We start from the raw sequence: 72,089 nt of genomic DNA, 5'->3' as shown, positions 1-72,089 counted from the left end.
ATAACAAGTTAATCTACACAGACTACACTATAGACTTTACCCAAAACACAACGCGCTGTCTTAATCAAAAACCCTTTGTAAATGTACATATACATTCACAATCAAATTGCAATTTTGTTCCTTTGGTTGATTTTCAACAAATGTGACTATTATGAATCAAATACCAACAAATTATTGTAAACATCTGCATACATTGTTAGAATGGCATTGATTTTATAACACACAATATGCGATTTCAAACTAAAGATTATACCTAACCATTTCAAAGTAACATTATATAATATATATCATGTACTTAAGAAAATCTCCCATGCTAGATATGTTTGAAATGACCACTTTTAATTCGGGGAATTTGTGTTAAGGTGTTGTTGCAACTTGTGTCCAATACCAATATATAGCAATATATGTTTACACTCAAGGGCATAATCATAATAATTGTGCTATTGTCATGTTTATGTCTGAAACCTTAATTCGATGAGTCCAATGTATGGAACACAAAGCCTCATAAAACTCATCTTTGTGTTCGTGTTTTAACGTAATTACCATCGGCGCATTACTTCAACAAAATACTTTCTTAAATGAATTTTTCAAAATAAAGAAATAGCAGTACGGACATAAAATTAATTAGAGTTTCTCGACTCAACTTTTTACAGTTTAGTATACGTTGTTTTGAATTGTTTCAAATCATGCAACCACTGTTTTGACAAAATTATAAATTTTTACAGTGTGTTTAATGTTTATTTGTAAGAAATCTTAAAATCGATGTTACAAAACTTGTCTTATTTTATCTTTTATATACCTTAGTACTTGATAACTAATTCTTAGGAAGTCGACATTTACAATTCGATGGTGGACTTCTTCAAAGTTTGAAAGATAAATAACGCTTGGATAAACGATCCTTGTCTGCTCTCTCTCCAGATAGTGTGATTTTGATGTTCCACTGCTTACCAAGGCTTTGTTACGTAGGAAGTAGACGTTTTCAAATTCTAAATATACGATTTGTAGTCTATTGATATATTACATCAAAAGTTGTCTTTGAGGGAGCGCTTGTTTGTTCATTCATTGCCCTGTACCAACGCGTTCATCTTGAATCCAGTTTGTCGTATGCTATCGTGATAATTGCAAATTGCTTGTGTCCAAAGAACCGTTAAGGCTAACACTTATTCCATCTTTACCTCATTGATTGTTAGTGTACTACTGGTTATGGAGTGCGATTTGGATTTTTACTGGTTGAATGTTACATGTTGAAAAAATGGAATATGTGCACTATTTGTCGTTTAACGTTCTAGTGCATGCATGTTATGTCGTCTTAAAGTCAGCAATCTTTGCTAATTGATTCAAGGTGCCAATCTTTTATTTTTACTTTTTCTATGTTTATTTTTCGAATTGGACTTAATGTATCTTTTATCTTTACAATACTGTATTGAACTGTGTGGTGTAAAATAACTTACTTACAAATGTAAGTGGGAATTGATGGAATCTACTATAATCCTGATAAGATTCGTCATCAATTAGTTAATTCCACTACTGGTGTTTTTATAGCTTCCCGTGACACGATTGTTGTATCTGTTCGGGACTGTTAACCCAGTTGACAATAGACTTAATTTAAACATTGTATAATGTATAGTGAATGTTTCACAACCAATTATATTAATCTTGAAAGCTGTTTCAAAATATAGTTCAAATATGGTCAGTGTCACAACATATTTTTGATGACCGCGTATTCAAAATTGTTCTACGTTTTCTCAAATGTTTAATTTATACTTTTCTAATACATCTTCACTCATTCCATTCTTTGCAATAAACTAACGACTTAATTGAAAACTATTATTTTATGTAGGATTGATCAGCCAGAATTTCCGTTTTCCGAAATCCTTTGAGTGTTATCGGGATTTAGCTGGTAAATTCAAGCACATGTAAATCGAGATTCCACATGGGTATAATATGTCGAATGCCTTAAACTCGGTTTTTTTGTGTCCGCGATGCAGCTTGAAAACGGGAACAGAAATCGTTTTTCTTGAGATCAGAAACCGGTATTATAGAAGCTGTAGGCTGCACGTAAAAAATTACCTTACTGCTTCAAATAGAAAAAGCTCCATCAGGAGAAGAACAGCTGAAAATTAGTGAAGTTCTAACTAAATATTGTAAGATCTAAGTCATTATGTTTTAAAGCTAAATTTATAGGGAAAACTTTAATTTTATCTTGCCATTTCTAGACTGATTTTGAAAAATAACAGGCATAACTAAAATACCATTGTAATGTGTGTTATTTCATTTACAAATAGGAAATTGAAACATTTATTCATCGAGCGTGTCAATTTTATTGTAAACTCGTTTGATCACCTATTTTAATTGCAACCCTATTAACTTTAATCATTCCCATCGACTTGTTTAATTTTAATTAATGAGTTATATAAGAGCATAATTCATGAGTGATAGGTAAAACATACAAATTGTCGTTCTTTCCGCGGGTTGCATGATGATTTTAATGGTTTGATTATCTAAATGCATTCAGAACATCGATTGAAAAGGTTTTTACCTAAAAAGAGATCTGTCCATATAAATAAAAATTCGACTCACGGATTGCAAAACGTGTCATTTCCTCTGGCGTATTTGTTAGAAACCATGATATAAATTCGACATTGAAAACAAATATATATGTGATATTTCCATGACAAACTTTATTTGAGGTGGTAACATAGGTGTGATCTCGGTAGGTGTAAAAATTTGGTGATCTGGAATAAGATCAGTCCGGCCGTATATGTCCATGAATGACGAATAGAGGATCTAAGCTGCTGGTAAGGTGAACCGTAGCTGTTATGCTTGTGAAGAGTTTCGCTGTGTGTTGTTTTCTGTCAGTGAGACGTTGCTATTATAGTAAATTGTATAGTTAGGAATGTTAGTTTTTGGGGCTATTGAGACACATTACAATACTTATTTAAAATGCCAAAATATCCTGTATAACTGACAAGCAGAACTATTTAAATGTCTTCCGAAATAAAACTTCAAGGACAAAAACATCTAACACTTGCCATTGACTTTTAATCATTGGATTCAAATAATTTCAAGACACTTTGATATTTTTGCTGGTATAAAATTCTTTGAAATTTTGTTGAAATAATTTAAATCAATATCTGAAGAATCAAGATTCTAAGATTAAAATTTTTTTCATTTCTCATATTGCTACTGATCCAACGATTTGAAGTGAACATTATTCCAGAACACGAATTGTATGATACTGAATTGATTTAAATGTAAAAAGAAGCCAAAATAAATGAAGTATAGCTCAACTTGTCAGCTCTCCTATACACGATGTTCAAACTATGAAATTAAGTGACAATTTTCGAACCATTTTCTAATATCATTAATATTATCTCTTACACAACATCGGTAAAATTAAAAAGGGGGAGATTGTTTTACAGACGCCAAAAGAAAAAGATAAAACAAAGCTAAAAATTTCATTAAAAACATAGAAATATTATAAGCTTAACAGTAAAATCTTCTTCATAAAAAACGAAGCAAGGGATGTTCGAGCAAAATAATAATCATTTAAGCTAAAATGACATTTATTTAAATTTATTGCCCCAAGTTATATGACAACGTTTACATAAAAAGCAATCACTTGAAAACTAAGCTCTATGTCATTGTCAAGACGTAGAAATAATAGTTGTTTCTCAAATGCAACTAAACGCTATCATTATTCAAATGGAATCATATATTAAGGTCCAGTTATTAATGACAAGCGTAATACGGTATACTCAACAAGAATGAATGTATGCATGGAAGCGGAGAACCCCTTTCCAAACTAATTTAGTTGTCATCATTATTACTTAACAGTCGAAAATTTGTTTTCTTGTTGATTTTTAAAAGTGTGTACATCATCGTAGATCTTTCGTTATCTATATACAAAAATCACGAAATGAGAAAATAAGTGTCATAGTCGGGTTTGTATTCCAATCGGTAACAAATTTCCGTATAAAACAGATAACCGCGTTAGTGTTACAAAGCTTTAAAAGGCCAGCTAAGCTTTCAGAAAACAAATCACAGAATCGAGCATTATCTTACAAAAATACAGTAAAAAATTATATTGACCTATAATCTTTCAGGTAAACAGGTAATGCTATTCTGAACTTACGTGATGCTTATATGTTATTGTTAAAGTGGGAATAAATAACAAAAATAAGTGAAACAAAATATATTCCTAATGTATTTAACCAGAACAATAAATACTACTATAATTGAATCCTTCTATATCTATGACATTACCAAAGGCTATATGCTTTTGTTGGATTCATTACCAATATCTAGCTGAAATTGATCACTGTCCGAGTAGGATATTCCAATAGGACATTCCAATCTTGAAAAGTAATGAGTGATAAGAAAACTGATTGAAATTTGAAATATCCGTGTTTTACTCAGTTTAGAAGGTTGATGCTCCTGAACAGGAGGGAATTATGGGAACACTTAATGATAATGTGTAATTCTCTTTCACTTAATATGCTCGATGCAATTACATTATGACTTGACATTATTATATTCAGGTATGGGAAAGTAAATGAAGTTATATGGGATAGATGATGAATAAGATTTTGTTGTAACTCTAACAAAATATAGTAAGATAGCGCCTTAGCGCCATTCTAAACGAAGAAAATGATATCTGGGGAGTTTCAATTGATTATAAATTAGTATACATCGGGTTTCTAGCAAATTTAAACCAGGTACACACCATGGTAATCGAATTCTATAGTCATTATTGTGATCAGTCAGATAACAGCAGTATTGGATGAATATTATAATATGATAGCCAAGACCAAAGTAATCATGATAAAAATTCAAACGTGCAGATAACAACGTTATTATATGCTCAATGAATTTTCCTTTTTGTTTTTAAATTTGGTTCATGCCTTGGGAAATTGTATTGCGAGCTTCTTCAATTATCAAACATAACTCACGGAATATTCCCAATTACCTTAACTTTCTAATTTCCATTTTCTTAGAATACTCAATTATATAACACAAGCAATTTCCCGCTGGAATCAGTTTCAAAGAAATATGACATCTGACAAAACAGAATGAAAAGATGAAGACTTTGGACAATTGAATCTATCTTTCAGAGAAAGCTATCAATACGAACATCTAGAAGGGGATAAATTTGTTTTGTATTTCACAGTCACGAATATTTCTTATACATGTATTCAACTTTTTTATACGCCCACATGAAATGTGTAGCGTATATTGCCTTCACCCATGTCCGTCGGTCCGTCCGTCCGTCCACAATTGCTCGTAAACACTTTACAAGTCACAATTCTTTACGGATTTTGGTGAAACTTGCTGAAATCGTTTATTATCACCCAAGGATGAACCCTATTGAAATTCGATAAAATCAAAAAATATTTAATATGAGTTCAATTTGTAGCTCGTAAAAACTCTAGAAGGCATGATTCTTGCCGGATTTTGACAAAACTTGGTTTTATTATTCAGTACCGCGCTGAAGATTGAATATTTGTCTTCTAGAGTTTTCACGAGCTAAAGATTGAACACGTTTTCAAGAACTTGGGCAATAACTCTTACTCAATATTATTCAGTATCGCCCTAAAGAGTTCAAATGAAGAGTATGATTGAAGGTTGACTATTTCATACTGGTGATTGTTACTGTACTGCTAAATATTTTTATTCAAAATAAAAGCTGCCAGTGGGCGTATATTACCTTGCCTGGCAAGCTATCTTACTTATGGAAGTCAATTTTAAGTTATGTAATTTGATATGTTATGCAATATACTAGCAATAGTAACTATATGACCACTTTGGACCAAGTGTATTGTTCAGTTTGTAATACAATGATTAACTATTAAATCAGAGACACAGACCAAGAAGCCCAAAACCGTTTATATTCTTATAGATTACAGAAGAAGGTCTGGATAACAGAAATTCAATCCGATTATTTTTACACGTAGGTCACAGGTCATGCAAAATGTTCCACCGACAATTTTTTAAATTTGATTTTAATATCTTTGTCACACTTGAACGTGTAATTACGTGGATGTTGAAATAAGTCAAATATGGTGAAACCCTTTTCGGCCATATATTTCCAAAATCTTCTTGTGATCAAAATTGACCCAACAATGAGATGTAATGTGATCATGGGTAAGAAGACCAATTTTTATTTTGTTTTGTTCCCGAAGCATATTTTGTTAGTTACAAAGATATCAAATTCGGCACTAAATCCAACTGGGTCTGTTCTTTGTATGTCGTGACTATAACCTGATGATCATCAGTGGACATCAGACCGTCTTGATGTCTGACGTATTGTCTTAAAATTGTCAATCACATTGTCACGACATCGTCTTTATACTGAATCCATCACAATTACTTAATTATCATCCAATATCTTTCTATGTTCCATTTCAATTCGACTTTGTTTATAAATAATCATTGTATTCAAAGTTTTCCATGTACATGTATTTAATAACGCCCCCTTGTACTAACACTGAACATGTACGCGGTATGAATTTTGTACTATTTCTTGGAATCATATTGCATTTGATTTAAGTGCAATTTTGTTCTGAAGCCAAGACGTCTTTGGTATTATGATGTCTGCGACCATTCTTTTTCTTTACTGTTAAAAACTGTTCAAAATAATTCCTTCGAAAACATTCGATTTTAACAAACACTCACTAGTCGGTTAAGGTAGCAAGTCAACTTTCACTACATAAAAATATTAACGCCAAAGCAATTTCCTAATGTAAATGTAACATGTATGGACACGTTTCCTGTAAAGTTAAGTGTCAATTACTCAATCTTATCCGTTGAATTTTCGATGAAATGTACTCAAGCACTTATGGTTAATTTAAGGTTATCGTTATTGCTATTTGTGTCCACGTTTGTCACGAGCAACACGTTTTTACGAATCATGTTGAATCAACTGGGCCAATTCGCTTCGCAGTGTCGTTCCTGGATTGGGTGTACTAATCATAGATATCGTAGATATCATATTACAAGTATATCATAATACTAGATATCAGTGGTACTTATAGTGAAAAAACGAAGAAAGGTGACAATTCCCACCATTTGCATAAATGTACTATTTATATGTTTCATTGACATTGTGTTGTGTTTGGCTTCACTGAGAGGTTTCATACTTGACAACTCTCCAAGAATATGGACGTGTATCATCAGCATCCATTTCGGTCCGTTTACATATGAACTACTATATTATATCTGCAGTTCCCCTCTATCGTGACATGGTTTTCACATATATAATTATAATATAATCAACTATTCACATTTATCGCTTTTCAATGATAAAATGCAGAGATATCGCCCTTATCTCCGATTATATAGTAAACTATACTATTAATCGAATTTCTTAAAACTACAATGGCATATGTGTCTTAACACCCACACTAAAGCCACTTTGAATACCATTAAGTATCTTAGATGTAACAGAATGGGAATAATATTGTATTCGGGTGTTCTGTGGAAATAGTTGTTACATTTTATGTCGTCACTCGTCATTTTTCTACCACTTTTGTATGGAAGGGCAAACCAGCCATAATTAAATTCTATGCACATTTGCCTTAGTGAGTTGTAAAATGTTCAATGACAAATGTTTCAAGTGAAGATTCCATTTACGGAACAAACTTTTCACAAGCACTACCTAAGTTGCTGACACTATAACACGTGTGAATTCTCAAAAAACAATAGTTAAATGCTATTTTCACTAACGAAAAAGCCAAAATACTAAATACTAATGTGAAAAAAACCCAAAAGGCAGTGATGAAACCACTTATTCATTTTGAAAAACACGAAGGCCATTATGTCCCGAAACGTCTTCTGTTTTACATAATTATGTCATATTTAACAATTGTACGATGCATCTTCTCTTTTGTCATTTCAATTTTGTCATATCTTTTTTTACGACCATCAAGTGACTGTCACGTGATTTAAGATATTAAAGAATGTTAAATTATTACTCCCAAAACAAGGACGGGTAACTCCCAATGTAACATTCTGAATGTTTACATTGGTTACTTTCACAAATCGAGATGGCACAATAATAAAATGAAGAAAATGATTCGCTGTAAGCTCTGTAATTTAGCATCTTTCACAGAGTGTCCTTCATCTCAGGACTACAATATATCAGCTGAGGAATGCACACTAGAAATGATTTGCAAATTTGGAAAGCTAAAAGATTTCCACGATATGTCTGACGTTTTAAACCACACATTAGGCTTAGTACACTCATCAGGTAAGGAATTTCTCATACTTTTAGTAGTATCTTACTGCAAGCCGGTCTTATCACTGTCATTTTTTACAATGCTCTTTGCATTTTCATGTGTTAATAATAGAGTTTTTACCTATCCATAAAGTCAGTACTGGGTAATTCTCTAAATTTTTGGAAATTGGTGAATCCTAAATTGTAAAATATGAAAATAGCAAATATTATTGAATGATTAGGTAAAGTAACATATAAACAAATCAGAAATCATCAATGTAGATGTGGAATATATCAGGTGCCGAATTATTTTTGCTTTTTAAAATACTGGTTGTGCATTATGTAGGAAACATTTGGTGAAGTGTAAAAAGATCAAGGTTAAGTCTTATTTATCAGTCGTTGAGAAAATCAACAGCTCAGTCAAAGACTTTTTTAAAGATATAATGAATACTCTCATTTGTTAGTTTATTTAAAAGTAAGCACAGATAACAGATCTGCTTCTGTACTGAGTGCTTTTAAAGATTTACTTCAAAATATGACAGACCTGAAAGAGTTGTATCTGACAAGTGGAAAGAGAATGTCATGGTTGCTGGATTACCATTTATTGCTGCGCCACAATCAACAGTATGATTTGAAGTTTTTATGTTAATGATTGAGCTTAGATGAATATTTTTCATATTGTTTGTTACAGATTGTTATAGGTGATTAATCTGTTCCAGATTTAAGGACGACCTCTCATATATTATTTCATATAAAAATACGTATATTCTGTGTAATGCACATAATTGCTTTCATAGATTAACTCATAGACTGTACTGGCCATATTTCAATTTTAATCTTTATGAATTGAGGTAAGATTTTAGTAGCAGGTGTCAATTTATAGTAAGGTGAAAAGAATTAGTAAAATCTTGAAAAACCTGCAGCGAAAAGTATTTTATTCTCCATTTCTGGCCACCTTTTTTGAGGTCTTTAATTTTATAAGCTTTAAGGTGTTGTATTTTAAATAACAGTAACCCTACTTTTTTATTTTAATTTAGTTGTTAGTTATTTTGAAAAGTTTATTTTTCAGGACCAATTACAAAGTTATGGAGTTTATGATGTTAATGGTTTAGACAACAAACAAATTCAATAAGTATTTGTTGGCTATGACTTTAAATTCAATGTTAGGTCCACCGCAATAACTGTCATTGGGTGTCATCATGGAGGCAGGGCAGACTCACTCTCTTGGGAAGACCTGATGTTAATTCTTCGACTAAGATGGTCACTTTATATCTTTCTACGATTTCACAAATGTATACTCAAATAATTCAATCATGTAAACATGACTAATTGTTAAAAGGGAAAAAATAGTTCTTTCATCAAATGATTTAAGTCAAGATTGTGTAAGATTAGGTCATTATTTACAGTTAGAAATTATTTGTATCTGATGTACTTACTTGAAATTTCTTGTCTAACCTTTTGGATATTCATAATGCAATTTTTTTTGTATCACAACAACAATTGTTGTTCAGTTTCTTTGCAGTAAAACATAAAAACAACATATTATTTCCATATAAAAAACAAATTACTGATGTATTGCTATATAATATCATTTATTAAGTAATGTACAAAGCTTAATATGATTGAATAGCAAATCTAGATATTTTGTGGGTATTTTTCCTATAGTTATACCAGCATTATATAAGGCAAAATTGGGCTGACATTGTAATTCAAAATTCAATAATGAATCTAAAAATGTCATGAGAATATCAACCTGTCAGTAGAAAACTATTAACGAAAATTATCTACTTCTCGACATTATGTAATGGATTAAACTTAAAGAACCATTGTCAAACTTATCAATTGTTGAATACATTTCAATTGCACTGAAAGCCCTGAAACAGCTGCAATTCAATTTTAGCATAGTATTGAAACTGGGTTCAGAGTAAGAATATGATTGCACATCATGAATATAAAAAAAAATTGATGAAGATATAACAAGATAACGACAAGATTATTCATAATATTATTATATACTATATATACTATAATAGTTTTGTGGATTTGAGCTATAAAATAGTTTTGAAACCCCTGACATTTCCAAGAATAGGATACAGGCTTCTCAGGCAAATTAGCTTTTTTAGACTATATGTACAATACTCTGGCCCAACATACATGAATCGGCTAGATATTCGGCTGTATATCCATTATTAAAGGGGCAGATGATATCAAGGTCATGGCGATAGAAGATCGTAACAGCTCGCAACCACCTCCTTCCACCAATTTTGGATATGTCTCGAAAAGATATTCTTGAACTGCTCTGGGTTGTGGGTTTTTCCAATTACAATTCTGTTTTCACCTAGATCAGCCCTTGGGAGCTGGAGCTTCCTGTCCTTCTGAGGTCTGTTATCCTGTAATAATGTAATATTTATAGGCAGTCAATATACATAGCAAACTATTATGGGGGAAGGGGGCCTTCCGAAAATTTTCTGCAGAGACTGCAGAGACTGCAGAGACCACTGAAAGCCGGTCAGAATCAGGCCATTTTCAACAAAGTAAAGTGCAAAGATCCTGCCCATAAAACAAAAGCTCAAATTCTATATATTGAAAAATCGTGGAAATCAACCTTATCAATATTGGCCTATTTCTGAGCAAATTAAAAAGTGTTTTGAATTTTTTCGATATTTTTAAAGAGTATTAGAATATCAGCCTCAAAATAGTACTGATAATCTTAGAATGTCTTTGCGTTGATAAAAATATAATCTTTTGTAAGATTACATTGAAAAGAAACACATTTCTCTCCGAGAAATTTCATCCCCAAAAAGTTCATAATTTTGACTGAAAATCCTCCTCTGTAAAAACAAATTTTGTGCTCATGTTCATATATTTATCAAAGCAAAGACATTCTAAGACTAACAGTACTATTTTGGGACTGCTATTCCATTTCTCATAAAAAATATGAAAATTTAAAAAAAACTCTTTACATTGCTCAGATAATAGGGCTAATATAAAGATTGTTAAGCATAGTATCATCAGCAACATATACGATACTAAAATCTAAATGGTTTGGAAAGAACTTAAAAAAATTTATTTCCATAACCTGGCCCTGATGATGATTAGGGCTGGCTAGGCCATTTAACAGTCGGTTTAATTCTGCCATTGTCTTCCACTTCCAGAAGATCTATTAACAGCTGTACTAGAACCATATGACGAAAATATTCTCCGAACTTCTTCATGTACTTTTGTGCCATTTTGAAAAGTGAATCATTCAGAAAACTACATTGGGAGTTACCTGCCCTTGTTCGGGAGTATTTATTTAATAATTTTTAATATTTTAAATCACGTGACAGTCACGTGATGTCGTAAAAAAGATATGACAAAAGTGAAATGACAAAAGAGAAGATGCATTGTTAAATGACAGTGTAAAACAGAAGACGTTTCGGGACATAATGGCCTTCGACTTTTTCAAAATGAATAAGTGATTTCATCACTGCCTTTTGGGTTTTTTCACATTAGTATTTAGTATTTTGGCTTTTTCGTCAGTGAAAATAGCATTTAACTATTGTTTTTTGAGAATTCACACGTGTTATAGCGTCAGCAACTTAGGTAGTGCATGCGAAAAGTTTGTTCCGTAAATGGAATCTTCACTTGAAACATTTGTCATTAATTATTACTGGTTTGTCCTTCCATACTTTTGTACTAGTTTTTGCTGTAATACATCATTCTATCTGGTATTTGCATTTGGTCAATTTGACATCAGGCGTTTGTGTTTTATTATCGACATCTCGTCTTACATACTTAAAATTCTTCACTGGTCATTTAGTGGAAGTTAATGTATATTTATGCGCTGATATTCCCAGACAATTGGAAATCGAAAACTATCTGGTGAGGTCTCTTATTTTATATCCTGAATTTAGTATTATTTTCTTGAATTTTTGGTTAAGATGCAGATTGAAAATCCTAATTACTGATACTGGTGTAGACATGAACTTCAGAAAGGTTATTGGGTTAAAATCACGGTTCAATACATGATGACCATGTAAATATCTAAACAGCGTCTGACTGGGTTTAATAATTTTACATTATAACGTATATTTACACTGTCGTGAATGAAAAATGGCTTTAGGCTTCAGATTTTGATTAAGCGGATACGAAATCATACAAAATATGTGAAATTACCGTTTTGGCAGCTTAAGATATTGATTTCTAAATGTAATTTCTGAACTCCTACTAGATTACGCCCACGTTGCATTTCATTTAAAGTCTTTTTAACTCGTTGAGTCTTTAAATATTGTCCACTAAGGTCAATGATTTCTGAAAAGTACATGCGACTTATTTTAGAATACAATTATTTCCAGAGCGAAATATGTAATATCGAGAGTTAAGAAATGTTTTTCGAAGGATTGTACACAACATCGAGGGACATTAAAACATTTCGAAAATCAATTTAGTTAAGTTCAATCTCACACATTACCATTAACATACTGCCTTGGCGGATAATAGAGTACCTAGAGAAATCAAATTTACTTTCATAATACCACTTACAAGTTCAAGATCAAGTGCTCTGAAGGTTAAGTTTGAGTCGTAAATGCAACATTCGTTCTGTGTAGAAATTTCAACCCAGTTGATGCTTACAACAAGGGTCATTTGAGTCACAAGGATATCCTTTGTAGTTAATACCTGGCTATAAATGCATATCATAGTGACTCTAGTTATCTTATGCAGATATTGACCTATCATTGATATTTTTATGTTTTATTCTTTAATACATCGAGTAGCCTTAAAAGGGTTCATTCAGTTCAGCTGCCGAATATTATTTTTATCACGTTTCATTGCCATCGTGGTAATGATATGCGTATTAATATTTACAAACATTATTATGACTTCACTCTCATAGCTGTACAACAAAAGTGATGTTTATAGCTATTACTTTTTTTTAAATAGTCGTCTTTCGCAGTGTGATGCTAACAAATAGGTCAAAATTATATTTCTTCCCTGATGGCGGTATATTATCAACCACTTAAAACCACGTACTTACGAGAGTGTTTGAATTATAAGAGTTATTCTGAGAGAAACCAGATATGAGGGTGTTTTGTTATTCAGTTAGATTCTAATGAGACCTTAAGGAGAGTGTTATTACGCCATACAAGGAGATGGTGACGTATACAAACGATAGGAATAAGAAAAGAATAATGAGACAATTAACCGGGCAGAAGTAAATTAACCTCTTTATTTAACCAATTGTTGTATAGATGAACCCAGGCATATATATATATCCTGTTTATTAAAAGAAATACTATGTCTATTTTGAATTTTAATAGCTTGGAGAGATAGGATAGAATTTCAGTAGTAAAATAGGATGATTTGGTTGTACAGACGATAAAATACATGTATGTAAAGTATAATAATGGTAAGAAAAATCATGTGAAGTAAGGAGAAAAATTGTGCTAATACGGCGTCCTTATCTTATCATTTTTCTATATTATTCAAATGTCCATGGGGATATTAATAGGCCAGACACGTGTCGACCGGTTCAACCTGCATCTTTAACATTAATCGCCAGTGCAACTTTTCATCAGTTAACATTCTATAGTCACCTTGACATGCCACACTAAGAATAATGACCCGGAATTAAAATTGATATTTGTAACCCTTATCTCCCATAAAAAAATTAATAATCTTTAGAGATCATCGTGTGACATAGTAAACCTGAAGTACAATAAATAATTTGATGTTATTTAAAAAAAAAATACCAGGAAAAATCCCAAGAGAAATTAAATCCTCTTCAGCAGAATTTGTCATCTTGACAGTAGAGTATGGATTAACTACAGAGAGTCTTAGAACACAAGTCTTTTTTAACGTAGTCTATAAAGAGTTTATGTAAACGAATGGCAGAATTGCCCATAATTTAAGCACTTTTTAAAAGAACGAGAACTTGAGTTTATTCCCAGAGTTTAACGTTTAATTATAATCAAATAAAAACCCACGTCAAATTTTCTTTTTATGAAGTTGTATCGGAATTTCGTTAGTAAGATGATTACATACAACAAATTCGGCTTATTACGATATTGAAGCGTTCGTCACATTAGCATTCCTAACGAGTTTCTGTAAGTAGCGCTTCAGATTAATGGGTTATCAGAAAAAAAACTTTTAATTGAAATAATTACAGTTCTGTTTCCATTTACGAGCGAAGTACAAAAAGCGAAAAATATTTTCATATTCAATAAAATCATCTCAAAAATCTGAAAGCACAACTTTGTTAGATAAAAGTAGGCTAAAACACTATAATCTGGTACCTTGCAAGTTATTATAAAACCGTGAAACAGTTTTAGCATAATTCTCTTTAACGCTGCAGTAATGATAAAAGATGGAATAATCTTTTAGACAGAAAATAAGTTTTCATCCCTTGGGTCCTGATTTCAATTTACTGACTACATTATGGTTTAAAGACATGATTTATTTTTTGTGAAGTGATATTCTTTATTCCCAGAGGTTAAATTTATATCATTATACTGTGTTGTTTTAGTTGGAAGCAAAGTTGTAAAACTAACCATTCTATATTTAATTATGTCCACACTTTCCTACAAAATATTTACCGTCTGTCCAAAATCAGGGGGTTATCAGGGATAAAAATAGATTTTAAAGTATATTGCTAGTCAACTAAGCTTAATTCCACACACTTACAGTACTTAAAGTGGGTCTTTTTTGAGTGAAAATGCAACTGCGAACGGATCTACAATAAGAGAAATGAAGAGAAATGATCCTTACCCCCATATACATTTTTGTACTTTTACCAGTCAGCGCTACACATTATAACTGCTGTGGCCATTGATATCTCATCGCAATTATAGTATCGTTGAAAATTCCAAGTTTACGGCTTTTATATTTAAAATGTTTGATTTAGTCTCACATAACCGTTCAATTCTTTCTATCATTGTCTCTTTAGAAGAAAATCGAGACATTCAAAGAGAGAGGAGTCAAAATTACAAGCGTTAAATGTGAAATCTAACTGATTGATTTGTCTGGTTGTCGTGAAATAGCTACTAAACATCGTGCTTCGAGTCATAAAACCATCCACGTCAAATAATTCCTATTGTTGGATTCTTAGTTTTTTTTTGGAACGACAATTCCATAGTCTACAGTTACATTTTCACTCATTATATTTGCTAACCATTGGGATCTCGGGATTGAATTTGAATTTTACTGAGATATGGAGCAATCCAGGCCTAGAATATGTATGTGCAAAGTGACTGTTGTGTACTAATGGAGAATGAATTCTTGTTAATTGGGACTCTATTCCATGGTTACTACGTTATTTCTGCTAATGTAAATTATCTCTTGATACAACAATATAAGTAAAACGTCTGTCTTACTAAAAACAAAGACAAATACATCATTCAATTATAATTATATTTTCCTTTAAACTAAATCATATTGGATATGAAGAATTAAAGCTGACCAGTGGTCAAGGCCATTTTAATTATTAGCCCTTCTGTAAACATCCAGTAAACATGGACATTTATTAGATTAACGTGTACTTTCTTATTGAACCGTGACCCGAGAGTAAGAATACACAGTGCTTAATATTCGTGTCTTCTTAATGCTTAACAACGGCTGCTACTATCTGCCACACTTTCTCGCTTGTCTATTTCTATCATTGGAAATGGAACAATATAGCTATGTGAGAATTTGAAAATAACAAACGGTGCTATACAGATAATGGGAAACGCAATTAATATGCAAAATTACCAGTGTGTAGCATTTTCCTTCTGTTTTCTTCCATTTAAGTATAAAGCTCGTAAAGAATGATTCGAAAGATAACTGCTTTAAGATTGATTATTCCTTCAAATCCAAAACTTTCCGTTCCTATGTATGAAAATCTATGAAGCATGATATACTCGATATTGCAAACTTTTCGGTGGCTGTTGTGGTTGAATGGTAGAGATAACTTTTGTAATCTATAACTGTGCTTGCAGTTATTTCCTATGGGCGTCGGTGAATGGACGATATTGTCTAAAAAGGCATATTGAGTCAACCGTTAATATGATATTTAGATTTGGCTAAAATATAATACTTCCAGAAAAATTGATGAGTGATCTATTCCGTCCCAGTTGATTTATATAGAGTATACTATGGATATGTTTTTCTCATGACTGTAGAGGTTATGTACTAAGGTCAGCTTATTTAAATGTAATCAATGAACAACAAAAACAGCAGATATTCTATGGTTTACCATCAGAATATGAAAGACTTGGATTGTTTGTTGGCACCTGCTGCAATGTGAAAGGAACATATATGTTGCGACAGTTATTAGCGTAATTATTACTATGTGATCCTTGCCTACAACAGCAACACATGAGTCGTTTTATTTTCTTAATCAGAGAGTTCATTATTGTAAGGCCCAGTAATTGCTTATTTAAAATATTACAGAACAGTGTTTGGCATTGTAACTGCCCATCATCTGCCCCTGTGAAATCGATATATGCTTAAATTATCGAATAGGTTTATCACGTAAATGGATTGATGAAAGTCCCAAGTATGTGTATATTTGAAGTAATTCTGAAATAAGAGCATCAGTTGACTACTCACTTCTGAGAAAAGCCGTGTGTAATTTGAAACTGAACTGAAAAGAAAACTTGAAACCATCCATCATTTAAACATTTATATGACATGAACATCTGAGATGTGAGATAGAGCATTGGGAAATTTGCCACAGTCGAATATGACTGACCAGATTTTCAAAGCACAAGAAAGTCCTTCCTCCTTTACACTACACTTTTTACTCTCTGCAACAAGTATTTTAGCCAATTTTTGTCTGCCCCAGATTAACCTTAAAGGGCATTTATACAACTTAATGTCCGTGAGTTATATGAAAAAAAATATGAACTAGACGCTCATTTAAAAATAGGTTCGCCTTTGAGTTTGAGGCGTCTTTGGTGGTTCAAGGTGCCACACATATCAGGCTAAAATACAGGGGAACAAATGGTAATGAAGTTAAAACTGTTGCCCACTGAAAAATATCAACTTTCAGGTACAGATCATTTTTTGACCAATTCTTATCATACCTTATTCTCAGAAACGGGAATTACTTTCGTGAAATTTGATCCTTCAAACTCACGTGTGTCCAGAATTATCCGCGTTTGAAAGTTCTTGAGAGACTATCATATAAAGAAAAGACATCTATAGAAATAGGAAAAGCTATTCCTATTTTGAGATATTTTTTGAAGGAATTATGCGATTTTCGTACATTACTAGTACTTCTAAAGTCTATTTACATATATTCAAGACTCAATCACCTCCCTACCCCCTTCTCCACAAATGGCACATGTGTCCCTTTATGCTCAGTTCACACCAACGGCGTAAAAAGCGGTACCAAAGCGTAACAAAGCTCGACTAAAGCGCCAGGGTCGTAATAGATCGTTGGAAAGCTTTGAGCAAAGCTGGATATTCGGCAAGAGCGCCAAAAAATTCTAAACTGTTTAAAAATTTTGGGCGCTCTGTCACGAATTGATTAAAGCGCCGAGAACGTATCAAAGCTTAACAAAGCGTAACAAAGTTCAGCAAAGCTTGACTCAAAGCATAGGAAAGCTTAACATAGCTTTATTCAAAGCGGGGACCCCAGTCTTCACGGTCTGTCATCACTTGATCAAAAGCGGCATGAAATCGGCCATTTCGAAATTTTCCAATGCGTAACAGAGCTTAGCAATGCACAACAGAGCCTGATAATCGTATCAAAGCGTGATTTAAAGCGTCATAACCGCATCAAAGCTTAATAAAGCTTCTTAAAGCGTGATTTAAAGCGTAACAAGGCCTGATCAAATCGGGAAATAATTCGTCCCCAAAGCGTAACCAATCAGAGCTTATCACAGCGTAACATTACTTAGGAGATCGTGATATTTTTGGAAAAGTAAACAAAAAATGATGGCGCTTTGCTCGCCGATTTAAAGCGCAGCATTCGCCGTTGGTGTGAACTAGGCATTAACGACTTAAGCTTTTCTACTGAGTGGTGGCACTGGTTGATGTGTTTGGTGTGTGAAAGAGTGTTTCCATAGGTGACTATTACAGGTGTGTGTTAAGCTTTATCTACCGATTACTGTTATTGGTAAACATAGCCTAAACATAGCTTATATGACCTTGGTAGATTTGCAGATTGTCTGTAAACTTAGTTGACGGTGAGAAATTATGTAAAATGATCTGAGACAATCCTACATTAAGTTAAGTGTCTGAACCAGACCTGAAGCCATATTCTATTGAGACAAGTAGATTTCATTTTCCTTTTATCTATTATAATCTAATAAAAGTCTATAGCGGGTCAAAGAGAAATTATTCACTTATAATAAATGTAACTAAAATGGTAAACAATACATGATAAAAGGTTCTCACGTCTGTCTCTGAAGAAATGGACCTATCGCAAACACATTCCACTTCCCTTGTATTACTCGGACTTATGATTTTGCTTTACCAATCGTTCTTAATGGACCTACTGTGTCGATAATTACAATGTTCTCTTCTCAAGACATTTCTCTCAAGACTTTCATAAAATAATAAGATCATTCATTCCTAAGTTAAACCACATTAAATAATGTACAGCATCACAATCTTTGCACACTATCTGAGAGCAATAAATTAAACAGCATTAAAGCGAAATGCTAAATGAAAGTATCACTATCACATAAATCACTGAAATTAACGAAGTTGGAAATTCAGTTGTTCATAAAGGATAAAAATATCTGTTGATGAACTGTATAGATGATTTACATAACATAACATAATTAGGTACAAAGTTTGTTAAGAGGATCCTAATTTATGAAATTGTTTTTGTACCTTAAAAAGAAATCTGTTAACAATATAAGAAGATAAAACCCTAACCTATGGACCAAGGGCATCAAACAACTCATCCAGAAAAAGGTAACATAAATCGAAATAATTCTCAAATTTAGTCACATCATTGCTGTACCTAAGAGGCCCTTACATCGTAGCGATCACCAGTTGAGTATGGTTACGAATGGTAAGAGGCCAATAATGTTGAGTATGAATTGATCGCAGGCATTCACATGTATTGAAATGTTTCCACTACCGCCCTTCAAAACCAATTACAACCGCTCTTTTGTATTTTTTAAAAAGCAACAAAGTGCCGATACAGATACATGTAGATGGTTTTGGAGTAGAACTGCAGAGTGCAAATATTTACTCTTGAGTGTGACAAATATTGAAATTTTCATCAAAAGGATTTGTTTGCTGACATAATACCTTCATTAATAAATCATCAGGCCTACCAATTTTCTTGAAGCTTCTTACGAATGACAAACGCATTATATTTTTTAATCATATTTCATCTTTTTGGTCTTGCCATTTCAACCAAGGTCAATTATGTATAGTATTTTATCGTTCAAATCTGATATTTCGCACAAAGTGCATACGGCATGCTCTGGGTTCCTATCTCGATCGGCATGTGAAAGTCAGATGACCTTGAATAAGCCATCTTCACTCATAAATCCAGTCGACCCAGCCTGTAAATGGGTACGGATAATCATGGAAAGATGAATACAAGGAGGTTTGACCAAGAACCAGCTTGTAGAAAGGATCCTTAACTGTGAACCTTAATTTAGGAATCTGAGATGGTTTTGCGATGTCTAGCGATGGTAGGCGACAAAATTGTAGAAATAGTGGAACGGAGATGAATCGAGAATGTCAATTTAATTCCAGATATATCGTGCTCCGTTTGTTTTTTTTTCTAATAATTTTTTCTAATGATTACCCATAAAGAGATATCTTTATTTGCCACTCAAAATGTACGTGGTAAATATCCTTTCGAACAATCAAGGACTTTTTGTCACATACTTGGTAAATAGCCACTGCTATAAACGTTTTCAAAACATGGTGTCTTTCCTATAAACATTTTAAATACATTGTGTCTTCTCTGTTCGTCCATTCTGTCAATCACGTGAAGTTTCACACTGCAAATTCAACAGATCGACGACGGCCGAGCGACGTGTAACAAATGGTACGGCAGTAGTTTGCCGTTGCGTCGTCGAGATAACGACGTAGAAGTAAAATTTTGTCGTAAACGTTCCGCCGCGATACCGGCAAATATTTGCCGACGTTCTGCGTATGTTCACAGATGCTCTTGCGTGCACTTTTAGCGACAAAACGTCGTGAATGCACAAATTTCATTGCACTCGTGAGGATTTTTCTTGCTCTTGCGATTGTGGACTTTTTCTATCGCAAATGGTTCGCAAAGCCCAGTGGGACTTGGGCTTAAGTTGTTATCCTTTCTTTCATCATATGTTAAATAATTGTTTGCTTCATCTTGTGATCTGATATAAATGATAAAAGTTGGTTATATGTGTTGATGGAGATCCTCATTAGATCACATTAGACCATGTAATGTGCAAGAATCACACGAAACCTCTAACGACTTGTCATTATATTTTTGAAGCTTTTACTCAAAGCTTAGTCAAAGTTCGGAGAGGGGTATTCTTTTTTTTGGACAACATTTGAAGACTCTTTCATCTCCTAAATATGCTGCACCGCCAGTAGCCGACCATAGCCAAACTTAAGCGGTTACAACAAAATATATGATGCATTTGCTGAATATCGGCATCCATAGTGTGCTCCAAGGTATAAGAGAAGATCTAATGCGACGTAAATTGGCATTTAGTAAAGAATTGCAGGTAAATGCAGTCATATGCCACAGGCAATATTACATTTATGAACTATAGAAAGTGGCTACAGATATTATTTATACCACGGAAAAGTCACCGTGTTTCCCATTTCCCAGTGACTTTACTGACAGAACCATATCATAGCCGATGATCATGAAGCTTGTCTTTTGAAATATCGAAAGGTCGGAGTACACTAAACGCCAGTAGCATTACCTATAAAAAAAATTATTTTCTGTAGCAGTCGAATCAAGGACATAGAATATGCTGAAAGGAAAACCAGCATGCTACTTAAAATTTGATTCTGTAATCTTGTGGTACATCCAAATGTCCATTCAATGTCTAACATTCGATGTTGTAGGTTAAGTAAGTAAAAGAAATATAAAGAATTAATGCGTTAGAAAAGAGTCATCAATCAGAATAGTAATGTATCATCTTGATCAAGAGAATGGTAAATCTTTAGGTCAGTGGGTTATCACAGGATAATGATAGAGTTCTATATTGTTATCAATTTCATGGTTCAAATAACTCATCAATATCATAGATGCTATCTAACTGACCAAGTAGATAATCTTTATGAACCAATACATTTCAAGTAATGTTATATGGTAAGCTATTAAATTATGTGCACCTTACAGGTGTCAGTTATACACATTTTCCATCTGAATACTTCTGTACAATAAACTATTTTATAATTGTACATCTCCCGATTCCGATAAGAATACATGTAGTATACATCTTCATATTCCATATGTTTCTATATTCATTGAATTTGAATGTTGCGGTAAACATCATTGCTCTTGTAAATGTGTTCGCCTTCATATTAGTTTTAACTCGGCCGTTCAACTCATCTTTACTTCTTGAAAGTCATAAATACTAAATTCAAGTGGTTTTGTAAAATTCTATTATACTACTAAAGTACTACATGTGTAAAATGAAACTATGACCGGTATCTGTTTTCTGTAAGAATAGATATATCGATAAATCAGTCAATTAATGTTAAATCTTATAATCTTGCATCCCATGAAGACGTAGATCCTGAAAATTCAGAATTCAGAAGATGAAAGTGAAAATTTTAATATAATATAATGTCAATATGACAAGCAGTAGCTAACTTCCAACTTTTTTGATAGATCGTTCTGAGTATGTACCCGCCTATATAAGTTTAAGTTAAGTTATTTATGACTTTCTTCAAGGTTGGCTTAAATTAATATTCACTAATGATAAGTCAATTCAATGAATCATTCTTAGATAAGGGTAAGTTAGTTTGTACCAAACAAGGATGATCAGGCTACTTCTCATTATTTAGACTTTGCAACTTACCATGTTGTTTTGTCCGTAGACTCTAATTTTTATGGAATGTCAGGTTGTTCTTGGAATTGTACATACATAATGGTCAGCGTTTTTGGGGCAATCATAGTTATAATAGTTGACTGAATTGTGAATTTCTTGAATAGGTTAATTAATAGGTTAAACTTAACTATGTTAAACTTAACTAAGTGTTAATTATTGGTTTTAATTATCTTATTTACTTGTTCCAGTTACAAGGACGTTTGCATTATTATGCAGGGACGAGCATTGAATCAATATCACGAAAAGTGCTACACATCTCATTTGATGGAAAGACAAGATTTAACAATCATCACGTCGTGCCTCTATATTGTCTGTTTTAGACCATGTATGCTCTAAGCACAATAGTAGATAAGTGTTCCAACACAGCCAAAATACACAGAGACGATAAAACGATTACGTAAAATGAAATGAATTGACTGGAGTTTTTAAGTCCTACTTTTCTGCACCATGTGGGTTAATGAAGACGGATGATTACGTAAAGCGACGTCGGCGTTCAAAAATCAACGACAATCTTCCGTTAAAATTTTAGTAAGTTAAGGGACACATTTCCAAAGATATTGGTGAAAAGTTCTTAAAAATTTAAGTCAAAAATATATCCAACTTACTTATAAAAAATCAAACGGTCCATATAAGTCATACCACATTGCTATTCGCCGGTATAAGTATGGAATTTAAAGTTCAGTATTTAAGAGTGTTCTAGTTAAGGTGATTTTATTCCAAAAAGCTTCAAGAAGCGTATAAAATTTACCAGTGTGTGAGTTAACACGAGAACATACTCCGTCTTTATGGTAGAAGCAAATCCCTTGTGGTTCTCAAGAAAGTCAGACATGAAAACTGGGATGTAGGCTCTGTAGATATCTTTTGTAATTGACAATTTTATCTTTCGGGATTGGGGGGTTAAAGCCGACACCGAGCCGTTTCTCGGAAGCACAGGCACAGGTATCAGTATTTTTCTTGCCTTGAAAATGATTCGAACCCACCGTACCTAATCGTCTAGAAGACGACAATCTAACTCACTACCTACTGAGCTATTCCACTGCCACAAAAAGATAGTATTCCAACCTAACATAAGAGGGAAGTATTGACTTTTACACAGGTCGAAAGTTGTGAACCCCTTATGATAACTTTACCAGTGTGTGAGTTAACACGAGAACATACTCCGTCTTTATGGTAGAAGCAAATCCCTTGTGGTTCTCAAGAGAGTCAGACATGAAAACTGGGATGTAGGCTCTGTAGATATCTTTTGTAATTGACAATTTTATCTTTCGGGACTGTTTTCCTGTCATACTCGCTTTATTTTATTCTATTAAGTCTTTTGAATCGATATGATATCTATTTCAGACAGTGCCAGAATAAAGGTCGTTTACCTACCTTTTCTGCCTAACAAATTCCCTCAAGTGTTTTATCTTGGAGAACCCTCGACACCATTTCAATTGAAAAGGGGAGTCAAACACGCACCAAATCGTCGTGCAATGCTCACAAAAACAACAAGTATTACTCTATCCAATACAATGTGTTCTTCTTTATTTTTCATTTAACAATGTCATGTCGCTGGAGATAAATTGGTGGTTGGATATCACCGAAATTTGAAAGACTCCACACCATTCTGTGATCTGCTTATTGTCCTTATATACGTGGAACAAAAAGTTAAGCGCTACTAACCTTAATTTAGTATATTCTGGGACGTCGCGTACGTCGTAGACACCCTCCTGTGCAAACTGTAACAGAGTTGGATGCAGCATTGCACCAGGAGTGGCAGCAAATTCCTCAACAGGACATTCAAAGACTGATGAAAAACAGATACTTTGCATTTGGGGCTATAAAGACAATATAATACACGATCATTCACTTCCTGTTGTTGATTTTTTCACGATTACACGATTGATTTCGACATTAGGCCCCATTATATACATCTCGTTATCAAGTATGATTGTGAATTGCATTCATATGCGAAACAATGGTTCAAAATCTGGTGGCGCTTGACTTTTTGTTCTAGGTATACATGAATAACCCTAGTGATTCTAAGAGTCGGCCAGGTGCCGGCTTTCACAACCTCCATCCCACATCATACGTGATATATTCTCAAATATATTAGGTAATTGTTGTATCTAGTGACGTTCAGTACTGTCTAGACCTTTATATGAAAATTTTAAAAATAATGTGATCCTGGTATGGACGTAATTAATAAAGAGGACACGCTCATCGATCTGTTTCATTCCACAGAGCATTGATCTTGCGGTTTTTAATATTAATCTTTTAAATGACTAATACATCACTAAGTTCAATATTGACATGAACTTAGGAGCGCAGGCTGACAATCATTTAATTTATTAGAATTTGTCTCGTACATTAAAGAGACCTTCCTCATAACATCAGTCAGATCAAATCTCTAAAAACAAATTTTGACCAAAGACATGACAGTCCATAGAGAGGTTGCTACTTAGCATGGGTTGAGTATTGGGGGGTTAAAGCCGACACCGAGCCGTTTCTCGGAAGCACAGGCACAGGTATCAGTATTTTTCTTGCCTTGAAAATGATTCGAACCCACCGTACCTAATCGTCTAGAAGACGACAATCTAACTCACTACCTACTGAGCTATTCCACTGCCACAAAAAGATAGTATTCCAACCTAACATAAGAGGGAAGTATTGACTTTTACACAGGTCGAAAGTTGTGAACCCCTTATAATAACTTGGCAACTTATAATATTTGGCAACCCTTTAGACAGAAGTCTAATTTTCAATAGGCCCCACTAAACTACAAATTATATACAAGATTACAAAAAGAATAAAATCACAGAAAATAACATAAAACATATATACATTTACAACGTAACATGGATGAGGAAAGAAATATGAAAATGTAACCACTATGTTTCACCACGAAACCACGAATTATATTCTAAGTTTATAATAAAAATACAGAAAATTTCATAAAACATATATACATTTACAATACATCACGGATGTGGTGAAAAACATAAAAATGTAAACACTGTGTTTCTGATATGGTATATAAGTTATATATGTATAAGTTTTTTTAAGTAAAATGAAATGGAGAGAAAAACAAAAGAAATGGTTATAAATTAATCAGTATTGTCAGTCAGAACAAACTTCTTCAGTTTTTGTTTAAATGTATATAAAGAAGGATTATGTTTTACAGTTTGTGGTAATGAATTCCAAAGTAAAGAAGCTGTATATTGAAATGTTCTCATCATAGCAGTTTTATTACATTTCGGTTTGTCTAAACTTCAAGAAGATATCCACATAGCCTTGCAAGGATAGGTATTAGGGGTGGGGTGAAAGCCGGCACTGGGCCAAATCTCAGAAGCACAGGCAGTGAGAGCATGGGGTTGGGGTTAGATCCGAGCGAAGTTTGAGATATTACCTTCGATTCCCCTCTGTTTTGTTGAGAATCAGAGGAACAGGGATGGCTATATTCGTACGGATGTGACATCAAATCGAAACCCTCGAGTAGAACTATATACGAAAAATATTAAGTTCAAATTCAGGATCATCGAGTGTTGACTTTTTTGTCGCTGTTCTTACAAATATTGTAAATATGCGGTGATGTCATTGTCATTGCCAGATTGGAGCAGATGTCCAGTTGTTAAGGTGCTTACACATCCTGTGCCGTTACAATTAGAATCTTCTGAACGAACGAAGTGTTATTGTAATGATCTTTGAGAGGATATTTCCAATTGCCATTCAGCTTTTCATTATATACAAATAATTGGTTGGTCCCCATTATTACTTTAGAGAATGGGGAAAAATAGTGGTTGACCACTGGACGTCTTAATACTAAATTAACCAGTTTAAATTATGAGGAAGCAGAAGCAATATTTGTATTAGAAGTAGAGAAAATCGGGTTATAAAGAATCAATGACTACTACTTGTTATTCTTGCTTAATTAACTAGCTAGCCAGATCTAATATTGTGCTACTAAAGGCAATTTCAACACAATTACGCTATATAACACACGGTCCAATAAGTAATACTTAAATGGTTTATTGATACATTACATTAAATTTTAACAGGTACAATAAGAGGTGCATGATTCTTAAAATAACATACAGGCTGATTAAGTAAAATAATTGAAATAAAGTAAATGAATTAAAAAAGATTAATTGAAGATTCAATAAACAACTATTGCTAGTATTGGAGTCTTTTATTAATAGAAATTACATTGTTCATATAACTAACTATGGTTTTTATTAAATTGAATACATTTATGAATATGAATAATTACAAGTTGATAAGTTTATCATATGCATGCGATAAACGAACACCTTCATCTCTGTTAAGGTCAGGCTGATATCTTCTGTGTACCTCTTATTGTACCTGTTAAAATTTAGTGTAATGTATCAATAAACCATTTATCTCTTGTGTGTTCTTAATAATAATCATTAATGTATATATAGTTTGCCCATCACTTCTTCTCATTAAGTGCCTGAGGACGGTGGGGGAAACACGTCGAAACGTTACATAAAACTTTCACCAGTGATTGTTGTTCCATAAAGCTGTGTCTATATATCGTACTCACAATTGCTAAATGCTATTCAAAGACTGTATATCTTACATATGTTTAATCCATTAAAGATAACGTTTAATGATAGAAGATTTCCCATAAAATAAATCCAAAAAACTAGTACTGAACTTTACTCTGATCGCGGCATGAAAACGTTTGTCACTTTTAATTATTTCAAATATTACATTGAAATTAAAAAGAGGATATTGAGTACATTTTGATTATGAGAACCACGTTGATGAGGATTAAATCAATTAGACTTATAACTTATAAATAAGTCTTTTATGCTATTTTGATAGATTTAATATTGTAAAGAATATGTTTTATGAATTGTTGTCACATATCGTTAAAAGCAGAACATGGCGTAACCTAACAAAGTTTCAAAAATGTAAATTTGCGGCATCAGCATTATCATGGATAGCGTACCAGACAATTTCATGGTCAACACATATCAAGATCACGAAACTTTCAAATTTGCAACGGAATCATAAATAACCTCTAGATCAAACGATAAATTTTCATGACCAGAAATAAAAAAATAATCATAATCAAAACAAAAACAAATCGCTATAAATGTTTTGTATCGATCTGATGTTGACAATTCTATGATAAATATTGTTGAACAGTAGAAATCAATTACGATGTATTAGTGATATATTCCTTTAATAAACAGTTTATTGAATGCCGAGTTTAATTTAATCTCCTTGTTCTACAAAATCAAGTTTTGTAATATTGTTAATGAAAGAGACTTTAGGGTTAAGGCTAATACAATTATTTGATAACCTCAATATGATTTTGTTGTCTATTACATAGACAATGTATAATGTATCAGAGAAGCCTTTTCGAATGATTGAAACCCGGTGTATATTAAATTTCAATTTTGCTGGTGGAAAAATATTTAATATATTTTATTGCCTTTTTGGGCCAAATTTTATCAATGCGACATTATATTCACAGCTAATAATGCTTTATTGTTCGTTATGTTTATTATAGATATATTGTCAGACGAAGTTTATGTCTATTAATATTCGAAAACAAAAATATCCATACAATAAACCCTTTCATAAAAGTCTTTATTTACAATGACTTTAGAATATCATACAGTGGGAAAAATGATTGTTATCAAAAGCCAATGAAAAGCTTTCCTGTTATTGGTTGTGTCAGTGTATGGCGTTCCATGAAAACCTTCATAAATAAAACACACGTTGGTATTATTATATCCTGATAACTAACTCCATTTCCATCAATTTGATTAAGATAAAAAAAAATATTCTCAGTGTCATTACAAAGCATATAGTTTGCTTTGTTTGAATAAATTGATATAAAACTCTTCCTGTTAATGTTTCAGGGAAAGGACAGTTATAAAAGACAGACGTGTCATACTGTCATATCCTGGTAGTCTTATCTATTAACGATTATTACTTGTTCGATCCAATCATAAGCATAGAAAGCTCTTCCTGTTTTGTTCCAACTAGAGTATTCGCATGATGCAATAATAAAAAGATATTCATACCTTGATAAAATGATTAATTATACTAGTTTTTCAACATGTGAATACTTTAAACGCAGTGTTTGTGTTCATACAAATATAAAAATATTCCGTACTTGTTTTTCCATTCTGCAAACAGGATCCACAAAGATAAAGGAAACAATACCTTTCCAAAACATAACATCATTTGTAACAACAACACTGTATGTTTAATCTTATTGCTTTGTGCTTGATAAAGATTCCTGTATGTGAATTGAAACGTTGCAAACATTAAAGAAAGGAGTAGTATATCAATAATAGTGTTCTTCTTTATTTATTGTATTAAAATACTTCAAAATGACTTTAACAGATTAAAACACTGTATGTAGTTTGTTAAGATGACATTCTATCTATTAGAAGGAATTTATACCATTAAATCCTGCTTTCCGTTTCCACTGAATGCACATTGAATGAAATAAGAGTTGTGTATCCAGCGATTGTACAATGTAGTATTTATTTGCTGTTGTTTATTCATTGATTATTTAGAATAAATTCCAATCTTGCATCTGTATTTCACATACAATCCGAGTGGTCTTCATAACGAATGTGTGTGTGTGCAAGATTGTGGGATTCTTGTTTTCATGTCTAGTTCATGTAAGAGTTTTTTAACTAGGATTATTGTGCCAGATACCACTATTAACGTTTCTTATTGTTACAATATCCTGTGAAACATCAACTAATTATATCTCAAGGGCCGATGTCTCTCCTAAGAGTTTGAATTTGAGATGTAAATATCAACTAAGAAATAAGTTAATGAATTATTAGAAGGGAGTGAATTGGAACGGGTTCATTTTAACCGTAATCAATTCCAGACCTAACAACAATGTAAATAACTTTGATATGGTATCAGCCGATCACAACATTTTGCCGATCTTGGTTTTTTTAATCAGAAATATTAGCTGGTAGATAACGCACGGTCCAGTGTATGGGATGTTAACATTTTGCTATCAATATACACTAAATTAATAATAGTGCAACAGTTTTCAGTGACTGTTATTGTTTTAGATTACAATGGGTTGCGAAGCATACTAAGTAGTTTAGCTATAAATATAGGATCGAAGCATAATAGTTTGACGATCGTGTAGTTTAATTAGCTGATACTTTTCCAAGCCAACTCCGATGCTAATTTCAATTTTAAAAACACTGTTTTCTTCCTGCACAATTGAACTTGGAACATTTACGAAGAATCGCTTATGAATGTCATTTTCACAAATTGAAAAACTTGGATAAAAAAAACATATTCTTTTAAGAAAGGTAAAAAATTCGCCGTGTTTTATTATTATGCCTGTGACAACAATTATTTTCAAAACCGTGTAATATTTCATTTGCTATCAGGGCAACATGGAAAACAGAATTAACTGGTGTCCCTCTCAATTCTACTACATGTGTGTAACTGTTTCTGCTAACTAGTAAAAGGAAAATGCACGAACTCTACAGCTGATGTTACACGTTCTGACTCTGTTAGCACAACTATAGCTGAATGATGTATGAATGATAAATGTTGCGTCTAAAGCTCTAAGTTCAGTTTACCAGTAACAATAAGTAGGCGGTTTAATAAAGTTTAAAATATTGTCATAAGAGGAAGGAAAACACCGAGATATTAAATTATGTCTGCAATAAGACAAGCTTGGAGACAATTATGTCAACAATTTCTGTTATAATTAAACCACCATCTTCCCTTGGGTTGTCTTCAGACAAATTCTGTCACTTTCACAAGCATTCTTCAATAATAAAATAACAGGTGTGGTCATCGTGGATGTGTCCTCTAATTGAAAATATACTCTTTAGTGTTACTTCCAAATCTACTGTACATGTTGAACTAAAAAAAATTCTCTCACAAGGTCAATAACAAAAATATCTTTATTAATGTTTACTCCTCTGACTAGAAGAAGATTGGATTTTTTTAACTTTCTTGCAGGGACGTGATGAAAGCATTTTATATGACTTTGTTTCAAACTTATTGGCTATGTACTCTTGACTCATTATTCGACTAAAGGTCGCATCTCAGAAAGAAGATAGCTTGCCAGGCAAGGTAACATACACCCACTGGCAGCTGTAAGAAATGATAAAACAGTCTTTAGTGTAAGTATGAATTTTCTCATAATTACTGCCAATTATGTATGCTGAGAAATACCACCAAGTTTTTAAAAATCAATATCAATAACCCAAATACATCAAATTATCTCATCAATATACATGATCACACCATGTTTCATTAAAATCAATTGAAAACTGTAGTCTCTAATGTGTTCACAAACAAATTTTGACGCGTTTTTCCTAAGTCAAGGGCAATAAAACAAATACCGTTCATTGAATAATCATCCAATTTGAACTTGTCCAAGATCTCATCAATATAAATGATCACACCATGTTTCATTAAAATCCGTTGAAAACTGTAATCTCTATTGTGTTAACTGTTAACAAACAAATTTTGAAGCAAATATATATTTACTTAATCTGGACTGTTATGAGGCGTGCGTGTAATTCAAGAGGACAATGACTGTGTCTTGACCCCACGATAAGTAACATTATAGCTTGTAAGAAACGCTTATGACACGAGGACTTGATTTATTTATGCTTCGTTTATTTCTTGACTTACATTGAGTAAGACGTCTTTCATACTATTATCAGTGAAACAGTTGAGAATTACATTAACTATGAATACAGATCGAATGAATGTTACATCAGTTAAAGTTGACATTTTTTTGCAATCAGTTGTGTGGGTTGGAGAGTGCAACACTTAAAATGCATGTCATCAGGTGTAAGAAGGGGTCCTGTACCTCTTTTGAAAGTTTCAAATAAAAAGCGTTGAAGGGACAGATTCGCCATTTTCAAAGGTTGATTTGGGTCTGGAATATATGTAAATTATCTTCGTAAATACTAGAACTGTACGAAAATCGCATAATCCCTTCGAAAATACTTCTACCAAGAATAATCGTCAATGAATCAATCAGTAAATTTTTCATATTTTGTACCTCCGGATGTGAAGAGCTTCATATCCGTAGTTCGAAATACTGTCCACGCTAAAGTCACGTTATGTATTATTACATCCATTCTCTAATCTAAAATTTAAAATGGTACCTCAGTCACCAGAGATATGATATCGCGCCTAAAAATTAGTTCACAAATGAATATGAAAATATTAAACTTATTGCCAGACGAAATTTTATACTGGAAATTTTTAAATAAAAACTACACTGTTATCAAACTAATTGGAATAATAAAATATTTTCTAGTGGAATCTAGAGAAATGCGTCAAAACTAGTTGATATATAAGACTTTTTCATATTTTCTGCTTCAATTTTCTCTCAATGCACCATACAGCTGTCATGGAAATTCTAATTTGTGTGATATCTGTAGGTTTGAGTGGCATGTCATTTCTTGTAGTGAATCCACAGATGTACTTATATCTTATCACTTTCTGTAAATTGAAGACAGAAGGATTTTTTCGATTAAAACGAATTTATATTCTGACAAATTTAATTTACCTAATTACTTGTCAATCAAATCGTACATAAGCGTGACATGAATTAAGATGCACTTCAAATGACAACTTTAAAAAAGATTGGTGCATTGGATGTTTGCCAGATATCATCTAGTGAATGCTAATTGTTGCCGCTCCGTACGTGTTGACGTGCTTTGCTGGTTGAGATGATATTGGTTTATTAGCTTTTAATTTAGTGAAGTCGACTGACCAGGAAAAATAGGATAGGAGTCAATTATCAAATTAAGACTATTACTTTGGTGGTTGTATGCAGTCTAAGCGATATAGTAGTTCGTATTGTTTGAAAATTCCATTCATTTCAATAAATAACAATTGTCGAGTAGCTTGTAGCGTTTGAATTTTGGTTTATGAAATTTGGGCAGTAAGTTACTACGTATCATGTACACTACTCTAAAAACTTTTACAAACCTTGAAAAGATATGATGGATATAAAATCATTAACAATGGTCTTGGCGCCAGGAAAAGCAAACCCAGTCATTATCCTTGTAAATTATGACTTTTCTTTCTTCTCGTTTTCCTTGTAACTGATATTTATTATAATTTAACTATCATCACAGTCACTATTCATTTGTACTAAGGTGCTGATTTTACAAAACATAAATTTTGGCTATTTTATACTGTGTTGAAAGAGATATGATGGTGTCGAACTCGATATGGTCGAATGGGTCAGATTTTGAGAATATTTTGTGTAGTTTACATATGGAACTCATGGTTTTTTCACTCAATGGGGGACAATACTGTCAAAGCTGAACTCAAAATGTGGCTACTCAGTGGAGTGCTTCTGACACTTTACTCTCAAATTTTTGAAAAATTGAATTCATTTGTTGCATTTTAACACATATTTTGGGGCACAAACTTATAAAAATCATTGTTAAATTTGTCGAAAATAAATTGGGGAGTACAATTGGGGGCGCAAACCATTTTTCTGGGAAGGCAAATGCCCCAACTATACCCCCACTGGTGCCGCCAACGGACGTACTCATAAATAGAGCTTGATTATAACTAGCTGAATATAATTTAGATTGGAAACTATTCGATCGTAAAAGGATCTTAAGATATCGTTAATTATCTTTATTTTTACTTTTCTGGCCACTGAGATCTATGTACCCTTATTGGTTTGTCTCTTTGGTCGAATGTTTATGTTATAGTGCTCGGTTGTAGGTCTTCATAATCGTGACACAGGAAGGTAGATTTTTTGTAGGATTAAAAGCATTAATGTGTCATATTTTCTTTATTTTTCAGATGGCGATTGAGGGCAACCATTAGTCTGGATCCAGAATAAGAATGTCGTTCAATTCCAGTACGGGCGTGTTTGAATTCTACCGAGTACCAGAGTTAGAATCGTTCTCGGTATGGTATTCTGGAATCCACGGCTATCTTAGTGTCATAGTGTGTGGCTTTGGAATACCAATGAATCTAATTAATGTGACGGTTTTAACTCAGAAACATATGAGAACACCTATAAATTGTATCTTAACCTTTCTCTCCCTATCTGACATGTTGACAATGATCAGCTACGTTCCGTTCGCTCTTAATTTTTATATCTTACATTCCCCGTGGGAGCTGAACGCGACTAAAAATAGTCTTGGTTGGATGCGATTCATGCTGTTTCATATCAATTTCTCTGCTACGACCCATACTGTTTCCATCTGGTTAGGTGTGACTTTAGCTATATTAAGATACAAACATTTGTATTCTCCAGCAAAAGGGAACCTCACGCGGATACGACGGTTGATACGGGCACGGATTTCAGTGGTAGTTGTTTACGTTTTGTCTACAGTTGGCCTGACACCCAATTACATCACAAATAAGCTACACCCGTCCCCTTTCAACAACGAAACAGTGTACATAATGGAGAGCCTTGATCTAGGAACTAATGATGTCCGCCCCGTTGTTTTGTTAAATTTGTGGCTCTACAGCATTATGGCGAAATTATTGCCGTGTATCTTGATGGTTATATATGGGGGACTTCTTCTGTATACTCTTAAATCCAAACTTAAATTCCAAAAAAGAAAACTTTCCTGCACCAGTGTATATGCTCAAAGACCATTGGATAATTCGAGAACTACGCGGATGTTGTTAATAGTTATTATACTCTTCTTGGTGACAGAGCTTCCTCAAGGAATATTGATCATTTTAAGTGTTACTTCAAGAGGTTTTTTTCACTTCATTTACATGCCTTTAGGAGATTTGATGGATATGATGGCGCTCATCAATAACGGTGTTAACTTTATTCTTTACTGTTCAATGAGTAGAGATTTCAGGCTGACTTTAATGGATCTCTTAAAAATACGAATTGCAAAACATCATTTTACGACAGTTGCTTGTGATTCGGAACGTTCACAGACTGCTTTGATAGTGCGTGTGTCCTAGTTTCTCTGTCGTCTTTTTACCATAATCATTCCTCTGCGAGATTCATTAGAGACTATTTCGTCGTACGATTAAAGGGTAACTAACGAAGTGAAATATAGGGCGAAAAGTGACAAGTGAATACTTTTCATCAACAAATCTATCATCTGAAACGGGCCTAACTATGTTATTGAGTGAGGTCAATTCGAAGGACTAATATAATGAGAATGAATTTATTGGACAAAGTGGACTAGGGACATTTTCATTTGTAACACCATACAAGTTCAATTTAACAAACACATACCACTTGGAAGGCAAATCTAAGACGATGCAATGATATTTTGATTACACATTTCTGTGTCAGTGGTTTCGCTGCTACTTTGCGGTTGGTTTTGGGACATTAAACCTTTTAACAGTCATTGCTGATTACAAAATGCCATTCAGTTTAGTGTTGAATGCTGAAATGTAGTGTTAATGTGCGTAGTATAATAAATATCAATAGATCTAATGAAATTGATCCGATAAAACTAATTCGTGCTGACCGGCTGTCCGACTGGACAGAATCTCTTGTGTTACGCATACTTCACGCAATGACTAGATAGTTATGATACTTTGCTCGGCGTACTCGTTTGGAATTATGATGATTTTTCTCATTTTGGACAGTGTCGTACATGATCAACGATTTAATGAAATTTCTACTGAGCTGGTACATTAATTTGTATAACAAAGCGTAGCATATGGTAGAAATTGGATGCCAATACCTCCATTTATCGGTGGGTCGATCCCTATTCATATTTTTAAAGTCGTAGTTTTATTGCATTCGAAATAGCAGGTGTCGCCAGTGATCAGTAACAAACGGAAATTAAGTGGCATATTCTGGAGCTATCGGAAGGTAAAGAAAATGCCAGTACCAGTCAAAATGATTTAACTACACTATTCAATCGGCTAAATCTGCAGTCAACCATATGTAGGCTAACCTCCGTGAGAAATTGTGATATGTGTATGTTTATCGTTATGTTACATTTTGGCTAGGATCTATCAGCCACGCAATACCCGTTTTCACACGATTGGTAAGATATTTCCTGAAGATGCGATTCTCTTAAATTCGGCTATGACGAAAATTCGATGGAAACGTTTCGCCATATACGTAAGTGAAACGCCATGATAATTATCTGAAATATCGATCAGACGTCAAATTACGTATAGGTTACATACATGTTTATATAGCGTCGTAAACGATAGTAAATCTTATCTTATTGTGTTACATCGGGTGTAATTCGTAGCAGAGTCCAGTGAAATATGGTTATCGATTTGCACGAGTATTTTCCCTGTTCCCTGATCTTATGTAAATAAATATTGTTTATACAAATATATTTAGTCAAACTTATTTCAAGTCATGATAATCATTTCCCTCACGAACATTACCATAGGACTTGGACAGGTTTCAAAATATCAACGATTAAGTGACAAAGTCTTAATAATTTTAATGATACGTAGATATATGAATTGCAAATTCAAACCCTGGACCTTATTTTACTGGATATTCATACTTTCAGTATATCAGATTGAAGCGAACATAACGATTTTCGCGATTAAAGATGAACACACAATAAATATATGGCACTCAAATGGTTAAATCTAAAAACCCCATCTGGAATGAGCATTAATTAGACTGAATGGTCGAAGTGTAAAACATCTCAGAGGTTATAAATCTCATCCACGACATTACTGACTTTCACAGTCTTCCATTAATACCCTCTACATTAATTTTATATATGGACAACAACATAGGAGACATAATGATACTATTTATTATTACTTAGACGATCTATGTGGATGAGAGCAAATAGATTATAGTAATACTTTACCCGGAACAAATAAATATATATTCTGTTTTTCTACGAATGTCCTTTATAATTCAACACTAATATACATGCACTATTTTCAGCTCTGTAACACTGTGTGGGCAATTCCACGTCTAGCAAGCAGTACTTATTAGTAGGACTTTTAACTCAGTAAAGCTTTCCATAGCTACAGATGGTCGGTCATGGATAAGGGCCATCCAATCCCGCATGTTGATCTAATCACCAACTTATCCTTCTGGCATTCGCTCAATCCCATGATTAGTATCAAAGTTTATTACAAAACCACATTTCATCTTCTTAAATGTACGCTTCCAATTAATATATGACCGAAATGATAAATTAGAATAGAAAAACTCGACTTGAAGCACTTTCAATAGCCGTATATTTACGTGACTTTAAAAATGTCAGTGAATCTAGAAGAAATGTGTCTCTTTAATAAAAATAGTCAATAAATACTGCTTTATCTCTCTAAATCCGCACTGGCTATTTTTGTTCCATGAGCCGTGCTCAGACAGCATTTTCCAATTAAAGATTTCCAGAATAACATTTCTAGAACATGATTTGTTTGAACAGAAAACTCTTCAGCCATAGGGTATTGTCTTACTACATGATACCTTTTAGAACACAATTTATTAGGGAAGAGCCATTGGCTTGGTGTGCCCCTTTATCATCTTATTACATTTTTTTTTAAAACAGTATGATACTGGCCCCTGTGCACACAACGTGTCAACTTATTGCTTGACACAACTGAAACAGTTTTACGGACAATCACTTTTAATGTAAACGAAGAGTTTAGTTGAGCAAAAAAAATGTTCCGCCCTACAAAAAGCGGAATGACCCTTTAAATTTAAGGATCGTAGATTTTCATACAACGAAACGACACAAGTCAATTTAGCGGAATTTTTGCATTTTTGCAATATTAAGGAATCAAAATCATTCTAAAAATGAACCGAAACAAATATACACAAAGAAAAAAGTTAAGCACATCCCAGTTTTTTCATCATAATCAAAATTATATAATGCACTAAGCGGAAATCGAACTTGGTAACTAAATTTTTCAAATTGCATCAGATCCATCGCACATTTAACAACAAAGAAGACCATTTGAGATAGATTTGCTTTGAGATTTAATATTGGAAATGACATTGGCAGAGAGGTACTCATTTTTAACATTTTTAACACATGAAAAAAAGTATGGAGCTACCGAATTTACAGATAGAGGTAAGAGTTACAATTTGCACTGGAACTGTTCATTATCATTATCATTTTGACCTTAAAAGTTCAAAACATCAATAACGCGTGTAACCTCCGCGTGCTTGAATGACACAATGTACCCTGTTTCTCATGTTTCCAGTGAATCGTCGAACCTCTTCTAATGTTAATTGTCGCCATTCTTGATGCAGTACACTGTAAAAAAAATTTCCTTCCATTAACAGAAAAAATTCCGGCAGCTGATTTACCAGAATTTAAATTTTGCCTTCAGTTATATAACAGAATTTCTTGTAAAATATTTGCTTTAAATAACAGAAATATTTTACTACAAAATCTGTTAAATTACAGAATGACTAATAATATTTCCTGTAATTAACAGAAAATAGGAAGGATATTCTGGTAAATCAGCTGCCGGAATTTTTCTAATATTTCCTGTAATTTAACAGAAAAATAGGAAGAATATTCTGGTAAATCTGCTGCCTGAATTTTTCCTTCCAGTTCTGTAAAAAAACAGAATTTTAAAAAGGATATTCTGGTAATAAATCTGTTGCCAGAAATCATTTTCATTTTACTGTAAAAAAACAAAACATTTCAACTTTATGTGTTTATTGGTATTATTTGTGCATTTAAAATAATCAGAGAAAATGATGTTAACTATATCTTTAATTATACATACAACTGAAAATGTGGGCGTATAAAAACAATCTCTTGCATAAAACAAATGATGAACTTGAAATACATACTCATCACTAATAACATCTATAACATTCTGATAACTAATGACATCTTTTAATGATATTCTCATAAGTAATGACATCTTCATAAGTTCGGATTTAACTAATTTGGATTTAACTAATGTCTTTTTTTTTATTTATGTTGACACTCTTTTCTCCACATTGCCCATATTTTGTTAATATTGACAGAACCTGTGGTCCAGTAATTCTACTACTTCACTTTTTTTAGTGTTCCACATGGTTATAAGACTCCATCATCCAGCGCAATACTGTTTATGATGCAACTCTAATCATTATCATAAGGCCTAATTGTTTCTGATGTGCACAGTTAATTGTTGCTCGTTCGAAAGTCAGGTCAACTCTCATAATGCTCCGTAACTTTTAGCTGGTAAATAATGGCAGAAACTCTAAAGAGAGGGAAAAGGTGACATACCTGAAAAGATAAATTTAAAATGAGAAAATATTTGTTGTGCTAATGTACTGCAGTACCGGTAGTGTAGTAATAGTAGGGCACTGGATCTTTTAGTTCAATAAATCCAATTCGCCCTCGTTTACGAATTTTGTAATGCCTCGCCCACGTAGTGGGTCCTAACATTGAGTGTAAACGGTTAAGGTTTATTGACAAGAATATTAATGACAGAATTCTCATTCCTTATATTCTTGTACTCTGGTGCAATCAAAACCGAAAAAGGCTGTAAGTACAAAAAAAAAAGCGAGGATGTACAAAAACAGAAAAAGAAATTATAAATTAAAAATAGTAAAGGCATAAGAAAGTGGATGGAATTTAAGATCATGATGCAATGACACACTGTCACTTATCATGGGTGGCCGTACAAAATAATTTCTTAAAAGCAGGTTGCACAGTTTGACATTCCAGACATCGATAAGACATTGCAAATGTTATTAATAGTAGGTACAAACATTTTATATAGTGTCACATGTGCAAAGTTGGTGGGAAAACTGACTTGAGGAATCTATGCATAATTTGGCGCCATTTTGTCGGGTTTGTTTACATTTTGGTAAGAGTTTTCAGGCAGCATGAAAAAACATAAAATTGCAATAGAAATTATGGATCCTGTGATATTTCATATCGTCGGAGGCTTTCTTATGTAATCGGGTATAAACTTACATTGCGGTTGGCTAAACCTGAAGATTTGAGATATGAATTTGAGGACTTCATTGCTATGAAGAATTATTAATTTTTCTACTCTCTTAGACAGAAGAGTTCTAAACAGAAAGATGACTCTTGACAAGACTGATCTAAGTTTCAGACCACAAATACGTATAAAGTGATAAAAAGATAACATTACAAATTTACTTAGGCAATAATTAAAATACACTCACCTGTTAATTTGTATTCAGTGATCATTTCCACTCTACCCAAGACCAAGTAAGCTAAGCCTAGTCTAGTTCATCGTGTAGGATAAATTTAAGTCATTTTGTCGTTGTCCCCACACGCTTAAAATTCAGTAGAACATTTTGCAGTTTTTGACAAAGGGTGATAATAGAACAGGAATGAGTGGTGGAATATCGGGTCAGCATTTAACTTTCTCCATGCATCTCACCATATTAAATTTAATTTAAGAAATTCACAAAAATCCCTTCGACGTAGCCTTGTTTTGATGTGGGATAAGATGGCGGCGTGACGATAGACTGACCTCGTGTCTTTACCGATGACGTCATACCTACTTTGATTGGCAGGTCGAAACTATCATAATGCAAAATCACCTTTTCCGTAAATTAACAGCAATCCGGGGATCCTCTAGAACAAAGTCCGTAAATCAACAGAAAAATATGTATATCAGCATAAATTTACGTATATCAACAGAAAATATGAAGTACATTTCTGTAAAAAAAACGGACTTTTTTTTACAGTGTACTGCTTCCAGTTGCCGAAGAGTTTGAACAGGAGGTTCACGTGCTCGTACTCGTCGCCCAATGAAATCCCAAACATGTTCTATTGAATTTAAATCCGGACTCGTAGCAGGCCATGGTAAAGTTGTAATTGCACTGGTCCTCATTAAATCGTTGACTGCTCGTGAACGATGTGGTCTAGCATTATCGTCCATGAATTGTGGTCGACTCGCAAGTGTGTGGTTGTCGAATGAGGAACCACAATCGGTTGCAACACGTCACGGATGTACTGTTGTCCTGTCAAGTTACCCCTGATGGTGACCAAATCCAACTTGCAGTCATGGGAGATACACCCCCATATCATGACGGACCCCCCACCATATGGAACTGTTGATCTGGTGTTCCTAGGAGTGTACGCTGTGTTTCGGTGCCTCCACACTCTAGTACTGCCATATGTTACATGGAGCAGGAACCGACTTTCATCTGACCAATGAACACGTCTCCAAGACCTCATATTCCAGTTCTGACGAGCAATACACCAGGCTAAACGTGCTGCCTTGTGGCGATCTGTCAACAAAGGGCGTTTAATTACCCTCCTGGCTTTCATTCCTGTGCTTCTCAATCGATTTCTAAGCGTTCTTAGACTGAAACGAAGATTTGGCAGCCATAAGTTTTTCAGACCAGTACTCGTTGCAAAGGGTTCTCGACAAACAAGGCGCTGAAGGTCCCTGTCTTCTCTCTATGAGGTCACTGGGGGTCTTCCTGATCTGGGTCGATCCTTCTCATCGCCAGTTTCAAGATGTTTATTGACCAGACGACTAATAACAGTGTGATTATAACCCAGATTCCGCCCAATTGCACTGTAAGACATTCCTACATTGTGCATACCGATTATTTGCCATCTTGTGGCATCAGATAAGTGTCTACGTGCCATATGTCCCTTTGTGTGAGTAAAGATCGATTTTGAATGAGAGAATTAAACCAATAGAAGTGACAAAAGATACTGCATTTTGAGAAACACAAGGGTAGCAAACTGCACGTGCGGTTCATGTTCTCCACGAGATGTTTTGTCATGATTTGTTCACTCCACTTTATTAAAGGCACATATACTTTTCAAAAATCCCATATTTATTAAATTATTAAAACTTTGTGCAAAACTATCATGATTTGTTTAAGGATGTGCTTAACTTTTTTCTTTGTGTATATATATTTCTTTTCTTGCTCTAAATTGTTCTTCTAATTCAAACAACAATAATTATCTATTCCGCCTCCAAAAATCAAATGGATCCCACAATAAAACGTAAAACACGACAACGACCTTGATCGTTTGATCTCCTTACTACCCTGTCGTCGGCGTCATGTAAAACTATGGAACAAATAACAATTTTACCAAAATTCTGCGAATGCTCCACATGCACATTCAACATAATCTGCAGTGTATGTGGTGGATAAAAATCGTCATCAAGATTGGAAGTACACTTCAGTACGTGGATAAGTCAGGTGTCCAAACATACAACATTCAAAGAGAAATTTGCGACAAGGCCTCATGATGATGATGGCAACTGGACGATTGAACAGATAGTTCAGTTTATTTCTGTTACCTGTACATGCAATAGTAAATAGGGCCTAATATAACAATATAATCAGAATCTATACTACAACTGAGAGCAGAGTTGTGTTTCAAGAAGAACTACTTAAACACGTTCACTGTTTTCTTCTATCACAGAAACAATTAATTGCTGGTAGACAATTGTGAATAGTTAGGGTTTCGCTAACTGTAATTAAAGAATCTTATATCCTGCAACTTATTTTACATGGATTCCTTCAATTATGTTGGTTGCTCTAGCAATCTTATATAATAGACAACCCAGTGTACTAATTACTTTCATAGACAAAGCAAAAGAGTCAATGGTCAAAGGAAGCTTTATTTAATTACGGATAAATATATCTAAGTAACATGGCAAGGATATTGATCACTATGGTTTAAAATGACTTTACGAATATAAAAGCCCTCTTAAGTAATGAATGTTAAATTTGCCAGGATAGCGGTATTAGTATTATCTTTTTCGATTCCCATCTGTCGTAGGATCTGTTATGTTAAGTTCAATAATCAATAACTGATTGTGACGTTATTATCATGTAACTGACGCTATGAGAAGCGGCGTATCAATGAGTTCTTTGGAATCACAGATACCATTTTTGCTATATTTGGGGCATGTATAGACGTAACCGTCGTGCCTCGGCAGACTTGGGAAGGAAAGAAGTGTCACCTTTCCACACACGTTATTATATGGTATAACCCGTGTACACTATCCATGGGTTGATCTGTGGCAGGATAAGTAAAGGGAAGTAAGTAACAATATTCCAGAATTCAGACCACTATACAGTTTTAGCAGCCAGTGATAACATCATATTGACCTGGGAAGTGGCGGTGTCAGTAGTGATATAGATGGGTATAGGTGGAATACTGGTGCCTCAGTAGAAAAGTGGTTTGCACATCCCCACTTTAATTATAACAAGTCCAATTGTCTACCTTTTTTCTCCAAAATATGTGTCGGAATGCACAATATGAATTCATTTTTTTTGCTAAAATTTTGTTGAGAGAACCTTCAAAGACGCTCTATGAGAGGCTTGCTACCATGATGTACACCACCTCAGAGTAGCCTAAATTTGAATTCAGCCTCAGCAGTTGTCCCATCCCCCATTGAGTCAGTCTGCCCCAAGGCTATTGTACCCCCAGTCTCGGAAGGCAGACACCGTCACTGAAAGAGGTTTAAGTAAAACATTATCTAATTTTAACCTAGCAAAATTATCGAGTGTTTGAAACTTGATAGAAGAACCAGTGATACACGCTAACATTTTGAACATAAATGAAACATAAATTTCGAACCATTGAGATCTTCAATGCCTGGTGGCACTGGCCCCCCTCGATAATTATGTGGCCCCTACTCGTCCCCTCCACTGAATGCTTTATAGAAACGCCACTGATTGATACTTCAAAATGTGTGGAGGATTGGACATTGTCTTCACATTGGTAAACATTGGTTCATCACAGAATTTTATCAGAGACGAAGTGAAGAGTGCCCTAGTTCCTGGGATTGTACTACACCAATAAACTACAAGCTTCCAATCTTCAATATTTATTTTCAAATATGGATTTTCGTATTGCAGAAATTAGGAATTTAGTAGTTTAGTAGTCAATTGAAAATATAAATGAAAATCTTCGTTAACAATTGAGCCTAGGTTTACGTGGTCTACAAAGAAAATTAATTAAATTGGCATAAAATGCATACATAATAGGCTAGAATATTAGCAAATCTACTCAGTCTAATAGTGGGAACTTAGCTGAATGGGCTAATAATTGGCTTGGTCTCCTTATTTTAAAGGCTAATAGGAATCATGCACGTTTGTTCACGCACGCCATAGCAACTTTTTATGTTTCCGGAATTCCCCAAGTCTCATGTTTTAGAATGAATTGATTGGCTAAAATTTACACTGTCACTATTAATAACTTATGACGTAAGCATGACGTAATATAATAAAAATACTGGGAAACACCGACTTTCTGTCTGTTTCTAAACAATAAGCTAATATAATTATAGGTTTACATTAATGTATACGGTATTGAAATATCTGAAAATATTCGACGGGAGTAATGGTCCTTGTACTCCGAAACGTGTTTGGAAACCATAGTTTGTGAATGGAATATTAATTCCTGTCAGTCGCAGTGATAATTGTAACATACTAATTTAATCAAAGCTGTTTGGATGCGCTAATTTGTATTGACTGGCGAAAAATCAAAAGTTTGCCACTAATATTACCAAATTAACATATTCGACATTTGACAAACGTTGCAAAATTGCTCCTCGTCTACTTTTTATGTGTAACGATAATCACACGCACGTACAAGGGCTATATGTTATCGAGGGGCTAAATGCAAAAAAAACATTTACTGCATAAACAACATTGATATACTCGTATTTCAATAAATGAACACAATAATATATCATAATGTAAAAAAGTTAAATAATGACCATCTAATGTTAGACTGTAAATGAAAATACATTTTATAAGTAAAAAAAGTAGGCTTCACTGAAATAAAGAAAAAAGTGGGAAGGTTATAGTTCCATTTTAACTAATCGTTTGTAGAGCCAATGATTTTCAGCAGACTGCAAGTAACATTTCCCAAGCAGTTATTACCGATAGTCCGATTATGTTCTAGTGGGTACGGTTAGTATGAATTTTACAATAATAGGGCGCAAAATATTTGGTTTTTGACATTTGAATTTCAAATTATAGGTCTGTCTTATTGTATGTACATGTGCATATTAGTGTAGAGTTGGAATTTACTTTGAAATGACCTTAACTGTCCAGGGTTTCGTAATTTCAATCAACATATCCAGTATTATGCTGTCCCCTACTTGGACTTAAACTCTCATAGCTCGGTGGAGCTGACAACCCACTGTTATCGGACAATGCCGTGGGATGAGTTGGATAATGGTTAGGTTTGGACTCCAACTGCTGCTGTTGTGGTTGCGGTTGTTGTGGATATCCAGGATCTGCTTGTTGTGGGTATCCGACAGTTGTCTGTTGTGAATAACCCGGTGCTGGCTGTGGATATCCTTCAGATGGCTGACCTTGTGAATACATGACCCCCGGTTGACCTTGTGGATAAGCTATACCAGGTTGCATATAACCTGTCTGAACATTATTAGCTGGAATAGAATAACACGATGTCATAATACATCCAATTGTAGCATTTTATATCATGTTGTCTTTCAATTGTACATACTCGAATACAGATCTGGTTATTATATTAAATCCTTAAAAACAGCTTTAAATATTAAAACAGCCAACCGCAAAAAAGTAAATAATTGCGCGAAAAAACAATATTGTTTATATATTATGTGGTATTTTTTTAATGACTTTTAGTATTGGTAGAATTTCGTTTTTCTGGCTGGGCCTGTTGCTGGAGTTGGGTGACTGATATTTGCAACCAATCCTTACAGCATTGAACTGCAAGTATCTAAATCGATAATAAACCAACTCTTACTACAAGTATTTTAATCCATAATTAACCAACCACTGGCGCCTCTACTGGCTACTCTTTGAAGGCGAAAATATTTGTATAGTTTCTGGTGCATTTCACGTGCATGCGTTAGAGAGGTGAAATAAAAATTTTGTTGCTCTATTTTTCTGATCCTTATTAACGAAAATTAGAACATGGGACTCGTCGTGGGTAATTTGTTACCGAGACGGGACAATGAGTTTAGTATTATAACCTTCATTAATACTGATAATGCGGCTCAACTCTGAACCATCTCTGATTTCATGGAAGGGCAACGAATGCATTCCAGTATTATAGCTCGATGAAGGAGATTTCCCTTCAGGACAGTTTGAATTGATTCATCTATCATTTACATTCAACCTATTAATGTTCTGATAATGCATTCAAGTACGTCAATGATAATAATGCTATATAATACCTAGAGCTTGGATTTCCAGGCTATTATCATTGTGTTTATTTAAGCATTGGACGATGTTGATAAAATTAATTCAGTTTAATTACTTATCTAATTAATTAGATTTCTAAATACTGTCGTTTACGTAAACTCGTACTTTTTCTCATTTCAGATCTTACAACATTCTTTAACAAACGAGATTCGTTCTGATGTGGGTTTATAGCTTTATTATTGTTTGTTCTATATTCAATACATATGGCGGTAAAAGCTTCACATTGCATTTGACTGGTTGAAAGTCATTATTACTAGTATAAATGCAGCACTATGCAAAAATTAAGGAATTGTATAGGCCTAATACATATTGACTCACTTGAAATAACCATTGGTTGCATTGGAGTTGATCGCACAACTGCTCCAGCAGCACCCCGTCTTCTACGACAACAACATATCACAACGATAACAATTACTACCGTGACAACAAAGCCTACGGAGCAGATTATGATCCAAATAATACTTGTTGCTAATCTGAAAATAAGAAAAGAGTTGTAGTTTCCTAATTATAAACTGAATCAGTAAGAACCTGGTGAGAGGTAGGGTTACATTAATATATAGAATGTGATAGATAACAAGGGGAATAGAGAGAATTGTTGAAATAGTGAGATAGATAACTGAAATAAACCTGAGATTTAACAACAGTGATCTCTCAGTTCAACTAAATTTTTGGATTTTCTATAATGTAAGATAAAGATTTATCAAATCATGAATAAAATGACGTACCCACTACTACTATAGGTACTACGATAGGTATAACTGTTATAAGTATAATAATATGATGAACAGCACACATTATACCCTGTATATTTACAGCATCCATTGCTACAATAGCGATAGCTATTATATAACGCGCTTGTTTTACAAAATGTACCAAAAGACTCTAGAAAAAGCAAAAATATTTTTTTTAAATATTTATAACATTGCGATATGATAAATAGCAAAACTGAAAATAAGTTAACCAAAACTTGAGGATTGATAATATTGAAAATACAGATTTTATTTTACAGAAAATTGCTATTTGATTAAAAAATTGATTATTGAAACAGAGATTCTGAAAGTGATTAACTGTTGTTCATTAATTGAACATTTTAATATGTATAAAATATGTATGAAAGTATTTTAACTCTATGGTTTAAGCACATTAACTAGACTTTGAGATAACAGAATTGATCATCATTCAGTGACTCCTTTTCAACCAAGGAAGATGGCAGTGGCTGAGCCAGCCTTCCGAGACTGGGGGGTACAAATAAGGGCAGATTGACTAAATGGGGTAACAACTGTTGAGGCTATTTCAAATTTTGACTACTCTGTGGTGGTGTCATAGTCGCAAGCTTCTCATAGAACGTCTTAAAGGGTTCTCTCAAGAACATTAGAAAATCTGAATTGATTTTGTGCATTCTGACACATATTTTGGAGAAAAAATGTAGACATTTAGATCTGTTGAAAATAAACAAAAATTGGGGGTGCAAACCACTATTATAGGGGGGGGGGGGCAAATCTATATCAAAGCGTCCAGGCTACATTGATTTGAACCTGTTGTAGATGTAAAATGTACAGATTCTTAGCCCTTGGAAATTTTCATCGATATTTTCATTGTATAGTGTTTCGTGTTGTGTTTTGGATTTGATTTTTACTGACGTAAAGTTTCTGTCGACCTTACAGCAACTGAGAAGACTTCTCACTACACATGAATATTTTAATAGGTTATATATTTGCAATAGTTTAACGACAATCAATGAATCAAACTTATAGTAAGAATCTAGCATGATTTATTATACTAATGTATAAGTAAATGATATACTTTTCACCTGTAATAAGAGTCAATAATAATAAAGATATTCCTAGTAATAAATCCATATTCAGGTAGTGTTTCTCTATATTCTAGTTTATAGAAAACTGTCGATACAGGCTTGATATTATGCAATCTAACAACAAGGATGTTGAATATTTTCTTTCCGTGACGTATTAAATTCAAAGAGAAGGTAAACAGTGTCACATGTTAAGAATGTATACGCTTCGCTTACTATCCCAAAATAAATCACTATAGAGGTACACAATAAAGTAGGCCTATTCAACGTTGGTCTATGTAAATAATCTACTTCTTTCTTGAGCATAGTGTATTCAATCACAATAGCATATCACGTAACACGCTCAATATTATATAGAAATAGTGGCCTACTTATCATCGTATTATAACCTGAAATATTTTTCTTCATTATTGCGGCAAAGTTCGTTGATTCATTTTTTTCTAGGTCTGGCACCAATAAGTCTTTTTATTAAAGGCATTTTATATGGGTGTAACAGCAGTTTAGCAAACGTTCAAAAGTGTAAAACTTCAATTCAATATCTTCTTCAGCCATTTCCCGCTTTACACATTCAAGATTCTGGACTAAGATGTTAATTTGTGAGAGATTAGTCATAAGAAACAAAGACTAATATCATTTTGAGTCATGCCCATGAAAGGCAGATCTTTAAAATGATCAATAATGTTTGTAATGCCCTTGGAAATTTTAATGTTAATTTTCATGTATATCGATGTTCATATAATACGATCTGACATAAACATTATTTTAAGCACGCTGTAAAAGGTTGCCTGGAAATAAATTTGGTATTCAAAATCATAGATATTTGTTACGTTGTTTAGTCGAACGACCAAATTCAATTGGTTACGATTTGTCTGTTGGTGGGTACGCATTATTCAGAAGAAAAACAAATATGGCGGCCTCCGGAGTGGATGAAGTAGCTAACGGAATAATTCCTTCAGCTCAGACTCCCAACACCACCACCTCTAATCAAAATCAAGTGGAACAAAAGACAGCTGGTGTACCACTCAGTGATTTGGTTTTACAATTAGAAGATTTCCCTCCCACGGTATCCTAATTATGTCTACTTGAACTCCTTTCTACTCTCAGTGACGGTATTCTTACTACAGTTTGTTACACTCTCATTTCACTCACTGATTAGAGACATTTGTAAATGATTCAAGATTGGCAACATATAATTAACAGATCCATATGGCTGGACAGTACTGGTAATGCTATAAATGTTACCATTAGCTGTACAATAAGGATATCACATTCCATCAATGTTGATATCCTAAAATGGACATTGTGGCAGTTTCACCCTTTTCCGTTGTCGTTATTTATGTGAACCTTGGCAGAAAGGTACTAAGATAATTAGTCTGTATGCATCCTGAATATTCGCTTAAGGTTGTGTGCCATTAACATATTTTATTATGGAACCGGTACTATATATAGTGGTGTCAGTGGTGGAGACAGGTTTGCGTCCGAGAGGGGGTGAAACATCTTAGATTGCCGAATTTCTAACCTGGTTATGAGATTTTTGCCCAAAAAACATGCTTTCAGGGCTGTAAGGGGAGGGGGGAGAGGTTGGCTACCCACTCTGCCCCTTATTTGGCTCCACCAATGGGAAGTGTAACCTATATTTGTGCATATAACGATTCAACACCGTATTTCATCAAAATGTAAAAAACGCAAATTTTTTTTTTATGTCTTAGAAGTTTCAACAGATATTCTACAAAATAATTAAAATTGGTTTGTTTCGGTTTTCTTTATGAATCCCTCACTTTGACGCATATCTCATGTGTAACAAACTCGACAACGACAACGGCTGCTAAATGCATCACCTCTTTTTGTGTACAATTTTTGATCTATAGACACAGCTTTATGGAACAACAATCATTGGTTAAAGTTTTATGCAATGTTTCAACGTGTTTCCCCTGTCGTCCTCAGGTACATAATGAGAAGAATTGATGGGCAAACTATATATACATTAATGCTTATTATTAAGAACACACAAGAGATAAATGGTTTGTTGATACATTACATTAAATTTTAACAGGTACAATAAGAGGTACATAATTCTTAAAATAACATACAGGCTGATTAAGTAAAATAATTGAAATAAAGTAAATGAATTAAAAAAGATTAATTGAAGATTCAATAAACAACTATTGCTAGTATTGGAGTCTTTTATTAATAGAAATTACATTGTTCATATAACTAACTATGTTTTTTATTAAATTGAATACATTTATGAATATGAATAATTACAAGTTGATAAGTTTATCATATGCATGCGATAAACAAACACCTTCATCTCTGTTAAGGTCAGGCTGATATCTTCTGATATGGATAGTTTCATGAAGTCTCCTGGTTTTATCTATGTGCTTATTGATTGTCAGTATGTTGGTGTTGTCAAAGTTGACTTTATATCAGCCTGACCTTAACAGAGATGAATAGATATGTAATTTCTATTAATAAAAGACTCCAATACTAGCAATAGTTGTTTATTGAATCTTCAATTAATCTTTTTTAATTCATTTACTTTATTTCAATTATTTTACTTAATCAGCCTGTATGTTATTTTAAGAATTATGTATCTCTTATTGTACCTGTTAAAATTTAGTGTAATGTATCAATAAACCATTTATCTCTTGTGTGTTCTTAATAATAAGCATTAATGTATATATAGTTTGCCCATCACTTCTTCTCATTATGTGCCTGAGGACGGTGGGGGAAACACATCGAAACGTTGCATAAAACTTTAACCAGTGATTGTTGTTCCATAAAGCTGTGTCTATATATCGTACTCACAATTGCTAAATGCCATTCAAAGACTTTAATGTTTGATCTATAAATAAGTCGATTAAATCACGTATGGATAACCAGTTGAATAATTAACTTCTCTTAGTACATCTTTAATAATATTTCATTATAACTAATGACAACATTGATTTAAAAAGAAAAAATAGTGACTGACAAAATAAAATAAATAAAACATAGAAGTGATTTATTGCTTAAAGTCATTGAAACAACATAATAATATGACCCACATTGTGTTCCATAGAATTGTTCTGCTGACAAGGAATCCACAAGTTTATTATGTGACTTCGTTCATTTGACTACATTCTAGCAAATGACACTTGAATTCTGATTACAGCTTTGGATTATAAGAAGGCTGATCAAAAATTATGATATTTGGTAATAATTAAAACCTACTATTTTGTATTTTTTCAAATACATTTTACCTTGCTTAAAACTACTGGAGTGGATTTGTTCTACTCGCTGACATTGTGCAGACAACCCATGTTTATCGAAAAACACGCAAATGCGGAGGTCACGCGAGGTCGCAAATTTAAATTTTAATCATTTCCGAAGATGCACGAAAAATAGGTTAGCACAAAATTAGGATACGTAATCTGTATATACTGTAATCTATCTCATATCTTCATACGTTCTGATATCAATTGCAATACATAATTTCAGATTCCTGATTCTGTAACAGCTTATTATTTGAATAAATCTGGTTTTGATTCATCAGATCCAAGAGTGTAAGACAATTTAACATTATGATAAATTTTTATACATATACAGACGAAGGCTCCCACTTATTAAAGGGACAGGTGTGCAATTCTTTTGGTCAATCAGAAATGGGAATTTTTAATCTAAGCCAATCAGAAATAATGTTCATAGCTGACTGTCAAAATTTTAGCCTTCAATTCCATGTGGGTTCAGAATTATCTGCATTTGAATGAAAGATACTCTGTGATATATATAAAAGACATATACGGAAATAGTGAAGACTCAAATCAACACCCCAAAATGGTGCATCTGTCCCTATAAACATTCAGAAATTTTAAAAAGAGTTTGATAAGCTTATTGTTTCACCTTTCATACTGAAAATTTGATGTGTAGCTTTATCCCTTTAATTTTTATTATTTCAGAATCAGACTGGTTTCTTTAGCAGCTCAAAAGTTTATATCTGACATTGCAAATGATGCTTTACAGCATTGTAAAATGAAAGCTTCAGGTCAAAGTTCAAAGAAACAAGGAAAGGTATGGTATCATTCAGTCAAATTCTAGGATATTATCATACATAGACTTGTATAGTAAAAGATAATACGTTTGATAAACGTTCATGAATTAATCTTGATTTGCTGACATATATTGTATATAATCAACCCATAGTTAAGCTGTGTTCACTAACAAGCCTTATAACGCTGGGGTTACAGTTTTCAAAATTATAATGATATAGCTATTCACACACAGCACTTCTTATAACACTTCTGTGAGTCCGAAATATTCGAAATATTCGCAGATTGTTTTTCCTTTCCTACTTCTGTTGTCAAGCGTTGATCGTGGTTGCAATAAAACTTGCAGAGATTTAGTGAGAAGATATCGAGGGCCAACGTGAAGGTGTTTGCAGGAATATGCTAGTTTACCAAAGAATTGCAGAATTAGTGGAAGCTTGCGGGTACGAACACTCAGCCAACCAGTGCTGTTCAAAGGTGAAAGCCTTGAAGCACTAGTATTACAAATTCAGAAACAATGAAAACAAATCAGGTCATGGTGCTTGGCCTTGCATGTTTTGCATCGGCCCAGCCATTTTGGAATTATGACCTTGACATCGATGTAAGTAGCGATAACTCGGCTATATTGTTAAAAGACAGTGTGAATACACGCTTTTTAACCTTTGGGAGAGGGATTTCTCTGGAACGATCTACGGAAAAAGTTGTGAAAACGCTTTCGGTGTAAACACAGCTATAGTAAAGTGCGTTTTGATTTAATTGATGTCCAGTAGTTGCAAATTCTACCCACTCAAAATTATGTGAGATGGGTGATAGTGATAACTGGATATGTAACATGGATTTATCATTTCTCAACTAGGTGCCAGAAATAATTGGAATCTGTGAACTGATTGTTCTATAAGGTTACTCAATATTTCAACCCAGTATCTTTAATAAGATAAAAGATATTAATATTATGTTTTAAATTTCAGGATAAGAAGATAACATTAACAATGGATGATCTTACCCCAGCTCTTGCTGAATATGGTATTAATGTTAAAAAACCCAGTTATTTTCTTTGAAGAAACAAACAATTTTTTATTTCTAGAAGAAAGCATTTAGAAATGTATAAAGATTGATTCTATCTTATATTGTTCATATATAACACTTGTAGCTGATAGTCCTTGATTGCAGATCAACTGAAAGTTTGGAAATACCTGCTTTATTTTGATTTGTCAGAGTTCATATTACATTAAGTTCATGTGTCATGCAAACACATAGTCCCATGAGATTTAGTGACGTCATAAATTCTAACTAATTGGTATGGACTATTGACATGCAACAAAGTTGTATTACTTTTGAACAGATAAAAAAAAGTTCTTCCTAATCAGGATTATCTGAAATATTGAATCAGTATTTATTAGGAAAGCATCTACAAGTATTATTTGTAAACAAACATATGCTTTTGGTTTCTTATGAGTTTTGAATTCCTAGTACCACCACCTTGTATATTTTACATGTTTTATCATGGTTTTGTCATCATTATCATTTTGTAAATAATTCATTTGTGAACTTGTTCTATTAAAGAAGTATGAATCTGGCTCATTTAGATCCAAGTGATATCCTAATAATTAAGAGTCTGTACCTGTATAGATGAGATAACAATTCTGTCCTTAGCTTAGTATTTACCTTGATGAGCTGAATGTTATGTGGTCGACCACCCGTCATACTAAACACTATGTCATGATGGTTGCATTTTTCGTCACTGAAAACTGGTTCATCAATTTAATTTAGCTTTGATAAATCCACACTTCTGAAAAAAAAAGGATAATACCTGCCATTTTGACTGGCCTTAATGGCATTTTCGTTAGGCCTAATAAAGATGTAACTGTCATTCAATATAAAGACAAGTGCATCATCAGCAGATCCTCTGGAAGACAGTGCTGAGCTGGAACATGTCATGATAGATCCATGTGCTGTGAGACAAGGCTGCACCTGTTGGTATCCAAACATTATAAAAACGCGTTAAAAGATTTATTTAGTTGATAATATTTAGCCTGTATTTTGATGAGAGAATAATTCGACGTCCGTTCATATTTCATATTTCCACGTGAACAGTGGCGTGGTTCTCAATTTTTCAACGGGCGCCAAAAGCCCTTGTTAAACCCTCTCAGCAAAAGTCCGCAATTAGCACAGCAGTGCCCCTCACTTATTATGATTTTAGATATTCAAAATGTTATAAAAACAGTGATGAATGATATTTTTCTTTCCCGTCTTAAAAGGGTCAACATATACGCAGATAAGTTGTGATAACGTTTTTTATTCATTTTATTGGCGATCTGTGCGACTCAACAATATAACTAATTGGGAAGCTAAATTCATGTAAAGGTGCCAATTACCATACATTCTATAAGATGACTCGTGTATCGAACTACATTTGTGGGTTATGAATTTGTTTTTGTCGTAGTAGGCTATATCCAAGAATATTAATTGACTTGTTGTTATTACCATCATGAATGTCATTGTAAACTAGCAAATTTAAATTTAGTTTCAAGAAGGATACCAAAATCAGTATTCTAGAATGTTATCGTTTTCGTCTCTTTGATATTGCACGCATGCAGGCGAAGGCTACATGAATTTTCCATAAATAAATTTACAGAAATCTGCAGAATTTGCTGTTTTTCAACAGAACGTCTATGGCTAAAGCTGGAAGCATTTTGTCCAAATAATGACTTTGATTTTGGCACGATGTGCAGTAGAACTTATGAGTTTTACAAGAGCATTTCCAAAGATAAAGCAAAAGTTTGTCAATTGGCCCACATCTTGATGCAGATGAAGTTGAAAGAATTTAAATCGATGAACACCTTGAACACACAGACATGTCAACTAGTTACCAGGAAGCTCTTAAACAGCTGAACTCATCTTTTCTGCCCAGAAAGGAGTCAAATCTTGCGAATATTTCCCGAACAGTTATGAGGGATGAAGTTCAATAGCTTCTTCTAATGTTGTTTGGATTTGGGGTTTCGTTTTGCAGTTCGGATCGTTAGTACTTGGTTTATTTACCTCCATGGTGCAAGACCAATTAAGGACTCCAGCGATAAAGTAATTGACGCATTCGGGCAAGGGCCTCGAGAATAACCCCGTTGGTCGCCGGTAAATGTAAAGTAAACGCTAGAAAAAGTCCCGTAAAATTAAAAACTTTACATCAGCCGCTATCAACCTGCGACATATGCGATCCAAGACAATCCAAGCGACGAGGGACATTCCCAACTCAGAAGCTGAATTTTTGAAATTTTTGGATTGAATTCGCGCGATTTGGTGCGTACTTTTTTGTAAATTACTTGTTATTTTCAATGAATATTGCTTTTGTTTGGCATTTAGGCTAAATCATGAACCACTTCATAGACTAGCGTCGCTGAGACTTAATACTACTTGTATCAATATTGTATCCTATTCTATACATGAAAATGGTAACTCTGTATCGTGGGTTTACGGGACGTTTGGACCTCCAACAGTCTCCCAAATCGATCTGTTGCCAACAGGTGGATTCGATGTACACAATGTATTTTCGAGAAGGGTTATTTCTTAGAACAATGTCAATATGACCTTCATCCAGGGTTAAACTGATGATGATGATGTTGATTACATGTACCTCAAATGAACAACCAACACCAACATCTTTTCAAGCAAACATATAAAAAGTTCTTGTCACGCATATCACAACCTTATATTGCGATCTCTCTTAAAAGCGTCTTCCAATGAAGGTGTTTAACATCCTGTATAAGTGAGGTTCTTTAAAAAATACCTGGTTCAGGCAAGGAAATAAATACTACCTCATAGGATGACTAACTTATTTTATAACTTGTTAAAAATGAGTTTTTGTTCATCAGAGGACTTACCTGGTGTCAAAACTATTAAAAAAACTCTGTATCGTGGGTTTACGGGACGTTTGGACCTCCAACAGTCTCCCAAATCGATCTGTTGCCAACAGGTGGATTCGATGTACACAATTTATTTTGAAGAAGGGTTATTTCTTAGAACAATGTCAATATGACCTTCATCCAGGGTTAAACTGATGATGATGATGTTGATTACATGTACCTCAAATGAACAACCAACACCAACATCTTTTCAAGCAAACACAGTCCTAAAGTCCAGTAAAACCCACTTTTAAAATGAATTTCATTAGTTTATTTTAAAGAGCTTTATCCTCAAGTTATTATGCTGGTCTAAATCTATGGAGGCAGTGAGTTCTCAATCAATATGCAAGACTCCGAGATCGCTTAATCGAGTGTTTATTATTGTATATTCAAATATGTTTTTGTCAGCTTCAAACAAGAAAAGCTGCGTAATTGAAGTCATGTATGTAATTAATGTGAACACCGATTGATTTCATTTGGGGGGCTAGATAAGTAAGATAAAATATTACCAATCCTTTATCTAAACGACAAGGTCAATAAATTGAACATTGGGTTGAAACGTTTTTGTAGAAAGGCGTGATCACGTGACACGGGACCCCTTTATTCATAACAAGTAAAGAATATTTTATATAACGAAAACCAACATCACCTGTTTGTTTTTTACTTTTTTTTGAGTCAGAGATTGAGAAATATACCCTTATATTAAGGAGAAATTTGTAATAATTGAACATTAGACTCAATAACCCGGGGTAGTTGAGATTAATCAATTTGGATAATAACCAGATAAGCCCTTTAAGGTTAACGAGAAAATATTAAGGACAATATGGCGACTAAAATGGTTGATTACATACTAAGAATAGTGTTGATTGTTTCTATTTTTACAGGTAGGTAACGTTTTTTTATTAAATGGAAAGAAGTTTATTTAAGATTTGTAATTTGATATGTGACATATGAATGAAATATGAAATCGTTCACAACATGTCTGAAATGTCAAAAATGCAGAAATATTTTTCTTTAATGTTGTTTCGATCTTTTATAATTTCTAATACATGGTTGTGTTGCTTTAAGAAAGCGATAGGTTAAGAAGTAGAATGTTTCGGCATGACAGTCAGTTAACTGGAGAAGCTCTAGGCCAATCAGGGTAATTCGGATAACAATTTAGTGATTGTGTTCTCTTTCTGGTTATAACTGTAAAGGATATTATAAAATTAAGGTTTTTAGAAGTATTTCTTTGTGCCTCTTACAACGTGGAGAATAATTTTGGTCATCTCATAGGTTAAAAAAGATCTGCAAGGGAAGTTTTATTAGTTATATCTGAAATCTTACCAAAAAATAAATGTATTCCAAAGGCATTCAATCTACAAAGGTGTAATTTGGTCTATTTGATGGAACAATAACAAATTTACACTTGATTCTTGATAAGGAAAATTAATGAGCATAATGCCACTATTTTGCAACGAGAAAGTCACATGATATAAGAGAATTAAGTTTCAACACATCTGTTATAAAAAGTTCTTGTCACGCATATCACAACCTTATATTGCAATCTCTCTTAAAAGCGTCTTCCAATGAAGGTGTTTAACATCCTGTATAAGTGAGGTTCTTTAAATAATACCTGGTTCAGGCCAGGAAAAAAATACTACCTCTTAGGATGACTAACTTATTTTATAACTTGTTAAAAATGAGTTTTTGTTCATCAGAGGACTTACCTGGTGTCAAAACTATTAAAAAAAAAATCCCGCTATAATTCAATAAATCCATAAAATTAAGTGATGATTAGTAATTTTGAAACATGCTTAGATGCATTGATATTCCATTCTTTAGTCATGGCACCTGGTAAGTACAACTGATGAATATGTACCCTTGTTGACCAAGTTTGAGACTATCAATTTTATGTCCCTTCTATTGTACTGTTCTTTAAAGGTGTTGATATCGACAACGGCTCGTTTGACATTTTTTACTGCAAGGAAGTTTTTTTCAGCATTTTCTACAATTCTATTGAGTAATATGGCATTTTTTGTTCATAAAGACCCGGATTCTTAGAATTTTTTTTCACCTTTCCAAAGTAACATTTAAATGGTCTACAACGATTTATGATTATTGAATAATGTTTTGACTGATGCCAAGTGAAGGTTAGGCGACATAAAAAAAAAAGTTGGTTATCGTCCCCGCACGTCCGGAGAAAACGGCCCGACTCGATATATTTTTTATTTTCTCATAAAATGTCTAAAAAAGCGTGCCGAGTGTCCAAATTTATCGAAATAACAATGCTGTTCCGAATGCTCCGTATAAGCTTCCGGTACAATTACCTCCCTTGACATTGCGCTTGCGCATTGAAGTTATTGAACTCAGTACTGTTTTGATCCTGCATTCATTTTAAACTAGCCTACTTAATAGTCTTCGCATTTTTATTTAATGTAATGGATTTTGTAGTAGCTAGCATTGCGCAAGATAAAAACCCCACATTATTGAAAGCATGGTGTGGGGTTTGCATCTCCAGCGACAAGACACTTTCCGAATTCTACTCAGAATTGGTAGCCGGAAAATTTGACAGCGAGCCGCTGCAGGACTAGGAGGAATGCAGACGATCATTTGTCCAAGTCCTAGTTGGTGAGTTTGAATGTTTCATCCACATATTTCGACATCAATCGTTCAAATAGATCGTGTGCACTATGTTTTTTTTAGATTGGAATATACGGGAGGCACAAACAAACAAATTTTGAGTTTCCTTCTCCCACAATGGATGATTCTTATTTAGAAAGCAATCTACATGCCACTTTTTGATTGGTTGAAATTAGCTTTACCTTATAAACTTTGTTAGATCACATTGATCCGGAAAAAAATCTTTATACACCAACATGAAATGGGCATATATTGTCGTCGCCCATGTTCGTCGGTCCTTCCATCAGTCGACAATTGCTGGTAAACACAATATTCTGTACAGAATTTGACAAAACATGGTGTGAGTGTTCGTAATCACGTTCAATATTTAGTTTGTGAACACTCTGGAAGGTTTTTATCACTCAAGGATGGACCCTTTTGAAAATCAGCAAAATTGAATAATATTGAGTACCGGGTATGAATTATTACAGATTTTGACTAAAACTTTGTGTTAGTATTCATTGTCACCCAAGGATGAACCCTATTGAAAAAAAAAAAAATCTAAAAAATATTTAATGAGTTATTGCCCTTATTCTTTAAAACACAATGATGAGTTAACCTTAATCAATGTTAAATATGTTAAAATGTTTTATTTAATTGTTTCATATGTTAAAATTTTAATTAAATTGTTAAGTTTTCAATTAAAGTGTTATTACAATTGAATTTGTTTTGAATTCATGCACGGAAATGCTATCCCATGCACCTCTACCCTAGCAGGGTGTGCATGGGGCAGGGCGTGCATGGGGCAGTATTTCATATATACCGACAACTCCTTTAATACTGGACTCCCAAAAAAAAAAAAAAAAAAAAAAAAAAAGCCTCCCCCCCTACCCGCCTTTTTCTAGTAGCAAGGACGATAACCAATTAATTTTTTTTATTTGGCCTTATTCTCATTTGTTGATTTTTGCCTTAGAAAATAGTTAACCAAAAGAATAGCAGAAAATCAAAGACTACTCATCAAAGAAGTGTGTTATACCCCATGTGTTTTCTGTTATATGTGCTCTGAGCTTCTAAATATCCTTCAAATCTTATTTCAGTATGTTTATCAGAATACTGTACACAAAATGAGGGAACTATATACCAGTCAACACGATATTGTAGAAATGGGTGTTGTTATGATACAGGTATAGCAGATTACAAATGTTGCACATATTCCTCGTATAATTAGTAAGTATTTTATGTCAAAATATAAATTAAGATCCAGTGTTTGCACGTGTTTTCCTCAAGGTCATGTTTGAAAATTATACCTGGAAAAATGGGGCATTAACCTATCAATCAATAAGAATTAATTTCATAGACATTTCATGAATCAGTATGAACTGTGAGGAAGGTTTCGTGTTTTTCTTATCATTATGACGTATCCCAAGATAATAAAGATTAGACAAACATGCATCTTAAGTTCAAAGCATTTCTGCTTTGTATAATAAAATTCTGGTTTGAAAGTATTCACATAACTTTTAGTGCTGGAAGTATTGATATCCTATTAATATATTAACATTGTAGTGTCTAGCATATCTATTTATAGATACATTATTTAGATGTTTACGGTAAATGCATATTGCCTATGATTACGTCATAATTAATACCCCTCTAATATGTATTGAATTCCCGCCATTGTAGTTCTGATCGTAAGATTGATAATAAAGCATGTATGATTAAATTCGGAGCCTATTCAATTCTCTTCTGGGTTAAATCCGCAAGTGGGGAATACAACAATTGGCGACGAGGTGAAACTTTAAAAGAAGATAAAACTTTTAAAAAGGAGGAAGAGAATGGCTCAATTAACTGAAATAGGTGGAATTGATAAATTTAATTGTTCCGGTGATCCGACGAAATTAGCAACAAGATGGCTGAAATGGTTACGTTCATTTGAATTATATGCTGAAGGTAAAGGAGTCACGGATAATCGTCAAAAGAAATCGTTATTGTTGCACTGTGGTGGAATAGAAATGCAGGACATTTTCTTTACTTTTGAAATCCCTGATCCAGGAGAAGGTGAGAATGTTTATAGTGTCACTGTGAAGAAATTAGCTGATCATTTTAAAGGTCCGAGTAATCCGCCTTACGAAAGACACGTGTTTAGAAAACTTTATCAATTTGAAGAAGAAACTGTTGATCAATTTGTGACAAGACTACGTCAAAATATAGCTCCATGTGAATTCCATGATGAGAAAGAAATTGTTGACCGAGTAATTCAAGGTTGTAAATCACGAGATTTGAGAAGAAAACTTCTAGAAAAAGGTCAAGATTTACGACTAACGGAATTGCAGAATATTGCGAGAATCCGCGAAGCATCATCAAGACAGATCGATGTATTTGACAAGAAGAATAAATCAGATGAAAAATCGGAAATAAATGGAATTCATTATCGGAAGGATCAAAGAAAGACTAATTTTAGGCAGAATACTGATTTTAAATGTTTTCGTTGTGATAGTCCAGGACATAAACAGAATGATGAAATTTGTCCAGCAAAACATCGACAATGTATTAATGTGGAAAATACGGACATTTTGCTAAATGTTGTAAAACTAGAAACAATCAAACAAGTTCGACCGGGAGTAATCGGAATGACCGATTTAGACAATCAAGTCAGGCAACCGGACGACAGGAAAGTCAAGGTCGCCCTGAGAATTATAAACAGAAGAATTTCAGAAGAAATAAATCGAAAACTGGAGTAAACTACGTTGATTCTGATGAAGAAGAAGAGAGAATGAGCAGTGATATTAATTCAGTAAATTTAGAAGAAGATGAAGATGATTATGTTTTTACTTCGCAAGATACTGGTAAACAACCGAAAATAAAAGTAAACATTGGCAATGTTCCAGATGTTGAAATGCTGATTGATTCAGGTGCAAGTTGTAATGTTTTAGGAAGATCCGAATGGGAAAAACTCAAGAAGAACAAGGTGAAGTGTACTAGTAGATTAACTAAGAAAAAACTTTATCCATATGGCAGTGATAAACCATTGACTGTGAGAGGAATATTCAATGCAATTTTGACTATTGGAAATAAATCAATAGAAGCTGATGTGGTTGTTATTGAAGGTGAAGGAACTTCATTATTAGGAAGAGACTCTGCTATGAAATTAGGAGTGTTACAAATAAACTTGGTAAATTCAGTCCAGGAGAAATCATTTGAAATAAATGACATTTTTACTAAATACGTTTTGAAGGTATAGGAAAACTGAAAGATTTTCAATTAAAATTCCTATTGACAATTCAGTGAAACCAGTTGCACAACAATTGAGACGTGAAGGATTTAATTTGAGACCAAAACTAGAAAAGAGACTTAATGAACTTGAAAACTTAAATGTAATTGAAAAAGTTAAAGGACCAACACCTTGGATATCTCTGTGTGTTGTAGTACCAAAAGATAATGGTGATATAAGACTTTGTATAGATATGAGACAGGCTAATAGTGCTATTGTGAGAGAACGACATCCTATACCAACTGTTGATGAGGTATTACATGATTTGAACCAAAGTACTGTTTTTAGCAAATTAGATGTGAAATGGGCTTTTCATCAACTTGAATTGAAAGAAGAATCAAGATCAATTACTACATTTGTGACTTATAAAGGACTATATAGATACAAAAGACTAATGTTTGGTATTTCATGTGCTCCAGAGATGTACCAAAGAGTAATGCAACAAGCTTTAAATGTGAAGGTGTGAGAAATATATTTGATGACATAATTGTACATGGTGCGACAGAATTGGAACATAATATTAGACTAGAAAAACTCTTACAAAGAATTCAAGAATTAGGTCTAACTTTAAACAAGGACAAATGTCAATTTAATATGCCACAATTAGAATTTATGGGACACTTATTATCTGCTAGAGGAATAGGTCCAACAGATTCCAAGATCAAGGCTGTTACAGAAGTTAGAAAACCAAAATCTGCTTCAGAGGTGAAATCATTCTTGGGACTTGTGAATTATAGTGCACGTTATATTCAAAACTTATCAACTATAGCTGAACCTTTGAGAAAGTTAACGAAGAAAAACCAACCGTTTGAATGGGGTTTAGAACAAGAACAATCATTCAATAAACTTAAAGAGTGCCTATCTAAAGCTTCAACCCTAGGATATTTCAATAGAAATGATAGAACATTTGTGATAACTGATGCTAGTCCTGCAGGTGTAGGTGCTATTTTAATACAGGAACAGAAAGGTGAACATAGAATAATTAGTTATGCAAGTAGGTCATTGACTGATGTTGAAAAACGTTATTCTCAAACAGAAAAAGAAGCGTTAGGAATAGTATGGGCATGTGAACGTTTTCATATGTACTTATATGGAAGTGAATTTGATTTACTAACTGACCATAAACCTTTGGAATTTATTTATTCAAAACGATCAAAACCTAGTGCTCGTATAGAAAGATGGGTTTTAAGGCTTCAACCTTATACATTTAAAGTACCTTATATTAAAGGATCTGACAATATAGCTGACTGTTTGTCAAGATTAACCCAAATGGTATCTACGAATTCATCGAATGAGGATCATGAATATGTGAAATTTGTAGCTGAAACAGCAACTCCAAAAGCTTTATCAACTAGAGAGATTGAGAGACTTTCATCTAATGATAGTGAGTTAAGTGAATTAAGACAATGTATTAAGTCAGGTGAATGGTATAAACTTAAAAATAAAATTTATAATGCTATTAGAAGTGAACTTTGTTTTATAGGACATTTGATATTGCGTGGTAATAGAATTATTATCCCTGAAAAATTACGTGAAACTGTATTAGAACTTTCGCATGAAGGACATCCAGGAATCGTGTTAATGAAACGTCGTTTAAGATCTAAAGTTTGGTGGCCAGGCATTGATAGAGATGTAGACAATTTTTGTAAAACGTGTAAATCATGTCAAATAGTAGGTCAACCGCAATCTCCAGAACCAATGAACACAACAAATTTACCAAATGGTCCATGGCAACATATCGCAGCAGATCTAATGACACTGTCCTTACCATCAGGAGATCATTTGTTTGTGGTAGTAGACTATTATAGTAGGTATATCGAAGTAGAATGGATGAAATCAACAACAACAGATAAAATAATTGCTAGTTTGAAACGTATGTTTTTAATACATGGGCTTCCTTATAGTATAACTACTGATAACGGTCCGCAATTCATTAGTGAAATTTTTAAAGACTATTTAAACTGTAACGATGTAAAACATAAAAAAACAACTCCAATTTGGCCTCAAGCTAATGGAGAGGTCGAAGGGCAAAATCGTTCTTTACTTAAAAGACTTAAAATAGCTCAAGTTGAAAGAAAAGACTGGAAAGAAGAACTGTCAAAATATCTGATGATGTACAGAACAACTCCTCATAGTACAACAGGCGTGAGTCCAGCAGAACTTATGTTCAAAAGAAAATTGCGAACGAAATTACCAGAAATAGACATGAACTTTCAACATGATGAGTTAGCTATTCGTGATGTTGATTCCGAAAGAAAAGGAAAAGGGAAACTATATACTGACGAGAAAAGGAAAGTGTGTGAAAGTGATTTAAAAACAGGTGATTTAGTTTTATTGAAACAGAAACCTGAAAACAAATTAATGCCAAATTTCGAAACAAACCCATATCGTGTTATTTCTAAATATGGAAGTGCTGTCACTGTTGAAAATAATAATGGTGTGCGTTATAAAAGAAATTCAACACATGTGAAAAAGTTTATCGAGAAATTAAATACGACTCAAAGTGGAAATAATAGTTTTCAAAGTGTTAATGTACCAACTGGTGCTCACTCGGATTCAGTGTTCGATTATAATAGTTTAGATGATATTATTGAAGATGATTCAATAGTCCGTTTTGATAATAATGTGAATCGTAAAAATCAAAATATTGTGCAAAATCGTGATAATCAAAATAGAAATGTTAGTGAAAATTATAAAAGTGCTAATGTGAAATCTAGTCAAAAGTGTAAAACACCAAATAAAACTGTGTCCAATAAAATTACAAAGGAAACAAATAGCGTATCTCAAACAACAAATTCTAACATTGGAAATAATAACTCAACTGATCAAAATTCAGAAATTCAAATAAACACTAGACCAACTAGACTTAAAAGAATGCCAGATAGATATACAGACTATAAGATGGATAAATAATTTGTATTTGTTTATTTTGCATAATGTGTATCTGTGAGAATGTTTTCATATTTTTGTAAAATGTTAAATGTTTCCAAAATAAGGATTTATAATTTATTTTAGTTGTGAATATTATTGTAGAAGTTTTAAAGTATGACAATTGACAGGTCAAGGTTAAGGTTAAAGTGACTGTGTATGCAAAAGATTCTATTTAGAGGAAAACAATAAGTTTGTTTATAATAGTTTATTTTCATTTATATATTTTGTCACAAGACATAATGATTGCAGAAGGTTAAAAATTAAAATTTTAATAATTAAAAGCAATACATTACTTTTAAAGTAAAAAGGGAGGGATTGTAGTGTCTTGCATATCTATTTATAGATAAATTATTTAGATGTTTACGGTAAATGCATATTGCCTATGATTACGTCATTATTAATACCCCTCTAATATGTATTGAATTCCCGCCATTGTAGTTCTGATTGTAAGATTGATAATAAAGCATGTATGATTAAATTCGGAGCCTATTCAATTCTCTTCTGGGTTAAATCCGCAAGTGGGGAATACAACAAACATTACTTTCAGTACTGATATCCTGTCATATATTATATTCACATTTCTTTTAGTTCTGGGGGAACTGATATCCTATTGATATATTCACCTAACTTTAGTGCCGGTAGGACTGATATCCTATTGATATATTAACATTACTTTTAGTGCAGAAAGGACTGATATCCTAATGATATATTCACATTACTTTTAGTGCTGGCAGGACTGATATCCTATTGATATTAACATTACTTTTAGTGCTGAAAGGACTGATATCCTAATGATATATTCACATTACTTTTAGTGCTGGCAGGACTGATATCCTATTGATATTAACATTACTTTTAGTGCTGAAAGGACTGATATCCTAATGATATATTCACATTACTTTTAGTGCTGGCAGGACTGATATCCTATTGATATTAACAAAATCCAATGGCAAGACCAATCTATCATAGCCTCCAACCTCCCTAACAAGCAACAACGACGAATTCGAGAAGCTCTAGCTATTCAGAGACGCTTTCCAGATATCAACCGCGACAATGGACAGTACATTCTTTACATGTTTCTTCCCTTCATTCTCCCATTCTCCTCCCAGTGCCTTTCTCATTAGCTTATGTTTGCTCGGTACCTCCTCATGACTTCGCATTGATTGTCTCTCTTAATCACTTGTTATTACCCCTTTTATCTATTACCCCTCTTAATCTCTATATTGTTTCTTGTTGGTATATATTTTGTTATGTTTTATTCTCTTGCCATTACATCTGATGACGACACGTGTATATTGTGTTGAAACGTTATGTACCCAACCTTATTAAAGAAGTGTGTTATATTCCATAATATTGTCTTGTGCTTTTGTTATATGTGCTCCTCGCTTCTATATGTCGTTCAAATCTTATATATTAACATTACTTTTAGTGCTGGCAGGATTGATATCCTCTTGATATATTAACATTACTTTTAGTGCTGAAAGGACTTATATCCTATTGATATTCACATTACTTTTAGTGCTGGCAGGATTGATATCCTATTGATATATTAAAATTACTTATAGTGCTGAAAGGACTGATATCCTATTGATATTCACATTACTTGTAGTGCTGAAAGGACTGATATCCTATTGATATATTCACATTACTTTTAGTGCCGAGAGGACTGATATCCTATTGATATATTAACATTACTTTTAGTGCTGAAAGGACTGATATCCTATTGATATATTCACATTACTTTTAGTGCCGAGAGGACTGATATCCTATTGATATATTAACATTACTTTTAGTGCTGAGAGGACTGATATCCTATTGATATATTCACATTACTTTTAGTGCTGGTAGGACTGATATCCTATTGATATATAAACATTACTTTTAGTGATGAATGGACTGATATCCTATTGATATATTCACATTACTTTTAGTGCTGGTAGGACTGATATCCTATTGATACATTAACATTACTTGTAGTGCTGGAAGGATTGATATCCTTTTGATATATTCACATTACTTTTAGTGCTGGTAGGACTGATATCCTATTGATATATAAACATTACTTTTAGTGATGAATGGACTGATATCCTATTGATATATTCACATTATTTTTAGTGCTGGTAGGACTGATATCCTATTGATACATTAACATTACTTGTAGTGCTGGAAGGATTGATATCCTATTGATATATTCACATTACTTTTAGTGTTGGTAGGACTGATATCCTATTGATATATTTACATTACTTTTAGTGCTCGAAGGATTGATATCCCATTGATATATTCACATTACTTTTAGCGCTGATCTTACATATTCATGAAACGAAGGTCCGTCCGTCAACATTTGCTTGAAAACGCTCTAAAAACTAGATTTTTTGATGGAATCAAGTGAAATTCGGTATGTGTAGACATATTCATAAAACGAAGATCAAGTTCGGATTAGAGCTATTTTCGACCGTTAGAAGCAGAGTTATTGCCCTTGCCCCAAAATTTTGAATATTTACCATCCGCATGCCGTGGTGGGCGTATATGGCTGTTGTCCACTATCTTTATATTTACATTACTTTTAGTGATGAATGGACTGATATCCTATTGATATATTCACATTACTTTTAGTGCTGGTAGGACTGATATCCTATTGATATATTAACATTACTTTTAGTGCTGAAAGGATTGATGTCCTATTGATATATTAACATTACTTTTAGTGCTGGTAGGACTGATATCCTATTGATATGAACATTACTTGTAGTGCTGAAAGGACTGATATCCTATTGATATATTCACATTACTTTTAGTGCTGAAAGGACTGATATCCTATTGATCTTAACATTACTTGTAGTGCTGAAAGGATTGATATCCTATTGATATTAACATTACTTGTAGTGCTGGCAGGATTGATATCCTATTGATATATTAACATTACTTTTAGTGCTGGCAGGATTGATATCGTATTGATATATTCACATTACTTTTAGTTCTGGTAGGACTGATATCCTATTGATATTCACATTTCTTTTAGTTCTGGAAGGACTGATATCCTATTGATATTCACATTTCTTTTAGTTCTGGAAGGACTTATATCCTATTGATATATTCACATTTCTTTTAGTGCTGAAAGGACTGATATCCTAATGATATATTCACATTACTTTTAGTGTTGAAAGGACTGATATCCTATTGATATTCACATTTCTTTTAGTTCTGGAAGGACTGATATCCTATTGATATTCACATTTCTTTTAGTTCTGGAAGGACTTATATCCTATTGATATATTCACATTACTTTTAGTGCTCGAAGGAATGCTATCCTATTGATATTCACATTTCTTTTAGTTCTGGAAGGACTTATATCCTATTGATATTCACATTTCTTTTAGTTCTGGAAGGACTTATATCCTATTGATATATTCACATTACTTCAAGTGCTGAATGATTTAAATATTTCACCTTAATTTTATATTAAGTAACGACAAAAATGATACTCCATCGATTCATTCATATATTTTCAGTGCAGGGAGATATTACTGGGGGATAGGTAGTGGGATATCAGCTTTTGTTGGTATTACTGTTGGCGTGTGTGTATATTTATGTTGCCGAAAGAGACAACGCACTGCCAATACTATACAAAATGGTCCCTTATCAACGGTTACGTATGGAAGTAAGTATAGAAGACACACAAAATACATCTGGTTGAAAATCACCATATTTTGCGTGGTTTAGGTATAAAGGGGGCTTAAAAAGGTGTATTTCGGAAGTGATTTTCCTTTCGTCGTCCTGATATCTGTAATTCCCGAAGTCTGCAGAAGTCATGTTGTTTGTTACTAAAGGCATTGTTAATCATTTCAGTATAAGCTGACCTTACAGAAATGGTGATCTTTATGCCTATAAGACTTGAGCTCAGCATGAACTATTTAAAAAAAAAAGAAACAAATGATATGTATTATTTCATATGTATAGATCCCTTATTTGTTTTGATTTACAGATAATGGTGTTCAGACGTCTCAGATGCAACCTGGTGTCAATTATCCAATTTATCCAGGACAACAGAATATGGGCTATTCACCGTATTCAGAAAAGCCAGTTGGACCCCCAGAGTATGCAGCTGATCCACCACCTTATGACAGTGTTGTTAATTCAAAATAAAGTGTTCCTGTCTCTAAGATGAATTTGTATAATAAAGATATTGAAATTGGTTTCCTACATTCAGATACATATAAAGAAATTACAAGAACAAAGATAATCTTTCGTGTGGGAAAAAACATTTGGGAAAATATTTTTATTATGGGTTAATTTTTTTAAAATCGTTCAAATAACACTGTTCTTCAATGTGAGGGTTCCTTTAGTCGGTAATAAATAATTGAAGCTAGATCTGAATAATAAATATATTGAAGCATCATTTTCAAACTTTATCTACAAATCGACCCATCCATTTAATTACTTAATAAATCGTTATATAACAAGCTACTAATTGTTATTACAATCCAGTTGTTAAAGTTGATATTAACGGTCCTGCTGTTGATAGAATTCAACATTTGTCCATTTAACGTATGTCCATATCATTGAAATTTCAAGTCTGCCTCATTTCAGGAAATATGTTTTTACAATGTTCCAGGTAATTCTTTCAGAGAGTTACATCAGTCATCAGGTACTTTGTATTAGTTAATTCTTGAGAGGTTTGATGTTGAAATATTTTCAGAACTTGATAGTTTTTTGGCTCAAATTATTTACATTGACACTTGGTGGATATTTACATTAACCAAGGCAATACAAATTTATGCACATGTACTTACTGGATAAATACCATGACAATCAAAATATAACCGTGTCAATAAAAATATTTCAATTGATTCTTAATGGATAAATACCTTGACAATCAAAATATTTACATTCAAACCAGGTTGATATTTACCAATCAAAATATTACATCGACAATCAAAAGATTTCCATCGTGGATATTTACCTCCACAATCAAATATTTTAATATTGACTACGTTCCTTTTGCGACACTTGTTGGATTGTTCACTTAATTAGTATATTTTCCTTGATGGATATTTACCATTATTTTTATTGAAAAATAACGTAAATAGATAATAATGTAATGTATAAGTTATATACATGAAGTTGTTTTGATTATTGTATATTAATTAATTTTGTAATAAAACTAGTCTTCAATCAGCAATTATATTTCAACGTGAAACAAGATAGACACCCAATTCTATAGCATATTATATTCATTCAATTTAGTCATGTTGTATAAAGTTTATCTGTATCAAAAGACATTTTGCAGTATCTAGTTAATCTGTATCATATATCTTGCAGTATCAACTGCATCTGCATTAAATGGCATCTTGCAGTGTCAAGCGTATCTTTATTAAATAACATCTTGCAGTGTCAAGTGCATCTGTATCAATATTCTTGCAGTATCAAGTGTAATTATATAAGATAGCTTGTCGGGCAAGGCATCTGACAGAAATGATAAAACAGTCTTTAGTGACTAAAGTATGAATTTTCTTATATTAAATAAACAATAATAGTTTGAATTCAATGATAAATATATTTACTGCCAGTTATTTATGCTGAGTAATTGCACCAAATTTAAAAAAATCAATATCAATAACCCAAATACATCAAATTATCTCATCAATATAAATGATCACACCAAATTTCATCAAAATCATCTGAAAACTGTAGTCTCTATTGTGTTCATAAACAAATTTTGACACGTTTTTCCTTAGTCAACGGATATTCATTCATCAAAAGATCGTCAAATTCAAACATGACAAAGATCTCATCAATATAAATGATAATTCCAAATTTCATTAATATCAGTTGAAAACTGTAGTCTCTATAGTGTATTCACAAACAAATTTTGACGCGTTTTTCCTAATCACTGGCAATAGCTAAAAACCGTTCATTGAAAAATCTTCAACTTCGAACTTGTCCAATATTTCGTTAATATAAATGATCAAACCAAATTTCATTAAAATCAATTGAAAACTGTAGTCTCTAATGTGTTTACAAACAAATTTTGACGCGTTTTACCTAAGTCAAGGGCAATAACTCAACAAGTAGTTGCCTAGCAAGATACGCCCTATCTGTGTCAAATCATACCAAAAATCTAACTTGTGCAAGATATTGTTGATTTAAACAAACACACATTATTTAATAAAATTCTGACATAAACTATCACCTCTATCGCTAAGAAATTTTGATTAGTTTTTTACTAAGTCATGGGAAAAATTGTCAAATTTAATCTTGACTAAGATCTCATCATTATAAATGATCATATCAAATTTAATTTAAATCGGATGAAAACTGTAGTCTCTATTGTGTTCACTAACAAATTTTGACGCGTTTTTCATAAATCGAGGGCAATAACTCAAAAACCATTCATCGAAAGATAGCCAAATTCGAACTTGTCCAAGATCTAATCATTATAAATATTCACACCAAATTTCATTGAAATTGGATAAAACTGTTCTTCTCTATTGTGTTCACAACCAAATTTTGACACGTTTTTCATAAGTCAAGGGCAATAAAACCGTTCATCGAAAGATAGCCAAATCGAACTTGTCCCAGATCTAATCATTATAAATATTCACACCAAACTTCATTCAAATCAGATGAAAACTGTAGTCTCTCTCGCGTTCACAAGCCAATTTTGGTGCGTTTTGGCTAAGTCAAGGGCAATAACTCAAAAACCGTTCATCGAAAAATCGTGACTATCGAACTTGTCCAAGATCTCATCAATATAAATGATCAGAATCAGATGAAAACTGTAGTCTCTATCGCGTTCACAAGCCAATTGTGGACAGAAGGACCGACGGACATGGGTGGCGACAATATACGTCCACATTATGTGGGCGTATAAACACCGTTCATCGAAAAAACCCTCAAATTCAAACTTGACCAAAATCTCATCAATATACATTATCACATCAAGTTTCATTAAAATCAGATAAAAACTGTAGTCTCTATTGTGTTCACAAGAAATATTGACGGACCGACGAACAGGGGCGACGACAATTTATGTCCACATTTCCAAAAACATTTCTAAATATCAAGTGTATCTTTTAACAAAGAACTTTTGCGATATAAAACGATTACATCATTTTGCAGTAACAACTGGATCTGAATGCAAAAGTTACAGTATCAAGTCGATCTGTACAAAATAACAAGTTGATCTGTATCAAATAGTATATTGCAGGAAATGAAGAAATTTACTGAAAGACCAAGCAAAGAGAATTTATGATTAGTTATTTTAATTTTCCTCACCTAGGCTTTAAATACCATAAATTCATGGACATACCATGAATAAAAAAACTCATCAGATATTTTCAACAAGCAACTACACACTGTAGACTTAAATAATTTACATTAATAAATGCGTATAATAATTTTAACGAAAAAGGACAAGTGTAGAGGACATAAATTTGGAAGTAAGGGACACAAGTTGCACTATTAAGATTAACCATCAAAGTATAGCTTTACTTGTAGATATCAAAGGGATTGCAAAGTGTTTTTCTAGCCTTTTTATGTGTATCGGTAACATATTTGACTTCTATTTAGGACATTCAAATTCTTCGTCCAATGCCCGTGGTTCCTGCAATTCCAGAAAGAGTTAACCGGAAATGACGTAGCTCCTGCAAGAGAATTCGTAACCATTGTACCACTAGACTATACCACAATAACATACTAATATATGTGTTGTGAAGTGGACATGACAATATAGGGTCTTTTATATAAAAATATTGCAGACAGGGCACTGGAGAGACAACATGATTGCACTGCACTCTGAGCCGGATCAAATAAAGAAGATCTGTCTGCATCAGTGATAGGGTTAGGGTGTGAGGACAAAAGAGAAAGGTGATAGTGCTTTCACTGTTCTTTCCTTTGGCGAAGTTCTTGTTTAACTCTATGATGTTTGGATATTTCTGTGATATTTGGATGCCATATTAAATAAAGTCTGTTTCTGTGTGGAGTCAGAATGCCACCAAAGCTGGCTCGCTCAGATATATGTTATCTTCCCTTACAAAATCGCGGCATTTCTAACTAAAAATCATTCTCATTTCACTTCACCGTTGCCTTATATAACTCTTTACTACACTTGATTCACCAAATGTTCCACCTATTGTATTCAAAATCGGCAATTTCCGGTTAACTCAATACCCATAAAAAGGCTAAAAAAACAAACACACTTTACAATCCCTTTAAAGCTTAAATCACCTTATGTAACATACCACCTTAGTATATAACT

The 72,089-nt window shown here is 33.3% G+C and overlaps 6 protein-coding genes across 6 annotated transcripts; 4 read left to right on the top strand and 2 right to left on the bottom strand.

Moving 5' to 3' along the window:
- Positions 1 to 33,054: 33,054 nt before the first annotated feature.
- On the top strand, positions 33,055 to 34,143 carry LOTGIDRAFT_105511 (hypothetical protein; the record flags this gene model as incomplete). The annotated part of the gene is made up of 1 exon (XM_009059936.1): positions 33,055 to 34,143. The coding sequence occupies one exon, from the start codon at positions 33,055 to 33,057 to the stop codon at positions 34,141 to 34,143; it is 1,089 nt and encodes a 362-aa protein (XP_009058184.1).
- Positions 34,144 to 39,831: 5,688 nt separating this feature from the next.
- Positions 39,832 to 39,993, bottom strand: LOTGIDRAFT_79758 (hypothetical protein; the record flags this gene model as incomplete). Its single annotated transcript, XM_009059570.1, has 1 exon — positions 39,832 to 39,993. A coding segment is annotated over one exon (162 nt), but the record flags the coding sequence as incomplete, so codon positions are not given.
- A 2,915-nt stretch (positions 39,994 to 42,908) lies between these two features.
- LOTGIDRAFT_228869 (hypothetical protein) lies at positions 42,909 to 47,220 on the bottom strand. Its single transcript, XM_009059935.1, has 4 exons — positions 47,109 to 47,220; positions 46,024 to 46,180; positions 45,617 to 45,771; positions 42,909 to 44,499 (listed from the first exon to the last, which is right to left on the bottom strand). The coding sequence occupies exons 1-4, from the start codon at positions 47,155 to 47,157 to the stop codon at positions 44,171 to 44,173; spliced, it is 690 nt and encodes a 229-aa protein (XP_009058183.1). The 5' UTR covers positions 47,158 to 47,220; the 3' UTR covers positions 42,909 to 44,170.
- Positions 47,221 to 48,003: 783 nt separating this feature from the next.
- Positions 48,004 to 52,713, top strand: LOTGIDRAFT_182759 (hypothetical protein). The gene is made up of 4 exons (XM_009059934.1): positions 48,004 to 48,171; positions 50,589 to 50,653; positions 51,047 to 51,158; positions 52,102 to 52,713. The coding sequence occupies exons 1-4, from the start codon at positions 48,016 to 48,018 to the stop codon at positions 52,189 to 52,191; spliced, it is 423 nt and encodes a 140-aa protein (XP_009058182.1). The 5' UTR covers positions 48,004 to 48,015; the 3' UTR covers positions 52,192 to 52,713.
- A 6,749-nt stretch (positions 52,714 to 59,462) lies between these two features.
- Positions 59,463 to 63,811, top strand: LOTGIDRAFT_153937 (hypothetical protein; the record flags this gene model as incomplete). Its single annotated transcript, XM_009059933.1, has 2 exons — positions 59,463 to 59,685; positions 63,096 to 63,811. The coding sequence occupies 2 exons, from the start codon at positions 59,463 to 59,465 to the stop codon at positions 63,809 to 63,811; spliced, it is 939 nt and encodes a 312-aa protein (XP_009058181.1).
- Positions 63,812 to 66,340: 2,529 nt separating this feature from the next.
- Positions 66,341 to 69,002, top strand: LOTGIDRAFT_228867 (hypothetical protein; the record flags this gene model as incomplete). Its single annotated transcript, XM_009059932.1, has 3 exons — positions 66,341 to 66,348; positions 67,342 to 67,490; positions 67,815 to 69,002. 3 exons carry the CDS (start codon positions 66,341 to 66,343, stop codon positions 67,973 to 67,975), a joined length of 318 nt encoding a protein of 105 aa, XP_009058180.1. The 3' UTR covers positions 67,976 to 69,002.
- Between the last annotated feature and the right edge of the window lie 3,087 nt (positions 69,003 to 72,089).

This window comes from Lottia gigantea, assembly GCF_000327385.1.
Source record: "Lottia gigantea unplaced genomic scaffold LOTGIsca_4, whole genome shotgun sequence".
NCBI classification, from domain to species: domain Eukaryota; kingdom Metazoa; phylum Mollusca; class Gastropoda; family Lottiidae; genus Lottia; species Lottia gigantea.
Note: the sequence above shows the minus strand (reverse complement) of the source record. Positions and strands in the feature narration are given on the sequence as shown.

Excerpts from the sequence above, each read along its gene's own strand:
- LOTGIDRAFT_182759 (XM_009059934.1), top strand. The coding sequence starts at position 48,016 with ATGGCGGCCTCCGGAGTGGATGAAGTAGCTAACGGAATAATTCCTTCA. Across the intron at positions 48,172-50,588 it reads TAGAAGATTTCCCTCCCACG|ATTCCTGATTCTGTAACAGC; the intron begins GTATCCTAATTA and ends ACATAATTTCAG. Across the intron at positions 51,159-52,101 it reads GTTCAAAGAAACAAGGAAAG|GATAAGAAGATAACATTAAC; the intron begins GTATGGTATCAT and ends TTTAAATTTCAG.
- LOTGIDRAFT_228869 (XM_009059935.1), bottom strand. The coding sequence starts at position 47,157 with ATGGATTTATTACTAGGAATATCTTTATTATTATTGACTCTTATTACA. Across the intron at positions 45,772-46,023 it reads AGTACCTATAGTAGTAGTGG|ATTAGCAACAAGTATTATTT; the intron begins GTACGTCATTTT and ends TCTTATTTTCAG. Across the intron at positions 44,500-45,616 it reads GCAACCAATGGTTATTTCAA|CTAATAATGTTCAGACAGGT; the intron begins GTGAGTCAATAT and ends ATTCTATTCCAG.